The sequence below is a fragment of the Manduca sexta genome, chromosome 18, assembly GCF_014839805.1.
Source record: "Manduca sexta isolate Smith_Timp_Sample1 chromosome 18, JHU_Msex_v1.0, whole genome shotgun sequence".
NCBI classification, from domain to species: domain Eukaryota; kingdom Metazoa; phylum Arthropoda; class Insecta; order Lepidoptera; family Sphingidae; genus Manduca; species Manduca sexta.
Window position 1 is genome coordinate 13,334,759 of NC_051132.1, and position 57,879 is coordinate 13,392,637.

Consider the following 57,879-nt stretch of genomic DNA (forward strand, 5'->3'; position numbering starts at 1 on the left):
ATTATTTGATAGGAAATTAATATAAAGATTGGTGAGCTGTTTGAGAATTAAATATCGACTGATTTTAAAACCAATTTATGTGACGTTTTAAATAATTTTAAAGATATAAAGAATGACGGGGATAAAATTATGGGAACTAAAGAACCAAAGCTTATGTTCTCCGAAGAGGAAAGCAGGAAAGAAAGCCAAGGATAGCTGACATTTCTAAAATTAAGTCAATCCACAGACCGCGCTTTTTCCAATTAACCTTAACGTGATCGGATTCTCTAAGAGGAATATTAAATCGTTTCTATGCGGTATAACTACTGTTTATAAGCAATTGAAGTTACGATCAGCAGGCGACTTGATAGCGTCATAAAGCAGTTTAAAAGAAATAGCTTTTAAAAATGATCTTGTTAAAATTTTCAACTCGATGACAAAATTTCTCGTTACTTCTAATAAACTAATGAGGATTTAGCTGCATTTATAGACCAGCACGGTAGATGGCCCAGATGTATTTCTATAATGATAGGCTTTTCCCCATAGTGGGACAGGGTTCCTGGTTAGAAATATACGGCTTCTGATAAAGCTTTGTCTAATTTTCTTACAGTCTACAAAGACTGTGGTCTACTAGCATTACCTTGCTGCAGTAAAGGCATGCATTAGATATAAAGACGTTATATATGCTGCGAATACCTCAGGTATTGCTCTTATTTCTATCTAATAAGACATAGAAGTCGATGATTATATTTAAACTCCCGCGCGTTTTTTCAAATAAAAAACTTGAACAATTTTGATCGGGGATTGAATCCAAAGCCTTATTAATGTCGTGGTCTGGTAGTGAGCAAAACAATTCTGATACTGCTTGCAGAATTCGTTATAAACAAACAAGGAGTGGCTGTCTCAAGATCTTCCTACGCAATCCACTTAACTTTTTAAACTCTGAACATCTTTAGAGCTAAAATAAACTAAACGATAGTATATTTAAATATTACACTTCAATTGATAGGCTTGCTTTATTTTGTCATAGTTGTTGCATACCTTAGAGAACTTTAATCCAATGGTATGTCTACCAACTCATTAGGACAAAGTGGTGGACGAATGGCCTCTCAGGGATAGAGAAAGCCTAGCAAGAAGACGGTATAATATAGACTTGATATTTTATGGTCAAATTATTTGGACCTGCATTTTAGTCACACTTTGAAGTAGTCAAAACAAGTCATTTCAATTCCGCGGTAAATCAATCTACTCCGCCTTTTAAATACTCAATATTCGGTAATAAAATACTTGGTTTATTGAATTTAAAGTATGACAACTGTATTAAAAACAAATAAAAGTATTATAAATTCAAATCAATGTTTTTCGTCGCTAGATTCGAGACCGTCATAAATTTTGTCGAGAAAATACATTTTTGCTTATACACATTTTACTAGGTACTTGATATCAAATGAATACTACAGTGTATTGAACAGCAGAGTATCCAGCAGGGTAGAATAACACTTCTCTCCATTTATACTCTGATATCGTAATCGATTTAAGTATTTTGATACCGACCTATGCCAACAAAGGTTGTCGGCACGCAATTTTGACACTTACTGGAACGGAAAGCTAGGAGTAGGAATTCACTAGGCAGGAAGTGGATCCTGTGTCCAAAGGAAGAAGCTTGACTTGTCATTCCTGTGTATTTTGATACTAGATCGAAAATAGTTATGGCTCTCTAAATCATGAGCGATTCGACATTTGTAAAGTTACTTCTCGTAGATAATGCGTTAGATGAATCAAGAATGATGATATATTGGGATTGTTTTTATAAAAGCTGATATGAAAATTCGTCTGTTAAAATGTAATTGAGTCAAAAATCAGTTCAATATAAAAAAAACATTTTAACAATTTGCAATTAATAGTTTCTTAAACTAAAACTTGTGTTTCATAATGTTTTGAAAAATTCAAGTAAAACAAGGCTTAAAGAAAATTTTAAAAATACTTGTTAATTTAAATAAAATAATGACAGATTAAATAACATTACATACAATGCTTAAAGCAATAATGTTTAATCGGTTACAATTTTGTTGCTATTTTGTTCCTCGGATTCCTTCTTTGTAAATCATCAAAATTAATTCTTTGCCTTTTAAAAAAATTATGGGCACACGTAGAAAAAATAACTTCACTTTTAAATTGAATAAGTAGTTATATATTTTAATTGATCAATCATTATTCAATCACGCAAGTTTCTACTTTGTTTCATAATTTTTACGTCAGGATCATATATAATTGAAAAATTCTGAACTATAATTCTGAGTGTAAATTTTTCGTCACAATATTGAAAAATTATAGCAACTAGATTCAAATATAATTGAAAAATAGTTATTTTAATTAGATTATAATAATTATGAATGACAACTGAAATTTTTATTCTAGATTTCTTTGAACTTGTATTAATGCAACGCATAAACTATTACTTTATGTGCCATACTACTTCAAACTGGGAAGCAAACCCCGATCTCTCGTTTCTCAACCAACTACATCCGCTTTGTCATTGACCAACCCAGATTTATAGCTAGCGCGAAAAATATTATATGTAAGTATACCATCGTTTTTAACAAAAAAATATTTAAAAAAGAAACAAATATTTATAATATCATAAAGTTATTCTGTTGCAAATAATTGGCAATCCCATAGATGGTTTATAAACTTTGCCAACGAACCCATAGGTCATTCTAGCATCAATATAACGTTAATTGTAGTTTTAACTGCACTTCTCATCTTTTATAATTTTACCTATACCGAATATTTGTATAATTTAAAGGTGGTACGAGCTTGTTACTTAATAGTCAACGCTAAAATAGCAATACCATTATAGATTTTGTATTACAGAGCATGCCTTTTGCATAATGTTCGACCTTTGTCACCTAGGGTCATAGGAAGTCTCAAGAAGTCGATAGTACCTAAAATTATTGCATATGCTAACTCATTACACACAATATTGTAAAGCAATAATATCTTAGGCAACATATATATAAACGAATTATATATGTCCTTAAAAAGCAACTACAAAGTAAATAAAATAAAATAAATTTATCTTTAATTAATTTTACACAAACTTTTCTTATTAGCTAACTTTAGTGATCTTGTAATAATATAAAATGCTTGTGATAGGAGAATTTCTATGGAATAAATTTATATGACTATTAATAATCCACCTGTATTATCCAGTCCGTGGTACTTAGTACTTGAAGTCCGCTCGTTTTTATATAAAAAAATATCAATAATAATTCATATTTTTGGCGTTACTGTAACTTTAGGGTACGGAACATTTGATGCAAAACGTGAGAAATTTAATATACAGGCCGGTTCAGCACTGAAGCAAATTTAATTATTGAATTCCGTTCAAAGCTTCACTGTTAGGTCTCTCATATGTGAGAATCGGTTTGAGCATACAACAGCTTGGTCAATTTCTGTCGTCAAGCATTGCCTACAACCGTTATGTATTGACTTAAAGAGTGGCTAGTTCATGGATAAATTATGAGATTACCCATGGGCCAAAATACATACATACATAGTATCACATTTCTATCCCATAGAGATAGACAGAGACTATAGATTGCCACTTCGCACGATTATGGCATACTTCTCTCGCTTCCTCCACCTTTATCAATCTTTTCATGCATTTTCGCCGGTTCCGGGTACTTTTGACCTAGCCTTTACTAAAAGTGTCAGATATCTGACATTGGGCCAAGATGCAGCTCCTTTATTCCAGAGTAAGATGTAGGTGATTTTGACGAAATTGGAAGGCTCATACTCATTGTATGAAGAATATAGTATTTTAAATATTTAGAATAGATATTATTAAAGAAAAATGTTATAATTTTAATATAAAGATACTTGGATAGCTAAGAAAAAGGTCAATCGTTGTTAAAATCCTAAAAAAATTGCAGTTGCAACTTTATTCGTTTTTTATAGAAATATTAGTTTTTGAGTCACTTGACCTGTTTTACGCATAATATACGCAAATCGTTTTTTACTAAAGGGTTAAAAGGTCATTGTCCGCTTTATTTATTAGTGGAAAAGGTGGTACACGCCACGAGCGCCGGATGCTGGATCAATAGGGACGTCTGTGTGATAGTGATGTGGGTGCACTTTATCGATATTCGATCTTTTAGTTAAATATGACTGTTTTGAAAGAAATTCTATGTATTATTATCATATTAAATAAAGGAGGGGACTAGAGAATCAACAGTATAAATAATTTTGACATGATTAAATTGCTTCGTTACTACAAATCAGATTGCAGTGACAGCTCTGCAATTGCGTTTACGGTCACCATATACGCCGGATCAAAAACCCTATTTTTGTACCTCCAGAATTTTGTACTTTGGGATATCATCAGATAAATTTAATTTGCCATCGTGTTCTTGCTAAAAGCGCTATCTCTAACAGTATACATTTACTCTAATCAAAATATGTCTACTGCTAAAAAAACCTTCAATTAAGATATTTATAAAGGTAAACGTACAAAGGCCCTTAGATGATATATTATATACCGTCATAAGGTCTCTCTCTATACCAACCAACCTTCAATTTTTTAGAACTCAGAAATTAAAATGTCTAGAAAGTTAGGGATTAGCGAAAACACAAGCATCATTTCTTTATTAAAACCGTGACCCTAATTTACCCGTCCGTACCACAAAAACGGCACCGCAAATCTCCACAAAACTTCCACTGTTAAATAGCCCGAACTTTTGTCTACCACACGGGATACTTTTGCCACGAAATATGTTCCCGAAAGATCCTAAACTTAAGTCCGAAGTAAAGATCGATAGCGGTTTCCTTCGAACATAAACAAATTATCCACGAGAGCCACAATTTTCAAGTTATTAAGCAGCTTGATGGGGTCCAGTTAACGTTCTAGTTAATTATTTAAAGGTTAAATCTAAACTGTTGGAATATGCAATGTTATTAAAGAATTATGAAGGGTCTCGTAGCTCGGCTAGACGCGGAGCTACTGCTATGAAACTTAGATAATTACCTTTTTTATTGCTGACGGTATACAGGGAAAAATATGCTACTTTATTTCTATTTCTATCTAGGCGTGGGATGGCTAATCCGTTACGTCAAGATCTTTTTATAGTTATAAAGTAAACAATGGATTTAAAGTTGCTAAGATGGTGAACATTTAGTAACAAACAACACTTTTTATAAATTTTAAAGATGATTTAAAACTTTCAACAAAAAACTGTATTCTTTAATTCCACTAAGAATTATTCTCGATTAGAGTTGCTACCTATTTGAAGACGGAGGTTGATTACATACGCACTTATGCAAAGCTACGGCAATGTTTGTGGTTGCTTATAACAATGGCTTTGAGCACACTGAAGTTGATAATAAAACAAAATGAATATTACCAAATTCAGTAGAACTTGTAACAAATTAATTTTGAACAAATTTATCCAAAACTGACTTTAGTCAAACACAGACTCCTCTTATTAATCATTACATTGAAATTTACCCCTATAATACTACTTGTTTGTAGGATTTCTGAGAACATATACCCCAGTGAATAAGAATCTTGCTGTGTATTGAGAGACTGATTACGTACTAATTAGGATTCCTGCCATAGATGAAGTAACAGAGGCTTACCCGAGCGATTGAACCCTATTTACCATGACCCCTTCCCTTTCTTTAACTAGCGTCAACAATAGATCGCACAGATGACCCCTCATCAGAAGTTATTCGTCAAAAAGACCTATCCAATGACTTGGAGTCTTTTTTAAAGTCTCAGCGATTGTATGACGTCGGTAATGGACTCACTTTCCCGAGTAGTGGTTGCCCAAGTCTATTTCTTAGTTTTAGTCAATATTAATGGAACGAGTCGTATACTGTTCTAGTAATCTTGGCCTGTTCCCTTTCTAGAAAGGTTCTTAAAATCAATTCTCAGGCCATTAATTGGAGCACAACGTTCCATTAAATTATATTAACCCTTTTCAAAAGCGGCTGTTAAAATTTTAGACGTTTTAAATTTAATCATAATTTTGTTAAAATTAATCATCAGGATTGAGGAGTTGAATTGAACATGTAATTATGTAATATTGTGGGTTGTCTGTTTCTGTTGCGATGCATCATCTTGCAAGCATTTGTGTTTGGGTCAAAATGATTTCAGCACAATGTTATTTATTAAGTACAAGCTGGTGGTAGGATATATTTAATATCCACCCGGATAACGACCACCCTACACAAGGTGTTAAAACCTGCCGTAGTGGCCCACGTAAGTGTGTCGCGTTCCGGGATCAGCCTATGTATACCCGGTTTCAACAGGCCGGCATACTTGTGTCGACTGAGAGGGACAATCATGTCTCATCAGTCGACATTCTATTGGACCCCACTCCACTTACTATCAGGTGCTGTGGGGTCACTTTTTCGTACACGAATAAAAAAATATATGATTGAAAATTTAGAATGATATAGCTAGCGACTTATAATCCTCAGATATCAATTTTCTCATTACTGAATTCGGTTAATTATAAAAAAACATGGTGGTTAAAGTTAAGGGACAGATTCGCTGAGTTATTTTCTGTTTCATGATATGTGTACATCACTACATGTTACACTTTACATATTTGCCGAATTTAAAACCATACCAACTATTCCTATGAATTCCAGATTTTGACAGCTCCTGTACGCTGTAACTACACTAAGACGACTAACATGATTGTTTAATTAAACTACGCCGTTAATTAATAATAAATACGCTCATCTAACAACGTCAAGATATGTACCTCGTAACAGACAAATTACACGGAACTTGCTTGCAATAACATCAACTTGAATCATGCTTGGTGTTGAAGATTTGAACAAACTTGTTAATATCCAACGTAGAAGGCACTGCCATTTCCTATATCATATAGAAGATTACGATGTGAGTAGTAGCTTTTTAAAAATATACAGAGTCGTCTCTTATAATCTAGGACTGGAAATAGGCACAAAGGCAGATACGATTTGAATATAAATCTTTTTTTTTTGCTAGAAAAATTTGGCTGATTTTATGCTCTATTTACAGACAAGACAAGTATATCATCAGATTATAAGCAATCAGTATGAATGCCATACAAAACTTTGAATTAGAAAGTAATGCTTGTAATTTGTCCTCATTTCGTCATTTGGCGCTGCAAATGTTATCTCACATAGTGATTTAGTGGCTTCAGATTTGTTGAAGCTCGAACACAATTGTTTTTGTATACTGAGATTTGACAGTAGAAAGAGACAAAGCTGTTATAACTAAATGGTGCATATAGTAGACTTACCTAGTGGTTAAGAAAACTAAAAAAAAACACGTAAATATTAGTTTATGAATATTGATATATTTTTTTAAATTGGATCAATACTGTATTTAACGGAAAACACATTCTATTTATTTTGTTACTTCTGTTTTGTGGTTTTAATAATATACCGTTATTGCAACTAGACGTAACTTATACAAAGAACCCTAATTAATATCAATTTATTTATTTTTAAATACATTCATAAAAAACTTTAAATATCGATAAAACTAAAACTATCGACGCCTGCCCGCACTAGCGCGGCCCCTCGTGCCGCATGCATACCGACGCAGTGGTGTGCGTGAGGGAGCCCTTTCATTTATCATACCAGTCAATATCATTAGGGGCTCGCAGGGGCACCGAGGGGCACTTACGTCTTGTCAATTAATGCACGGTTACAAACTAAGGAGGTAATGACAATGTGCGAATATTTTACAAATGAGTTTTGAAGTCAGTTTTGAAAATAAAGAATAGGAATTATCTTAGACTTTCATTACGAATGATAGTAGTACTCTTGAACCCAGGGCTTCTATTATGGAAACAATGGATGTACATGGTAATAGTACATAAGTCATTTACTAGATACGTCTAGTGCGAAATGTCGAGATTCTAGAATCAATGATTTATTTCGTCCGTCAACACTTTACACTTTATTGTACATAGGTGAAAGTACGAGCACAAAATAGGAATAACAATAAAATTAACACAATAGTACAATTAGCGGTAGTATTTAAATAGAGGGTAGTTAAACTTATTTTTATTCCAATACTGCATTTTTACACTTCTAAATATAATGTGCACAGAACATGTAACAGACAGCAATATAGAAATTTAACAAAATATCCGTGTTATCTCCGAGTGAAAGTGCCAGCAAATTGTGGGGTGGCGGGTGCCGGATGCCCCACCCGCGCCCACTCTTAACGCCCGGAGTAAATAATTGATCAACTCTCGTTGGAGGCATGATGAAAAACTTCGCATTCACTATTCATATCAAACAATAAACGTAAATCGCGTCATTCGTTTAGCGTGTTTGGTATCAGATACTGGGGTTGGCGTTCATTTGAGTATTTCGATGTATTTTCAGGTTTTTTCTTTTTTATTATTTGTAAACATGGCAGAGTAACTTCACTACACCCGATGTGAGTAGAATGCGTAGAATGTGTGACGAGATATGATTACCTCTCGAAAGTCGACACAATTATGCCGGCACGTTGTACTCGGATATACACAGGCTGATCCCAGAAAGCAACACACTTACTTGAGCCACTATGGTGAGTCATAACACTTTGTACGGTGATCACTATCCGGGTGGATATAGAATATATTCTACCACAGTAATTTGAACTCTATACGATTAAGCATCACGCAGTGGGTATCAACCAGTAAGCAGGCCGGCATAATTGTGCCGACTGGTGAAGGGTTATCTTCAGTCGACACGGTATCTGGATTCCACTCCACCTACCTTCATACACAGTGGAGTCACTTTAAAACAGCTGGCGGCTATCACTTCTTACTAAGGAATGGTGATCCGTCTGTTTATCACAATATTCATTAGAGCTTTTTTTTTCAAATAAACTGAGAAGGTCCTTCAAGTTTTCATGTTCGGAATCGTTAATAAGTATTAATAAAATTCTAGATCAATGTTACAAATATAATTGATTACTTACCAGCTTTTGCTCGCGGCTTCGCCCGCGTGAAGTAGTTTTCCGGGATAAAAGTCTTGCTATATATTTTCCCGGGATAGAAAGTAGCCTAAATATAACCTTCCCAGGGTCTTAAACTATCTCCATACCAAATCTCATAAGAATCCATTCAGGAGATTTTGAGAAAAAAAAACCGTAATATACAGACAGAAAAAAGGGCCTTTTTGATCAGGGCCTAGATTTTTTATGCAATATAAAAACTCATGAGAATGCAACCCAAGGTACAAATTACAGACACTTCATTCAAATTGCCTACTATACCAACGAAGTTTTTCAAAGAACCCTGCATTAAACACCCCCAGTATACTAATTAGAATGTTTTGTACACACTCGTACCTTACAAACCGCAGAGAGTCCGACGTTTTTATTCATTTAAATGACGAGTGACATGATCCGTAAACAGCAAACTTTGAATTAGACTTATGTTTGTTCTGACCCTGCTTTTTCTATTAACGCCATCAGGCGGTAATCTGAATAGTCCATACTTTCAAATGTTACGCGTTCAGTAAAAACACGACGATTAATAGTCTTTTGATAATCGTAAACAAATCTACCGTTCAGAAATCGTACTTTCATCTCAATGATTGATTCTTAATGTGTATTTAATTACATCAAAAATACCCCGACACGATCCAGGTGGGCCGAGATTATATCTTTCATGAAAAGCTTTGACATCTATGAATAGCAAGTCAAAACGATACGCAATTTTGCGATAAATAAGATGTAAATCGGCCAATCATTGCATTTGGGGCACATTCGGGGTGGAGATCACCCTTCGTGATACTTTGATTTTGAACTTAACATTAGATATTGTGGCAAATATCACTGAATATATCTAATAAAATATTAAAGGAGCGAGATCTTTTTTTTAACCTGATTAGTGTAATAACTAAAACAGCTTTCGTGGACTTAAATACCAGGTTTGTTAAAGATAAGAAGACATAAGAAAATAATTGTTTATGTTACTCAAAAAAGGCCTCACAGTTCTGAATATAGACGTATTAATGCTCTAATACAAACGTTTCAATAAAGTTGCATATATCTTAAGTCCAAAAAATGATTTAAAATAAATATTTTTTTTTATTAAGCCCTTGCTACAATATTTAAGAAAATGGGCACCATTTTCTTTATTCCTCTGTCCCTATTTTTATGACGTAATATTTAAATCCCAGGAGTCTGCTATATGGCGAAGGCACAGTGTACCGTGAATGTCATGGCATTTGCAAAATGGCGGAACTCCCTTTACTTTGTAGGTGAAATCGTGGCATTTCTTAATGCCAGTAGTGTTATAAATCATACGTGTCAAGTACGTAACTATTATAGTAATTGTTTGTTATTAAATTGGGCAGAAAAATGCTTCTTTAACATTTTCAGCAAGAAAGCAAGGAAAAGTAATGATTAGCTGCAAAGTAATTATATATTTAGATGAAAATGCAACCTAACAAATAGTAGCACGAACTATTCATCCCCTATTAAAAAGAGATTTCAAAATGGCGCCGCCAGTACAAATTGCAAGAGGTTACACAATTATTCGTGATATCAAACGCACCAGTTTCCAAGAAAGCTTATTTTAGACAATGCTGCTCTAATCTACAGCCCCCAAACTCGAAGTTTGCCTGTCTAAAATGTCTATATTTCGGCATAAATTCAAACTTGGGCACCGGCGTCGCCCGTACTTGGGATCTTAACTATGCGGCTCGGAATAGTTTACGCGGGAATTTTAGCTGCAGCGCCATCTATCCGCGCGTTTTGGAGACGATTTAGAATATTTCAATAAAATACCTTGATTGGCCAAATTTATAGTGTAACAAATTGTTCACTGCAACTAAGTTGTAACATAGAGGAGCCAGGAATAGAATACTTGTTTCAAATAGCTGACATTTGTGAAATTGATTCGTGCTGTATTATAATTGTAAATTATTTGTAAATACATCAAATATTACGTTAACCATGAGTTTAATAAAAAAATATCTCCTGATTTCATGAGGTATATCAATGAAATACAAATACATTTTTCATCTTAAAAATAACCGAACGTCACTTGTCAGCTGTCACATTTCCCGCCGAAAAGTGACAAGATGGCGGCGTGGAACGCGGCTCATCGGCTAATCGAGCGTGCGTCTGGCTATTACCAGATTATTCCGACTGATAAACTGATTTCAAATACTCTTCCGAGTGCGGTTCGCGCGGAGAAATTTTGATTTTATCCTTTACAATCGACTTTCGATAGAGTTTGTAATTGAGTGTCTGTTACAAGCATTATTGACTACAAATACTTAGATAATACTTACAATTCTTTGCCTCTTCCTGAACTTACAATAAGAAACCAACTTACATTTAGCTCCTCGCGTAGGACTTGTACCTGGTTCCTCGTGTAAGACTTGTAACTTGACATCTATCTTATCAACTAGGAAGGTAATACGCAGTACTGTACTCCTTTTAATTCCTAATTGAAATTTGACATGTACCTGTAAAGATTATTTTAGAGCATTATAAATACAATGTTAGTAATTGTTTGTCATGAGAGACTCTACTTCTTCATAGGAAAGTGGTATGCAGGGACAGTTATTCCTCTGTTGTGTACAATGACATTCCTAGCCCTATAAAGGCAAGATACATGAGTCTTGTTTTCGTAATGGTGACTTCTCAGGATTAAAAGATTCCTGGGCATTCCCTCTAATAATTCAATACATAATGTCGCTAGCTCACTAGAATTTAGTTGTATATTTTTTGGACAAATACAATTATACACATGATTTATTTTTGAGTAAAATTTGCAAGTCCCGAAAAATAAGTAAAAGAGGAGTCATGAATTATTGTCGTTTCAAATTTATACTACTATGAAAATTTCTTTTCTTATTTTTATAATATAAATAAAAATTAATGGGACTTTGTAATAGTGAACCGGCAATATTTTGAACCTTATAGGTATAAAATAAAATATTAGGTATACTAGTTTCTGGCACAAACTTCATCGACGACGAGTTTGAACCTTATTGTCTTTCACATTTTAAATCTTATAGAGTACTCTGATACCTACCTGATACCTTAATATGGTATCTTTGATATATATTCGCTATAAAACCCTATTAAAACCGACCCCCATACATAAACCTCGTATTTAATGGTTTCCGATCATATTTTAATGTTTTATAAGATTATTATTTCAGTACAATTTCTATTGTAATTTGATACTTATTGTATTTTGGTCAAAATCAATACAAGAATAGTTTCTGTGTGGACAGACTTCATGTTTGTATAAAATGCCTTATACCTATTGCAATAATGTATTTTCTAAGCTAACTCAAATCGAGTTTATACCTCAGTATCCTAATGATTAAAAAATTAGCCATTTCTTCTAATAAAAAGTCAAATTCTATATTAGAAGAATATTGCTAAAATGCTTTATGAATATTTCCAGCCATACTTTGCGCTTACATCAAAACTTGGAACAATTTTAATCATATAGCGCCATCTATTATCGGATAGCGCGCAACTTTCTCAATCATACATTCTTTATATCGCTTGCACACTCCAGCGACCGCTACGCGAGTAGATTACCACGTTGCGGCGTCGAATCAAAATTATTAACGTCTCGATAAACGCGACTTCAAATGTTCAATAATAGGCAAATACTGAATGTAGAAAATAAAATGCAAAAATAAAAAGAGATATCATGGAGGCGCCGGGTATCGATCCCGGTACCTCTCGCATGCTAAGCGAGCGCTCTACCATCTGAGCTACGCCCCCGGTTGAGTAGATGGGTGAAATTGCTACCCACAATTAAGAACAACATATATTTTTATAAATTAATTATTATACATTGGTTAATGAAATTAAATTAATAAAAAATATACATACTTTAATGAAATAAAAATAAATGGAATAATGGGAATACGCAATAGAATGACTGCAAAACCTTCGGAATTATTCCATACTTACGCAAATTTAAATACCTAGTACACTAGCACACTAATAACTATAACGTACTGATTTAATTCATTTATCAATTTCGAATATGCATCACTACTAAATCACAAAACTCAAACAACCCGAGTCTCAATAGAGATTTTAATTAATCACTACTAAGCATTAATTTCGCACATTAAAACTTTTTTAATTCCTCCAAATGACATAGGCTTTGGAAACTCGACTATGCCGTCCGTTCGGAAACAATTTTATAATTCGTAAATAACAAAGCATTAACTACCGTGTAAGCCGAGTACAAAATTAAACGTTGTAACTCGTTTTAAATTGTACGGGAAATTTGCAAAAGTTTATCGAAAATTTCAGCTATTAATTAATAATAAAACTCCAAGTTGTCGGGGCCTAATTGGCGACAGATTAAAAAAATAAAAATAGCGTTCCGTTCCGAATAACCACTTGTGGTGTTCGTTAACTGGTAAAAACGGTATGCCCGTAGTAATAGACGAGAGTCCGTGCTCTGGGAGTCTACAAAAATCGAGGTAAAAATTCAAAGCCGCGTCATTGTCAACTTTTAATTTAAGATATAGAAATATTACCCGCGGCTTAGACGGCCGTTGGGAATATTTCAGCTGTTCACAATGTTTAGTATTCCTTTGCCTATAGGATTTAGTAGACATTCATTTTTTTAAATATGGAACGTCGATGCAAGCAGACCAATCACCTAATTGGGAGCATACACAGGTTTGCACACTATTGGCAAACATAGACAAAGTGGAGTTGTTGTACTTACCTTATGACCTGTCGTGTGTATAGAGGACCTAATGCATTATACTTTATTGAACATTTAAAGAAATATAATTTTTACACCAATCGATAATATTTTAATGGTCAATTTTAAAATATTTTTACTTCTTACCCATCAAAGTAATTAATTTAAACTAACTATGTATGAAAGTGGGTATCTAATAAATTGAATACATTTGTAATTCCACGTGGGATCACAGCAAAGCAATAATAAGTCAAAAAAGTTTTAAATAACGATCATAGTCTGTACGTGTTATCGAAGTCTGTGTGGATACAGAATAAGAGACTTCAAACTAATGTTTGGCGAAACTGATTTAACATTTCATAACCTCGCAATCACCTTTATATACATACAACAGAAGTGTAAGTTACTAAACAACCAACAAAGCCGATTCCAAACAAAACAGAATCAAAAACGAAACCGCAAACGCTTATCAAAGTACAATAAGTACATCAAAGTATCGTCCGGTTATGCCCGGTTGTAGTCGGATCACTGGTCGCTTTACCCGCGGACAGTCATTAGGGTGGCCCAATGAGGGTAACAGCGATTTTAATGTCGGCCTACTGTGGCGTTGACATGACTTTTCAGAGGCCGCAAGATAATCAACCCTTAGTTTTAGAGGTCTAAAGGATTATAGGATTGTGAGGCTCGGTTTAATTTGATTGGAAAATAATTGTAATTAATTCTTTTATACCACTGGGAGTTATTATACCAGAAAAGTCGACGTTGCGAAATGATCACTAAACGTGTTACTTCATGAGATTGATTAAACTATTTCTTGAGAAATAAGTATTTGAATAATATTACATTTTAATTTCTGAATTCAACATTTAATGTTTTATTGCTTTGAATGACGAGACGAGCTTGCCGTTCGCCATAGTAAGCGATACGACAGCCCATGAACAATAGAAACACCGTCTTAGACCTTAAATTGCAATGTGGTAATAAATCTGCCTCGCCAACAATTATTCTTCACCCTTTCAACTAAGTAATCATCGTATTACCACTTTGTTCACTACGAGAAATAATTTTGCCCGCAGAAAACTTATCTACCTTAATCACAGCTTAAAAACCTCTATTGCTCATGTCCACAGTTTAAAAATGTATAATAAAGCCAGTCTATAAAAATCTGATAACATTTTGTAACCACATTATCTCCCCACAAAAGTTCGTCCCTAATTCTCGCCCTCTGTATTTACCCGGACCTTTTGGTTTCAGGCGACCGCACGAGCTCCCGAGTGCCCGACCGGATCAGCCGGGTAAGTTTATGCATTTTGCATTCGTTTTTATTTATCCCTATCAAGCGTGGGGAATTGTATCCTGATATAGGAAGTACGAATATGAAGGTTGGGTTTTGTAAAAATATGCTTTTGTAGATACAATATTACGAATATACTGAACTATTAATGACCATAATATAGCAGAGATTAATAAAAAAAATGGAACAGGAAGATTTAAGTATAGTTTAACAGAAAGCGCGTTAAAACGAACAAAAAAATAACTTCATGCATAGTACATTAGATTGTTATTACCGACAATTTTAATTCTTCTAATGGTAGATAAACGAAAACCCTATAGTTACACCATGCCATGCTTTGTAAAAAACGGAGTGTAACATTTCTAGTGTATATTATCAACAGCCATTTATACCAAAATAATATTGCATAAAAATATATTATAGTTTCTGAACGTATCATTTCTGACTGATAAAATGTTCTAAATACTTTCACACTCTCAAAACATTTCAGTTTATTGCTAAAAAGTACTATCAATTCACCCAATCAAAGTACCTGTTCATTACAAGATTCTAATGTGTACAACAACCATTTGCTGGGTACGGATATTGCGGGGATAAACTCCAAAATGGACCCGGTTTTGACCGGATGTGGGCGGATCACGGCCGTGTTTCGTAATAACGGTTTTGTTTTATAGATAACGTTTTAAATACCGTGTTTATGTGGCTGTTTAGTTCAGCTTCCTTTGCGTCATGGATTTGTAGGTTATGTTTTTTTTAAAGTATCCACCTAGTTATTTAGATTTGGGTTTCTGTTGTTTTTAATACGTGAAGACTTGATGTTGTGGTAACATTTTTATTCTTTATTTTCATAACTTTATCTGGTGTAAAGTAACAGTCATCAATAGAAATTGATGTTTAATATTTGTTTTACATATTCGCAGAATTTTAAGTTTGATTATAGCACTTCCGAAATTAATCTCTACAATTTATCGGGACGTAGGTACCCAAGCTTATTACGAACACCATCTCAAATGAGTTTTTTCCCTTGCCTTCTCGATCATATACAAATATTAGAATAAGTTCATTATACTTACACGCAATTGTCTTTTCTGACTTTTTAATAATGCTGGCTGAAATAACCTTTTAGAAGCTATAGAAGGACCTCACCTCCATGAACCAACCCAAACTCTTTAATAAAACCCCGCTCCATAAACGGATATCTTGTTTAATTATCGTCAAATTTAATTTTGTTAGAAAAAAAAGCTGCCTAAAGCGTTTATTACATGGGTTGTTATGGGCGAGATTATGGCGTTGGCCCACTGAGAAATACCCGGCTTGTAATGAAATTCCCAGCGCTCATGTTGGCTTTATGAACAGTACCTGAAGTTAACCCGATTTGTATTAGACTACTAAGTAATTTATTTATGCAAAACGTATGGTAGACGGGCCTAAACGCTAATTTTACTTACCAATACATTAGTGAGAGAGTATATGTATTTCTGCTGGCTTGTGGTTTGAAGGATTGTGGATCAGTTAAGGATTCAAAGAATAAAATTCTTACCGGCTTACTCTTACCGTTGTAATAGTTTTAGGAAAAGTAATTACTATATTATGGTGAATAAAATCAAATGATAAACCTTCTACATTGGATATTCACCCATTTAATCAGACACAATAGTATAGTCTAACAAATAACATGTAAATATGTTTCAGTGATTCCATTTATATTCTGTTTCAAAATGCTGATACTTCGTCCGATTATAAATAAAGTTTCAATTAGTCAAACATTATGTCCGCTGGTAGAAGTTTAACTTAAACATGTCCTTACTCCGAAACTACCAAACCTATAAACAAATTTTGATAAAAAAATCCCAAACCACGACAAAATTGGAAGTCTGAGTGCACGACAACCGGGTGTTGTTTATTAGTAGTGAAACGTCAACGCACGGACGACACAAAGCTCCTCAAAACGCTGATGTAGGTCGGAGGGAGAGGACTTGGTGGCGGGAGGTGGCGGGTCTAGTAAAATGATGTTGGAAGTTAGTAGTTGAACGTTTGTACAGTATTTTAATATAAGTGACAAGACTAGCAAACTCGCCTGAAGTTTAACTTCATAACTTCCCGTTGATAGCAGGATTACCTGAAGATTTAATCATAAAGCATGGCGTTGCACTGGACTCGTCACTATTAGATCTGTAAATTATCATAATTCCTCATCATCACCATCATTTTAGCCGGGAATCGTCCACTGCTGGACATAGGCCTCCCATATTGAGCGCCATAGGGACCGTTTGTGGGCCGCCTTCCATCGGACTCCAGCGACCCTCACCAGGTCGTTGGTTTTCTCGTGGGGGGCCTGCCTACGCTGCGTCTTCCAGTTCGTGGTCGTTCTCCAGAACTTTTCCGCCCCAACGCGGACATTATAGCTAGCAATACCTTCAACTCGCAACGTGGACACTCTTAGACGTCACAAATAGACATCACGGTTCCTAGCCGGACTCCATACATTAGTAAAGTTAAATCGCTGTAAGAAACCGCTCGCTCGCTCACCGCGCACTCTCCGAATCATTCTGCCCGAGAGAATAATTACAGCGGCGCTTTTGCCTGCCAACACAGCATTTGCATTACCATGAAATTTGCAGTACGTAGAAGGGAAAAATACGGGTTTCACGCGCATTTGTCAGTCAACAGAGCGGTGAGGCCCTCGGTTGTAGGACTGATTTGTTTCTGGTGTTAGAGACTTAAGACTATTGCTTTGCTGTCACCGTATTCCTTTTTGATTCTGGATGTTGATTTGTGTTAATTGCTTACCAATAAGTGAAACGCTTGCTCGTTAACTTTTTGTTAAAAAATATTTCCCATAATATTCATTTTAGGAAGCAAGGGTTTTGTAAAATTGTCTATTGCACGCGTATCAAGGACCTGAGTTTTAGTAATAGAAAATATCACTTATCGCTAAAAGGTGTGCCTAACTCTTTTTTGACGGGATTTGGCAGGTTTTCATAGTTATCTTTAATTTAAGCCCCCTAGTTTCTCGCTGGGAGCCTTAATTTCAGTCTTTTATCCGATTGTAAAAAGTTCAGTCGAGTTTGCGAACTTTTCACAACATCTAAAACAGTTCTTGTGTTGCGGTTTAGCGGAAAAAGTTAGTCTTCCATGTTTAGAGTATTTGTAACGTTTTTTCTTATTTTCATATTGGTTGTTCGGTAGCTAGAAGCGTTTTCCAAATCTGAAGTACAACTATTGCATTAAATGAGAGTTGGAAGCGACTACCAAATGTAAAGTATTGTATTAAAGAAAATATGTACAAAACAATAGCAGCATATGTATCCAATAAAATCACCAGCAAAAAGATAAAAAACCTGAAGATGTTTCTACAAGGGTCTTCTAAGTTGATATAGGTCCACTATCTAATAGGATATCTATCCCAAAAACAAATATTTACGTGCGTGGTGTCTTAAGAAGCTAGCATAAATAAAACTATAGAATTAAGAACAATATAGATCCACATTAGCGAAAGACTACTACCGCAATGGAATTCATCAGTTCAAAAAACAATATCTCTAACTATACTTAATAAGCTTTTATACTGTATGCATATAACCCCCTCTTAAAATATCAAACAAAATACTTACAATTCCTTTACCTTCAAATTTTACATTATCTTTTAAGAATTTCTCAAGGAATTTTCCTTTCGATTCATGTTTTTGACGGATTCCTTCGCATGTATGTTACGTATTCCCTAATCTCTTAAAGGAATAAACGTTAATTTTTACGTTGAAGACTGCGGTAGCGGATGATCTCGGCTTAGGTTTATATTTAAAAAATGACGGTTTGGGGCTGCTTAGCGTCCAAGGCGCCATATTGATTCCTACCGACTTACCTTTATGTATAATTTATTTAGAATCTATTTATTATTAGAACGATTTGTAGACCGCCTTCATGCATATTAGTACCTATATGTTGTCAGGTTTCCTTTCAGAAAATTTCCTCTCTTGTCACTGCTGCTTAGTGATTTTTTAACTACATGACCAGTAAATGATGTTCTTTCCACTATCCATTAAAAACTATTAGTATATACTTAAGTCAGTGTATAAGAAATCAGTGGGACCAGAGAATACAGATGTTAAGCGTAATCACAAACAAGCTGATTATATTTCTCTTCTAATGTGAAACTTGGCGGTAGAAAAAGACAAAACATCATTTGAAACGGCTCTTCATAATGCCTAAATTACTTCTACTCTAAAATTCCTGAAAATATTCTAAAGAACCTGGACAGATTCGTGGTGTACAGTAATCTATCTAAATGAACTAAGCCGTCAAACTAAACATAAGCAGCGAGAATCGCAAACATGAAAATGTTTCGTAGTTTTGGGCAGCACTTAGTCGGCATTCAGAGATGCCCTCATTTTGGGCAACATAAAAAGGGGTCAATCACTTTTTAACGCCCGGAGATTTTATAGGAAAAAACTTATACACAATATGCATAAGTATGGTAGTGAGAAATAAGATCGTGATTCAGGCCAAAACTTAACTTATTTGCTTCTAAAATTGTAAAAATCTATAATTCATTGTAAATATTGTCATAGCAGAAAAAGTGTGAAATACTTAATTATATTATTCAGATTAATAAATAATACCAAATAATAAATGAGCGAGTACTGAAGTAACAAAAATAAAAAAAACATTCACGTCGAATTGATAACCTCCTCCTTTTTTATGTCGGTTAAAAATAATATTAAAATAGAATACCTAATTAATCATTAACTTTCATAGCCAATAGTTATTTATATCTTTTCCATAGTTGATGTCATAACGGTTACAAATTATTATTCTTTATATAAAAAAGACAACGAAATTAAAATCATACATCTGCCTTAAAATATTCCTCTAAACATACGCCAGCGTAAGAATAGGCTATTGTAAATCTTTAACAGTAAAAAAAAAACTATTTGTCACATAATATGTCTATTGAACGTTGGAGCGATTGGCCCGCCCATCTTCCGCCATATTAACAATAATTATTGGCGGGAAATATTACTCGCCGCGAGCAAATAATATTGAAAAGTTTGAGGAACCGTGTGCGTTCTGAAACCGCGATTATTGGAGTCTGCCAACAGCGACGCTATTGGTCAATCCTCTACGGGCCCATTACGACTCGAGCATTGGCATTAAAGCCGCTTAAGCGCTCATCGCATTTTAGTTATTAAAAATGTTTTAATTTTTTAAAATATAATTTTCTCTTTTCCGCAGTAAACAGCATTTAAATAAAAATAGAAAATCTGTGCATTCATGATAAAAATGTGTAGGCTTGGCGTATAATACCCACAGCACTCCAAGTTTATCCGCCTTTTTTTATTTAAAATCCGTTTCAAGCTTTCATCTCTAGATTTTGAAAAACATTATAAAATTATATTTAAATTCTAAAGTGTTGACGATTACTAAAATAATGCCTATCTTACTAAATCTTTGATGAAGAAACTTATTACATATTATTCGAATGATTTCATAATTTTGGGTGATAAAAATACAAAATATACTTCAAGGTTCCTTCATGTCTGCAGCGCTGCTGAGATCGAATGAAAGCGCTGTATCGCTACAATCATGGCACGCACGATTCGTCCCTTCAACTATTTCAAATAGTCATTCACTACTCCATTCAAATTATATCTGTTACTTCAGTTCAGTTCGAACCGTCGTGGGGTAAGCGCGTCGCATTTTTGCGAAAATATCAACAGAAATAAAGCCGTGAATTCAAATATAGAACGCGTAAAACACACTCGTGTCAAGGATCATTGACGAGATGTTTATTTTTAATTTTTTGCACGTTCAAAACCAACGCACGTTTTGCGAAAAAAAAAATGGCGGTGTGTTATAATTTCGTGGTGTATATCAATTATGAAATAGAAGGAAAATGTACGGTGAGTTAAATTTATAATTTGCTCTTGAACTCGTTAATGCGCACTTTATATTTAGTTTAATGAATCACGTCATTTCATCGAACACGGAAGCATTGTGCCAATTAAAGTGGCCGGACTCCCCCGTTGAGGCGAATCCCTCGGGAACTTCACTTTATACCGCGATATAATGTGTATTGTAATATAGTTCAAAGTCCATCCGCTAATCAATGCATGTTGCGTGTACATAGCATTTGAGTATGAAGTTATTTGCAAGTTTGATACGTACCTATTTGGTTTGTTACCGGAGATGGTTGTAGTAAGAGCACGTGGTCCAATTTAAGGTCTACAAGCTCAGCTGGCCTTAAATGATTTAGAAGATGCCGCAATTCCAGTCTAAACTTTAACTCATTCGTGCCGACGGCATTAACAATCTCAGACCATGATTTATAAGTTATGTGTCGAGGAACCCTATAATATATTTAAGTATGTTGCGTTCTGATGATAATATACTCAACCGGCGATAGCCTAATTGGTTGTGGAACAGACTGCCGAGACGAATGTCTGCAGGTTCAAAACCCAATGGCACACACTTCTGACATTTATAAAATTATGTGTAGTCTTTGTGAATTATACTTGCTTTAACGGTGACAGAAAACATCGTGAGATAACCCACATACCTGAGAAGTTCTCTATAGGAAATTTGAGGGTATATGAAGTCTATCAATCCGCACTAGGCCAACGTGGTGGACTAAGACCTAATCCCTTTCAGTAGAGGCCCGTGTCCATCAATGAGACAGTATAACAGAGCTAATATTATTTAAAATGCCACCAAAAAGAGATCATCGTATTCCACATAGCCAGAATCATGACCGGACGGCCCCGTAAAGCGAAAACAAGCCCCTATCATACATTGCAATCCTGTCGAGAGAAACATCCGGCACTCAGATCGAAATATCGTACTGCGCATAAAATTTAACTACTGCGGAAACTGTAGCTCCGTTTAGCCTTGACTTGTGATAAAGTTTGCCACAAACCACAGCTTATTTTCATTGGGCTATTAAAGCCAATGTAGTAGGTAGGCATCGGCGTGGCTGAACCTCTGTCATTGCTGTCCATGGGCGAATGGTTACCACCAGGCGGTTCGCTTGCTCCTTTGCTTACTAAGGCAATAAAAGGCATACTGGGCTGTATTAGTATAGATGGACGGCTTGACCGGAGTACCACGGTCAAGAAAACCGTTTTAAACAACAGCTTTGTCGCCTTTCCTTGGCTAAAATAACTTTCTAGCAATATTCCTTTTACACGAAAGTTTGTACATTTTTTGTGCTATTAATTATCATTAGATGACTTTTCCTAATGTTGACTCTTGCCTACTGCCTAGGTCACCTAGTATGTAATACATACGACTCCATTCTTCTTGAGCCTATGGAAGCACACTGCGGATAGACCTTCAAGATTACCTCACTAATCTATACTACGACTCCTAAATCAGATTTTTCACTTCAAAGTATAAGAAAGCGTTATTTATCAGTCATATGAAGCAATAATGTACATAAAAATAATGGGGGCAATGTATCGTCGGCGACGCAATCTATAGTAAATAATATACTTATCTATACTCGTACAGTGTAGAGGTAATGTTTGTGACTGTTTATCTCGGGAAATATATGTCTGATTTCGAAAAAACATTTAATAATGGAAAGCTGCACTGTAGGAACACAGACTTAATTAAAACTGATATTTTGGAGAAATATGTGGACAAAGACACGAGTAATCGCCATCATGTATGGAACAGTCCTGCCACTCTGTCTATTTTTGTAGACAAGCACAGTATTTCATGTGAAAGATATTACAGCTCTTATATTGCTTTCAATGACAAGACGAGCTTGCCGTTTAACACCTTGATTTACAAAGTATTGTTTGGTATATCATATGCTCGACATCATGAGACATGTGATGTTAAGTCTTATTATGTCCAGTAGTTACACTGGCTATAATGTCCTTCAACTGGAACACAACAGTGACTACAAACTACTTTTCGGTGGTAGAAACTATTTCTACGGCAGTGTCTATGACACTGCCGTAGTCCTAACCAGGCGGACTCTCATACGTGAGACCTATCACAGTAAACAGCGCATAGCTCCGCAGTATAGCTACACTTGGCACCTTAATCAATCCACTACTTACTAGGTACAACTGAGTATGAAACTTAGGTACCAACATTGTTTACAATCACAGTACATATGAAAAGGCTGACTAGTCCAATTCTGGGAAGCGTGGCGCTTGACCACCGTAATATGACCCGTGGTGATGTCACTTGTTACGCCCACCCGCGATGTTGCCGGGCAAGTTACCGGGACCAACCACTAACCTAAGCATAGCCTAGTTGGGTGTGAAACGGACTGCCGAGAACGTCCGCAGGTTCAAATCCCAATGGCACATACCTCTGACTTTTCCTAAAATTATGTATGTATTGCTTGCTTTAACGGTGAAGGAAAACATCTTGAGGAAATCTGCATCTGAGAAGTTCTCTATAGGAATTTCGAGGGTGTGAAGTCTACCAATCCGCATTTGGCCAGCGTGATGGACTAAGGACTAATCCCTCTCAGTTAGAGGAGGCCCGTGCCCAGCAGTGGGACCATATATAATACAGGGCTGATAATATTATTATAATATTAATATAATATTATAACCACTAACCTACTGAATAAGATGTGCCCAACCAGGACAGTTTTCATAAAAGGTCGCGTTTCTTCTAAAAGTGTTAAAACATTTGTGGTGACAATGAAATTTTGTCGTAGGAACTTACAGTATGCAGAACGGTGTGGATTTAAAAAATAACAGTTTTTTCGTATTTTATAAATACTTGTTAATTAATTATAATATTTTCCTATATTATTTCATATCAACTATAATAAAAACGGGATTAACCGTCTGCGACTCGATAGTTCGCGGTTTTATTGCCGCGTACCTAAAAATTCAATATTAACTGTAAGTGTATTTTAAAATAGCACAAAAAATGCAGTAAAATCGAAATACCAAACCGTCTCAATAAAGCATGCAGCTGGACCCCGGTTTTAAAATCAATATACGCGCCACATCTGCCCGCTCTAAGCACAAATTAGCAAATTCCCGACTTCCCCCGGCTCCCCGGCCATTGTGCCGCCCGCATCGTTCCCAGGGCTGTATTGTCCAAAATGGGAACCACGTGCGTCCCAGATGGCCCCTGTGCCCGTGGATTTGTTTTTGTTCCAACGTTTTTGTCGGGTGCGTATTGGTCGGGCTGTGCACGGATTTTCCGTTGCCGTTTTACAATAGTAGAGATAGAAGTAAATAAATTGACTGCTGCCTATAGAAATATTGTTACTTATTTGGTTAGAAATCTTGTTATTGTTAGGTAGCTATTAATTGTCAGACTTTCAATTCTTAATTTCTTAGTCACGTTCCTTTATGTAACATAAGTACCAAACATCTTTGTGAATTATCGCTTGCTTTAATGATGAAGTAAAACATCTTGAGGAAACCTGCATGCCTCAGAAGTTTTCTACAGGAATTTGGTATGTGAAGTATACCAATCCGCACTAAGTCAGCGAGGTGGACTAAGGCCTAATCACTCTTAGTAGTTGAGGAGGCCCGTGCTCATCAATGTTACAGTATATAGTACAGGGCTGATATATACCAAACATATTTCCAAGTATGACAATTATTTATTATTTTTATAGGCATTTTGTGAATTATTGTTATCTTACATTCCGAAATTAAATAAGTTATTTCCTTATCATTTTCCCTTAACGTAATGAGAAAACCCGCAGTACAATGTAGGAAATTGAGCTCCTTGTGTATTTAATTAGCGCTGAACAATGAATTAATTAAAAATGTGTTTGTTTAATGATAAAAAAATATATCGGATAATATATTTCTGCCAACAATCAGCAATGTCGAAATAGAGAAACATAACCTCTATATTCAGTATAATAAGCGTTGTGCAGTTCCATGCAGTAGGAATTTAAAGTTATTTGTCTTGACACAATTAACGGGCAACTCTCTATCTATTCCTTTCAATATTCTGTTATTTATCTTAAATATTCTTTCCTTTATAACCCTTTTTGTGTCTTTTATTAACCGACTTCAAAAAAGGAGGAGGTTATCTATTTTCCCGAGTTTGTACCCAATGCTCGTAACCTATGGCTCCCGTATTCGTCGTCACGTCGCGGCGTGCGGGGCAGATGCGATCAGCATCCGGTGCGCATTGTGCGGACCTCGACGTTCAATGGGTCCAAATATTATTACCACTCAGCTGGTTTGCTTTTCGCCACCAGTGCTTAGCGTGGTTACTATTGCAGAATCATAACTATAAAAAAATAACTATTCTATAATATCGTAGGATACCGATTTACTTTTTTTATTTTATTTTATTTATTAGGGATTACCAACAGAATTTACTATATTACATACAAATAACTAAACCAAAAGAAACATAGACTAATTGTAATTCTAAAAACAGGCAACAACAACATGCGCTTTTGCTCGCTTTTGCATACCAGCTTTGGCTGGCGATTGCTGCCGCTAAAATATTTTTCCGGTTAAGTCTCGCTATATATTTTCCCGGAATAAAAGTAGCCTATGTCCTTCGTAAAGTCTCAAACTATCTCTATAAGTAATTTCATCAAAATCTGTTCGGTAGTTTTTCAGTATCGCGTTCAGACGCGACGGGGGACTTTATAATATGTAAGGATAAATACCTTTTTGTATGTAAGTACTACAAAAAATTGATGAGCCGATTCTGAAAATTCACGAATAAGAAGGTACATTATCCCTAAGTGCTGTTTGTTACTTTTTACCTCAGAAACAGTCTAACCAAGTTGTAAGGAGAATCTATATTACACATACGTTGAGGATAAATCCGTCACATTTGATAGGAGTGTTTATACGCGGCTGAAGGATATGCACAACTCAATGTGATAATATTGCACATACACACACATCACGCATTTATCTCCGAAGGGGTATGCAGAGGCGCAACCAGGGCACATACTATTCGCCAAGCGTGTTCCGTCCCATGATGTGATAGGGGGCGAGCCTATCGCCATCGGGCACAAATTCCAGACTCAGCTGATGCTGTGCAGAAAAACCCAAATATCACTTTGCCCGACCCGGGATTCGAACCCAGGACCTCAGAGCGCTGTGGTACCGCGCATGCAGTACAACTACGCCACCGAGGCAGTCTTATCAATATTGCACACGACTGATTTATAATACCCCTTATAGTACTATAGTATTAACCTGGTACACTGCCAAAGTACCTTTGAATATACATAACAGTGCTCGCCATTCAAAACTTCTAAAATAATCGTATCCACAATGTTTCTCGCATAGGGAATACTACTCAAGTCCCACAATCCCTCCGTGGGATTCGGCAGTGGGCCGCGCCGCGTCGTCACTTGTTTTTTAATTAATCAGCCGCCATTAAGTGCCTAATGTATAGACCTATTACCACACCCTAGTGGACTAAGAGGCGAGATTTGGCGTTTTGGAATTATAATAATTGTATAATAATTTGAATATCACATAAATTGTATGTGTACCAGAATGAGCCGGTTCGACGACGGTTCTCAATGCTAAGTAGAATACAGTTTGTGATCTCCTTTTTTGTAGTAATTGCGAACGAAATGTTGTTAGTGGAAGTCAGAAGAATCCTACGTTATAGCCTCTTTCATCTCGCTATGGGATGATTCTGCCATATTATTAACACATCTGCCTACCTCTTAGATACAAATCCGCAGGCTTCTAAGTCGTAATCATAAGCGTCATAGACGCAGTTATGTTTTATTCTTTTTATCAACATTACTTCAACTTTTTGATCAGGTACTAATGTTTTCTTTTTTTTGATTCCAGATTTGAATGGATGACAATTGCTGTTGGTAAGTTTTATTCTATACACTTATATACCTAACATAGAGTGAGTTGACGTCATAGGCATACTAGTCTGAAGGTACCGATCATCTTTTTGCAACATGCTTAAAGGTAGGGAGTATCGATGGGTGCTGATAAAGTCGCTTATGTTATAAACGTCAGCCCTTCCCATAAAGTCCGGAAACTTGCAACACAGTATGTGCTGCAGTTTTTCGTCTTGCTACGGCAACTTCACTAGACTTAAGGGCTCGGCAAATATAATGTCGAATGAGGAGATGATCCCTTACCAATAGACATAAATATGCCGGCCTATTTGCAACAAGATATACACAGACTGAACCTGGAATGCGACACACTTATGAGGGCTACTGTGACTATTGACTTGATTAAGGACATTATATTCCAAATGCAATTCTTTACGCTGTTCTTATTAACATACGAGTGTCGCTGTCTCCCGTTGATCGCCAAATTATGCCAATTATTTTGTATGGCATTCGCTGCGCTGCGGCACTGAGTCATAACAGTCTTAAAATTCCCATTAAATTTTCTGTTTAATACTAGTCTTAAATCTGAAACTCATAAAGCATCGTCAGTATCATTAGACCATTTTGAAAGGATATCCATACGCTTACTGTTGCGAACAAAAATGATGTTATTTTCAATATAACTGCTATATACTACAACACACACACTTTATCGTTTTGTGTCGTAATAAACGCAATCATGAATAAATCTTAAACACTTCTGTTACGCACACTACAACACTTATACCTTGACGGAAAGGAACGATGCAAAGCGCGGCTCTAGAATATATTGTCTAAGTCTGAATCAAAAGCAATTCAAAATTGCCCTTTACAGTAATTTCATTTTCATATTATTATTAGAGTGAGCCAAGTACCCGTGCAACGCTGTCGCGCGCTCTCATGTCTTGCGTCAGCGGCGCGGACTGGGGATCAATACGGCCGCACTGGGTGGGTACACTCCATGTCAACTCTGGCATTGAACGTCCCACTATTGCCATTCCCCCACCTGGCACCCGCCATGTGCCACGTCTGGCATATTCCTTTATTTCCACTAGTTTCGACAGCTCACTTTTAAATCATTTTGGAGCTCGTATTTCAAGATGCAGATCGGCGTCTGAACTATTTATGTCTTTTGCAACTACAGTTTTGTCTACTTTAGCCAAGCACCAGTGTACGTAAAGGACATTTAGTCCTAGACTTTTACTATGCAGTGCAATCATGCCTTTATAATTCAATTTCATTTGTTCCTATTTACGCACATGCGCGTTCAGAGTTCGTCTCGCCATTCACTATAAGTGTATAAGTTTTATAAACATATCCTAATTTAATTATGGCGATAATTTTAATCAAACTCAACACGTATTACTTGACCTCTACTCTGTAGTACGCATATCATCTCATTAAAACTGTATATTCATGCTTCTCATGGACTAAGATGCCAGAGCTTTGTAGTCATGTGAACTGCAAATAGGTTAGTTGCTAAGAGTTGCTTGCATTACTTCTTAGTGATAAGGAGTTGCGAAGCTTTTGATGACTTCTTAAACGTAAGAGCTTTTTAAACTTATTTTTATGGGCAGTGATCAAATCAGCGCGTGTTGACAATCGTGAGTTAACAATGTTTATGAGGTGAAGGTATTTTGGTGTGCGGAGTAAACCTCATACTTTGGCTTTCAATGTCAGTATTATAAATAGTTTGTAGTCAGTTCCCACGTCGGAAGGACATAGGGTTTTATTAAAAAAAATGATATTGTGAAAAATAAATGGACACTGGTGAAAGCGAACGTTACATTTGGTCGTAAAAATATTACCAACCTAGTTACACTGGCTACAATGTTCTTCAAACCGGAACACAACAGCGACTACACACTGCTGCTTGGCGGCAGACATAGACATTGCGGTGGTACCTACCCAGGCGGACTCACTTATGAGAGACCTACCAGTAAATGTATAACGCAGTCAACTAAAATATTACTTCACTGAGTTATAAATTGGGATAAATATCCGAAACTTTAACACCAAATAGTATTTGAATAAATACATGAAATGTGTGATACGCAGGGATGTGTTGATAACAGCTGGCCTTCGGGCGATAACGCACTGATAACGAGCCGATAACACTGCGCTGTCACGGAGTGCATGTCACTCCGAATGGCGACGCTAGTCGATGCTCAAATATCATTAATGAAAAGGCCGAAGGAAGTAGTGCGAACTCTTTCAAGTATAGGGAAATCTTTGCACACATGGTAACATACTGCCTAGGGCTGATAATGATTGGGTGAATACATTTTGCTCGCGGATCCCAGAAGTAAATTCTTCCCGAAGTAAAAAGTAGTCTAAAGGATTTAAAGTCGCTTCGTAATGGATAAACCTATTTGGAGTTATTCTTGTAATCGGCGCGTTTAAATAACTCTTTAGTTTTGTTATTTAACCTTAGAGTTTAGTCTGACTTCCAAATAATTTGATATAATAAAGAAGTCTGTTGTCTACGCTACAAATAGGGATGTTCTTGGAAACTGATATTCGGTAAATATTAATTCTGTGAATTGTAATACATTTTTTCATTGTTAATAGTTGAGTATACAGATAATATAATAAGTATTTTAGAGGCGAGCAGTTAAGTCTTTTGTTACTTTGATTATGGTTTCGAAAAAATAATATGAATTTCCCGTCATTATAATTTGTTTACTATAACCTGTCATAAAATTACGAAGAATATAAACTATTCTACTAACGCCTCAGAAATACCCGGGTTAACTTGTTAATATCCTAAAACGAAAGTTAATAATTACAATTTAAGTCTATTTAGATGTCAAAACAAGTCCGTGTTGCACTCAGAGCCGTAACATGATTTCGCAACGAAGTATACGAGCGAATCTAGATAATTCGATGATTGGAAAAGCTAATGCTCGGGCTCAAATAAACTGAGTGTTTGTCTGAACATTGAAATATTGGTGCTCTATTCAATTTGACACTTCTGTACGACTGTAGATGTTGTTTAGCGTTTACTGTATTCAAATAAAATGAGTTAAACCCATTGAAGTAAATTGTTTGAGTATATTGTGTTTTTAAATAACTAGAAGTCGGTTGTAGCTCGCTATGGACTTTTTTTGTGTATTTACTATACAAGTTACTGTTCGATATTACATATTTTGCTAACATTTGTGTTTTAAAGATAATAATCAAAGATAATCGAGGCGCCGCGTCGCATTTTTTGGATAGATTATATTTTGTCATAAGATCACATCGCAAATAAATATACACCTTGCCTCCATTGAACTAAACGCAAAATTGCATACTATCGCACAATAGATGCAGAAAAATCGCCAAATATCGAAAGGCACAAAGGCGCCAATCCGCACTCATCAGTTGACCGAATTCGAGCACCACTCGCTTCGGCTTAACGGTTAGCGACACCGAAATAGATTCGTGCGACTTATCCCTCGAGTGGCGTCTCCATTTTTTTATATACGCACTTTCTTTGTGGTTTTAAATAGAAGTACTTTATTGTAACACGCAAAAAGGTCAGAATATACCTAAAACTGTACGATATTAATATTTTTCCACGTGGTAGATGCTAATCTTATGTTTCGAAAGTTTAAATTTGAAGAAATAATACGAGGAGATTTTCCTTTTTCAAATACTATTTCAGAATTCCCAGGCTATTTAATTTTTTTTTAATCTGCCAAACTATTCAGTGAGTAAACAAACTTTTTGTAAATTTCTTGTTAAAATAAGATTGGCTTTATGAGGCACAAACATCAACACTATTCTGCCTCGTAGTTCATAACTAATGGTACGACTGGCATTGCGGGCAATGATGACGTCACATGTGTGACCGCGCCATCTGGGACGGTTAGCCGTTCTCATAAGTCTAAGATGTTAAAATTCTTAAGTGGGTACGTAATTTATGATGTTTCATTCTGAGAAGATCGGACCGTCAACTGATAAAATTTAAAAAAAATATAAAATTATGTAATGTAGGTAGATATTATAACTGACTTTTCGGATGACCAACGCCTTAGTCCCCCCCGTGACCACAAAGGCTGCAGTCTTCGAAACGTCGGGAGAAAAAAATAATTCAAATTAAAAAAATCGCAAAATAGTTATTACAATGTCTAACATTCGCGTAAACGAGAAATCATTATGGTAATTTTACATTTCATGATAAAAGTTTTAATGAAGCTGGTGGAATTGCTGGACTTTAAGATACTATTTTGGGTCTGCTATGAGCCAGTGTGGAACTTGTGTGCCGCAGTGCTTTGACTCTGATATAGTCTGTACAGAAGAAGAACCGTCGTGGGATTTGAGGTCGCTACTGTGCTTAATTACCTCTCTTGTTTTATTCTAGTATATTTCTATACAAAAATCCCTAAAAACAACACGCAAGATCATTTATAACAAAGCACTACGACATGACAATGAGTTTAACATTTACCAAATGGCGGGGATGTGTTGCTATGTAAAAATCGAAAGTTTACTTTTCGGCCACGACGGTTCTCTTTCTGAACAGACTACAGTGTTTGTAACTGTTCATTGACTTATCATCAGGAATGCCCTGATCCTGACCAGTAAATGTAATACCCTGAAAGTAATGTATTTATGTAAACTCTTAAATTACGTTCTCTCGACTTAACTGATCTGAACACCTATTTTAGCTGTGTTTGCTGATGCTTAAACAGACTTCACATCTATGAAACTAGGTCGAAATAACGAGATTAATAAAAATCACAGCCCTATCCAGGAATCGAACCGATCACCCCTCTTCACTGAGCTACGCCATGTTAAACAATACAGTCCATAATATTGCAAAATACATTCCCACATTCCTGTATCCCCTTTAGTTAGAACACAATGCGTTTCAGTCCAGCTTGCGATTTCAATATAACATTTTAGTTGGCATTTTGAAGGGTGGTCTTATTCTTTGTAAGTGGGGCGGGGGGTTTATATTAGTATTGTGTTTGGAGTCGTGATTTTGTATTGTTAGTTACCGGTTTTTTGTAGTTATACACGCTACAGGACTGTAGTCCCTACAGATCCCACAGGAAGGCAGTCTAGAACTGCCATTAACATCCAAAGTAAGAAGAAATACTTCTTGAACCAGTTTTATGAGCAAGGATTTGATACTTCACGGAAATTTCTTTAGGACTATCTATCTTTTGAGATAAATACACTGTCCTTTAGATTTTAAATGACAAATAAAGGCCAGATCACATCGTGTAGAATCAATAAAATAGGAGGTATGTCTTTCATATGCAAGGATACTTCTGGGTCGTTATTTACCTAGTATATGTTGCAAGCATGTTCTGTAAAAACAGGGTGAAGTGAAGTGACTACTGATGTCTCGAGTAAGATTGTGTAAAACACTAGGACTATCAAAATCTTTGTCAACGTATACCAATTATCATGACATATTTAATCTCACTTGTGGGTGAGTGTAGTTCTTTTCACCGAAAATCTCACCATAAAGCGCTAGTGTGGATTTAACTAAGAATTCCGAAATCTCGTTAGTGGTATCTTGCAGAATAACTTAGATGTTAGGACAGGAAAGTTAGTGGAACTGGACAGTACGAAACCCATAATGTATGTATGTAGTACACAGTATTTCAATGATCTGATGTTCCTTTTGCTAGGCAGTTACCATGGGGCGATTCATAAAAATACAAACAATAATTACGTATAATATTTTTCCTCCTACCGCTATATTTTTTCTTAATTAAGATTTGTAAATAATAATCGTGGCGTAACTCCGTGTTCAGAATAAATGGGCAATTGTTATATCGGAATTAACTTCTTCTTTCCTTTGTTGCCTAGCATTCGTTTTATCCGGGTACAGGGACTGCTGGACGAACTTGCTGACCTTATGTCCAATATGATCTAGACAATTGCCAGATATGTCAGCCTGTTTACAAAAAAAGGTATAAAGAAGAAAGACAAATTTTATACAAGATATGTGGGTTTAACTCTTCACAAAACGGTAGGCAAAGAGGAAAGGAAAGGTAGAAAGAGGATTAAGGTTTGGGAAGACGGAGACAGATTAGGCCATTGTTAATCTAATTGAACTCAAACCAAAACTTTTCTTTCTCACCGTCATAGTACTTCAATGTAAAACCTCAATTGGACAGAGAAATTTCCTTGCGGCTAGTTTGATATGGCAAGTTTCTCGGAGCGAATCTCGCCTATTAACGCAACCAAGAATAGCCCCGCGTTTCTTTAGACAGGGCAAATTTTTATATCCTTTCTAGACGCACGTGCAAAACGAGAATACTTCGTCTAATTGATCCTTAAGTTGGTTATAACCGAACCGCCTGGTGTACTATCTACAGACGCTGCTACTTCCAAGCAGCCAAACACTCACGCCTTGTCTCTGAAGGTGGAGGCGGAAGTCCAAGCGTACCTCCTTCTTGTCATATGCCACATGATGTGATAGGGGTTGAGACTATCGCCATATCTGGTAAATTTCAATTTCACAATTCTAAACTCCCGGCTGATACTGAGCAGAAAAACCCAATACTACTAAAGAAGCGAATGCCAATTTTAAAGTCTACAATCTGTATTAAGCTTTATTAACAAAGTCTTTAGCATTGTAATCCATCAGCCCGAATTATACTCGTCTCGCTCATGTTATTGATATGCTGAAACAAAGTCACATTCCCGAATATCTGTAGTGGCGTCTAACGAGTCGCACTCGTACCAATTGACCCCAATTCTGTGTGCCACGTTCTTTTATTACGTTGATGGTTGACGTCACAATTCGGTCGCCATGTACATGGAAAGTGCTCAGCACTTAATATCATACATGATACAATAACTGGCAGTGAATATTTGAAAGATGATCAGCTTTGCTTTTATACAAGGTCATTTTGACATTACTAAATGAAACCACGTACTTGGAAATAATACTTAATAATAAGTTATTTGATCCATAGATGTAAAATAAAAAAGTTTATTTCGAACATAATAAATATTAATAAAAAGACATTTTAATTTTACGTGCCCTAATGCCACTATTACTACTCTAAGAAAATTCGTCGCAGCAACATCATACTTTCAGTCAGGAATATACTCACCCACACGCCATATTCGCATTAAACTACAAAATGATAAAAAAATCAGAAAACTAAAATCAGGAATTTTGGTGAAAATATTCGTTACTTTAATTTTTGGCCCAATGTCAGCAAAGGTGAAGACAAGTATGTGGTTTACTTTAGTAACGCAATGTCAAAATGGCCCTATATAACGTGGTCTCTTTCACTCACAAGTTTTGTTACTGATTTGATGATTCTTTGTCAATAGTCTCTTTAGTGACCGCCATTACAATAATGGATCTTTCTGGGTACAATATCTTGCCCGTGATGCCGGACTTAGATGATTAAAATCCCGTTTAACAAGTTAAATGGTGGTTTCCGCTTGTATCCCAGTTGCCTGATCTACGGGTAGAGTTGTAATCATTTTGTCCACATGAGGTTGAGCAAGAACACTAGTAAACCCATGTGAGGTAGATTTGTTATTCCATTTCGTAAGCTTACCACGATTAATGGCCTAGCAATTGTAACGTAACAATACAAAATTACCGTTTATTCCTTTAATTGGCATCGCATCTACTTTCCTTAGCGTTGTATGGTGTGGGACCTTACTTCTAAAGAATGTTTTGAAGGATTGAGTACATAAATACACTACAGTCTAACTTCGAGGATTTAAAAGTGGTAAAACTAGACTGGAAGAATATTGTCATATCTCGCAATATATTTAAACATAATATTTACTGTAATCCTTAATCTGTACTGTAGGCCTAATCCCTCTCAGTAGTAGAAGCCCGTGCCCAACAGTAGGACAGTATATAATACAGGGCTGATATTATTTATTTATTTTATTTACTGTAAATCGTTAATAATTTCGTTAAACATTTAAACAAAATACCATATTAATGTACATTCATGACTCACATAGGACCACCTTAGCCTAATGTTGAAATCACTGTTAACTATTAAAGCTTGGGCAAAATGTTCCTTGGTAAATATATATTTAATTTCATTTGCTTTTGAAGATAGACATATTGCATCAGACGGGTGACTGGCTCGTCCCGTAATGTCATATCCCCAATTATTCCCGCATTGCTATAACACGCTCCCCACCCTACACGTCCAATGACGTACAAACGTACAAATTGATACTGTGCTAGTCGTTTTTATCTGAGCGAGATAAGTCGCTGTCCCGGACGGCCGCCGGGACTTAAATAACCGGGAATCTGTTCCCGTTATCGGGATCTTGTGTGTTTTGTTCATGACGGCGAGGAATTGAGAGTATTTAGTTAATAGACTTCTGTAACATTAGTTTGATGCGGATTTTTAGCGAGATGCAGTTCGGTCATGTGTTTGAAGTTAGAGGTTTTTGCGACATGGGATGTGAACTGTTTGTGGATTCGTTAATTATTGAAGATACAATTGATGTGAGTTTTTCATTATTAAATAACATGACTTCTCTTATAATGTGGGGGCTTGCACACTAACATATTATGGGAAATATCAATCAAGTGAGATGTGGGTATGTCAATTGCACTTCTACATTCGGAATAAATTGGTGAGCTTTTGTTGATTTTAGAATAATTTTACAAAAAATGTGATCGAAATCATTACTTGGTCTTAGTTTATTCTAAATATATAGTGTACAACTTTTGCACGCGGTTTCGCCCGCTTACAAACGTTTTTCGAATATAAAAGTACCGCTATATAATTTTCGAGATAAAAAGCATATACCTTCTCGGAGTCGCATGTGCAACTTTTTTTATTACTTTGAATGATGAGACGAGCTTGCCGTTCGCTTGATGGTAAGCGATACTACCGCCCATAAACAGTAGAAACACCATCCAACACCTTAAACTACAAAGTATTGTTTGGTATGCTACTGCGCTCGCCATCCTGAGACGTGAGATCTTAAGTCTGATTATGTCCAGTAGTTGCACTGACATTTTAGGTTCTAGACCCATTGGTTAAAACTGCATTGCCTGTCTGTCAATATTAAGAATTTTATTGGGATCAAAATCTCAACAGCCTGTCCACTGCATGCGGACATTGCAGATGGTATCATGTCTCCAATCTGACGGGTACATATCAAACATTATTGGACCTTCTGTTATTGGAAATTGAAGATTTTAGTCTTTTATTTTTATAAAAATGTCTGATGCATTTTTGAAGACATACGATGAGTATGACTTAACATTTTTGAAAAAAACACTTTTGGTAACATAACTAGATTTAGCTTGACTGTTATAATTATTTTGGTCATTTGCACATTTTTTCATCAGTCAAGCTACCCAACTACAGTCCTTCTACCGTCGCTCGACACCACACGAAGGTAGCCGAGTTTACCCGACTTCATTTAGTTGGAGGCACAGCGTTCTGATATCAACAGAGCTAATTGTAAGCGGGCGCTATCGGCCGGGGTCAGCCCTTCCTATCGATACCGTCGCTTCCCGTTCTAAATTTGAAATATATATTTTTTTCTACCAAACTGTATCGGCCGGACGTTCAATTTATTTGTTTAGGTTCACGATTATCGATTTGTGTAAAAAACATCGATAAAATTGTCGTTACATTTGGAAGGAGCCGATTGATTTCTTTACTGAATTTTCTGTTCCGGCCCATTTACGAGTTTTTAAAGATTCCCCTTTTTAATGATGCCTATACTCTTAAAGATTGTTAACCGCTATAGGTATAACACGTCAATAGTAAGATAATCTAGTCGTCTACACACTAATAAATAAAGCTATCCGACTATGCTGTATAAAAGGTGAAGTCGTACAACTTGAGATGTGACAGTCAATAGTGATCATTACCGCATCTCTCGCCATTACCCCATCTACGAACTGATACTGTCTTTGTGATTGCAATTAAAATACAGCGTTTTAACCTCCAGAGCATTGGGGCGTTAAGCACCGTCCGCATCGGGCTGAATGCAATTTGAATCTGATTTGAGCAAAGGTAAACGTAACCGGCGAAACACGCCGCATTTTCATATATTTACAATTTAAAATAACGCGTACTTTGTGACGTCAACTATTCCGAAATTCCACAAGTGGTCACTTGACAAAGAGGAAAATAAGCCCGTTGTTTCAGTTTTAAATTTTTGTTTTTGGTTCGTAAAGGATGTTTATATTCGTGGCTAATATATGTAGCTGGCCAGTAGTGATATCATATTTTAAAAAAATCATAACGACAGTAAATAAGAGTGTTCCATATTTAAACAAATATGACGATTTTAAATTAACAATGAAAAAATCTATGCGCTGTACACGTCGGAAAAATCCTTTTAGCAGTGTTCCAATTTCAAAACTCACTACTTTTTCCTTTTTTAAAAGCTATAACACGCAGCCAGTTTCCATTAAAGGCTTTAAAAAGGTCTGTTTCGAGTTGCAATGCTCAAAAAAGTGACCAAGTGCGAATAGGTATTGCAAAGTGAGATTCTAACATACAACCGTTAGAGTTTACAAAATTAGTTCTTTATTATCATCGGTGAACAAAAAAAATTGTCCAATATTGGCAATACTTATCTGTGAAATAATCTGCAGATTTACATAATGTTTTCAAATTGTCTATTTTACGTTTTTTCATGCTGTATCCCAATTCTCTGTTATTATTTAGCTAAAAAACTTTCAAGTCTTCCGTGGTCTATAATATTATATTATTGATACAAAATAATCTGAACCTAGTCACAGAGCGTGTATAAAAAAACACATTACAATTTGTAATACTATCCATTATTCAGATATGCTGTCGAAAACTGCGTCTGAGGACTGAATCGATTTGACATGCGATTGTGTTGACAAAATTGTTTTTGCTGTTGAGAAAACTTCCTTCATAGTCACTACAATTTAGATAAAGAGTGTTACGCGATCTTAAGAAACGCCCGATAGTTAAAATACTAAACGCGTTCATTGTTTTAATATTTATAATCAAACTGCCTACGTCCGTAATAATCAAAGTCTTTGATCAAACCAATTTGTAATGTGAAAATCAATCTATATGGTTGCCTTGATCAGTTCAAATCTTCAATAATCTGTCACAGATCATACATCAAGCAGTAAAGGAAGCGAAAGTGTACAAGTTCTTGTATTAAACGAGGGCACGGATGATTCAATGGTTGACTTACATTAATGTTATAATTGTGGTTACCAAGTTAGTCATTCAAGATGTTAAAATCTATGTCATTTACACCAACACTAGTCTATACAAATATTTTAATTCAACTCGAAGCGCAGTACTCCGTGTATTGAGCTTTGCTTTTAGGTTCCATCCAACTAAATAAAAGAAAAATATATCAGTATTTCTATAAATGATGACAGACGTTTCAATAACTTCAATATAAACTATTCACAGGTTTACTCAATTGAACGTCACATTTTAATATCCAATATCTACTTACAAAGAAACATAATTCACTGTAAACCATTCAAACTTGAATCTTCGAACTTTGCCTCACGTATCGATAAGTTTGTTCAACGACAATAACGCTCTTGCTTTATCTATGACGACATCGTTCCATATTTGAAATTTAAATTTCGAATCCAACCGTCCCTCCATAGACTAAAAACTTAAGAAGTGAGTCGCAATAGTATTTGTGTTGTCACGTTTAGATATACAAGATAATCTACGTAAAAAGTAATATTATAACAAAAATAATGGCAAGAAAGATATGTTTAAACCATTACAAATAACAATAAAAAATTACCAACAATTGAACAAAAGAAATAAGGATATTATTATCCATGTTTCTTTTCATAACACTGAATAAACCATTATGCAAAGATTTATTTCACAAAATATTCCCAAAGCGAAGGATCTTAAAATACGGTTGGCAGCACCGTATACAACGTAGAGTAAATAGTTTATGGAATTTTAAAATAGATCTGTTTTTTGAATTGTAAAGTTGGTGGCCCAGTTTTTTGTTGAATATCTTGACATGCAGTTGGGTACTCTAATGTAGTTTTTGTACTGATTTTTATCAAATAATCGTCACTAATCAAATTCCTACATTTATATACAGTCTTTGTTATATTTGCATATATTATAGGAATAAAGGTTTCCTTTTAACCTGTGTTGAAATTGATTCTTATCGGAAGTTCCAATGGAGTTTTTATGTATATGGCTCGCTTATTTAGCCTTGGTGTTTCGTATTTGCAATACAATCAGTGTTTACAATAATAGTGACAAAGGTCTATTTGAATGCTTATGAATAAGATATACCTTATGTGATAACCTAAATTGTACGATATTCTGCTAGATATCTTAGAAGGTCATTTTGACGTTGCTTTAATAAAATCACATACTCGTCTTTACTTTTGCTAACATGTACTAAAAATCATAAATGAATAACGAATATTTCCATCAAAATACGGCAAATACGGCGGCCGTTGCGAAGAATTCTCTTAGAGTAGTGGCATTAGAGTGTGTATGTGTTAAAACCATGCATCATTTTCATTTTGGTATAAAACAAAGTTCCTTTGGTGCCGCAATTCTTTATAGGCTTTAGCTTTCTATCAAGTGTGTCTCAATTAAAACTCATATTAAGTCGTAGTCTGTGGTCCCAATGCGAAATTAAATCATATACATAAACCACGCGCGGACACAACCCTGCATGAATCTTAACATAACTTTGTACGTTTTTTCAGCGATATTATAATTTTGTGAGAATTGTCAGGTCACGGCTGAATGTAGCCTGAAAAAACATAGTTCACGCCTCACATCTGTACCGACTGGCACCACATCTCTTGGCACATGAGAGCGTGTGTGCGCGTGCGCGGTCGCACGGCGCGGGAACGAGCGCGATTGGCCGCATCCTGCCGCAAATTGAACTTACGGACGTCCGCCGCGCCACGCTGCTGCCAACCGTTCGAGTTTGATTTCATTCCATATTTGAATTTGATAACGGTTTAACAATTTGAATTTGGAACAATATTTATACTGAACGTTTTCCTGTTTAATAAGTAACTTAACGTATGCATAATAAGTCAAAAAGTGGTAAAACCAATTTGTATATCCAATGAAGCTAAAACCCACAGCTTTATCGTGATTGCGCAGTCTAGGCTCTTGAAATATCAATTTCGCAATCAGATAGAGAATCAAATAACGCTAGATGAGCGCTGAAGCTTCTCAATAACGCGCAACAGAAACTCGTGTTTATTCTATTCAGTAGCGGATTGTTTGATGAAATGCAGACAAGTTGAAAACTTTTGCTCATTCTAATGATACGAATTAAGATCGATTGTATTTCATTGGCTGTCTGGCCAACAATGTTGCTCCTGTGCGACTACGTTCCAATTTATATAGGTTTATTTTTATGTTTCTTACACTGGCCCTTAACATTATTAATATGTTATTAATTATGCTTTTAGGTTGATGTTTGAAATTAAATTGACTAAGTCACATTAATTTTATAATTTGGCATAAATTAGACTTTAAAAACGGGGTTTTTTCCACCAGGATAAAAAGACAGGCTTTCGGTTCAAAAATACATTAAACTAATATAGTGATAATTTTTTGATATAATGGGACGAAAAAGCTCAGAAACTGAGCACTAGATAAATGCCTGCTTACCTCTTACACTATATGAGCGTATCACAAAATCCCGATAAAAATTAATAAACGTTATTTGGATGTTCCACTCGGTTCAATTACCGATGATTTGAGTTAATGACGTTGTTTATCTTTTAATTACATTAAACTTTGGTCGCGGCCATTACTAATGCATGAGGCCAGATGGGAGCGCGGAATAAATTGTTACCAACATGTGGTTGGGAATAGTTTAAAGGCATGGCAACAGACGTTATTGTGTACGTAATTTTGTTGTAGCTTTAAAAATATATTGTCTTTATTAGTAGCGCATTGGGATTTGAATCGTTGATTTATGTACGATTAACAAGTTGGGCACATTTTATGAGGTTTCTATCACAAACTCAGGTTTACAGGATTTGTAATTTGTACCTGATACTATGGTAATCTAACTCCCTACGACATCAAGACTCGCAGTAACAAAATCTATTTACCGTAGGCGTACTCTTATTGTCTACCTTTGCGTGGATAAATCGTATTTATGGAAGTACAAATTATTTCGGAATGCCTAAAGATAAATTTGTACTCCAACGGCAGACTTGCCAACCAAACACAATACGACTTGTCTATGACACTCATTCAGCCTCCGTTCCATTTTCAAAATCTTAATTATCATTTGTCTACCGTAGTTATACCAATAAACATCTATCTATCTCACTTAAACAACAACAAAACAAACACGACGAAAAGAGACGGAGCATGAATTTGAATTCCGTTCGCCCGTTCCATTTTTGAAATTAGTTTTTTTTTAATTAAAAGGGCGGGCATTCTCGCGATATCATCGCTTTGTCGTTTCGCGACCTCTTTATTTACTTTTTCTTTTTTATGCCATAAAGCAAAGGCAAGGTACTCGGGTGATTATGCGAATTTTCGGCCGGTATTTAAAAGTATGCGGTGGTTTTTAAAAAAATATTTTTCGTGGCTGAATATTTTGAATGTCGAATGCGGTGGTTGCGTCATATTTGTTTGAATGTGAAGGTAGTCTTATAAAATCCCTACTTTCTAGCTTTTGCCATTGGTTATTAAGTTAAGTAACCATGCTGATTTTATAAGTAATGCATTCTATATAATGTACTATTCTCAGTATCGAAAGTGTCTGTGAAAATCCATTGATAAGCAAACCGCCAATATTACTACTATGTTTATTTTTTAATTTTAGAACGTTCCATATTTAAATTCGAATGAAGTGCCGTAATTAAGTAACGTGTTTAAATATTTATTTATTTGTCCCACAGATGCGAGCGGAGCGGGCAGCTGCACAGATCGCGTTACGGATGAGGGTGAGTACCCTACGTACCCCAGCGGTGTAGTGATTGGACCATTGTTCTCGAGCCTACGATTCCCGGTACACGTTCTATATTTAAAATCTGTAAGGGTAACGCGTTTTTTTATGGTAAATGGCACAAGCATGTTAGCAAAAGTAACTTACAAAATTCGGAATTAAATACAATTCATACGTTTATAAAATTAAAACATATAACGTTACGTATGTCCGTAAAATCGCCATAAATTGTATATATAGTACTGCACTCATTCTAAAATATTTCTTGGTGATAATTTTTTTAAATTACAACACATTGCAAGAATCCACGATAGTACCGAACCAAAACAAAGTTAGGGTCTCTTTCCTAGTATACTAAATCAGTGAAAAAACTCGCAATATATCTCAAAATACTGTATAAATGTTTGACAAACTGCCCCGTTCGAAATCATGTAAACACCAGCCAAAGTAAGGTAGGCAGTGATTAAAACTTAATTCCGCTCCCCAATATCGTTGCGAAGGTAGATCGTTGATTGCCTTCCAGCCGACATGGCGTCCTGATGGCTCACCGCCAGTTATTTCATTATTGACTAACGTCTTGTAACCAAATTGATATCGTAGGCTTTGCCACGTCTAGGAACCAAATTGGAGTCTAGATATTTCGATGACGCGTCTTTAAAGGATATTGACGTTATAGGTCACAGTTTGGGAATTTGGGTGGTTGGATATAGCCGATATTATTAGGTAAAGTGTAGTTATTGTGATTAAAATTATTGCGAACGGATGGTAGTGAAATGTCAACTTATAATTAAAAGTTTTTGTTTGATTAAATTCTTTGAGGCTTTTAAGATTGAAGATGATTTTTACATTGACCAAGTAATGATTTTTTATAGTCACAAATCAAGCAGGTTACCTGTATTACAAATTCGCTGATGATATATATTTTATATGCGGATAGCGATTACCGTACCCAATCTGTTATAACACGCAATAGTGGCCCATGTGAGTCGCGTTTCGAGATCAGCATGTGTATATCCTGTTCCAACATGCCGGCATAATTGTATCGACTGTCAATCATTCTTGTCAATCGACATTTTAATGGACTCCATGCCACCTATCATTAAGTGCAGCAAGTTCTCTTTATCATGCCCCTATAGAAATAAAAAGAAATACTGTAATAAACTAAATGCTATAATTTATCTCTATCTTCTATGAATCAATAAGACGGAACTATCACCGAACACTACCATAGTGTCCAAAAACAAAATATACATGAAAGCGGCTTAATAATGATTTTAAAATTCATCCCAAAAGATGCACCGTGGCGTGATAACTACCCGTATCGTGTAATTTACGTGGAAATCATCCCCACGGCCGAGGGGTCGCGACCCCTGCGAGAGCGGCCGACAGATGGCGTTAAACAATTATATGATTACTGCACGTGACTCGTGATGCCCGACCGAGATGATCGTGTGTAATAGATAGTGTATAATCGAAGTTATAAAATTTTAATGCGGATTTGGGGGACTTCTGTGTCAATGAAGTGCCGGTTTGTATATTTTTGTAGTGGTTTGTGTTTCTAATTAAAATTACGCATTATAGTTTAACACCTTGTAGGCAGGCGTCCGACCTCCGTCCGTACAAGGTGGACGGACGACCTGGCTAAGGTCGCAGGAAGTCGCTGGATGCAGGCCGCTTACAACAGGTCGACGTGGAGATCCTTGGGGGAGGCCTATGTTCAGCAGTGGACTTCCTGTGGCTGAGATGATGATAGTTTAACATATTGTCACAGGACCGTCTATTTATAATTCTAAAGGTGATAGATGTACGAACTCTAAACTTGTGGTTTTTAAGAACGCGTAGTGGCTCGACGTCCGCGACACAACAGATTTGTTCATATGTTATGAAGAATAATCAAACATGTAATTAGAGTCTGGGTAAAGGAATGGTTAAAAAGAGCGTTTAACACATATTATTTATGCCATGAGTAACAGCAGACGAGCTATGAGTGAATTTTAAATCAGATACGCTTAAGATGGCCAGGCGAAAAAGGTCTGTGAGCCAAAGTATCCATACTCGAACATCTGTCACCTGCTTAAGACTTGGTTAGTGCCATGGGCGACGGGAGGGGGGTGCAAATAGGTACACATGTACCCCTGCCCAGTAATAAATAACAAAAAATATAAGTCACTAAAAAAACTGCAACAATGGACCTATCGATCACTGAGGATTTTATCATAAAGCATTGTTAAAAACCCGGCGATTTGAATTTGAAAATAGAACTTAATTATATTATGTAGTATAGTGCGTAGATGCAGATGAACCTTCCTGAAACTAATCTAGCGGCGCCCATGGATAGTACTGCTAACTTTATACACAGTCGACGCTTACCGTGAGGCGAGCGACTAACCAGTTTCAAATCTCGACACTGACGAAGTACCTCATCGTTTCGTATTAAACAGTGTTTGACATCGCACCAATATCATGAAGCCACCATAAAATAAACGTTATCTCCCGCCGTGTACGTTCAAAATAACACTTTACACGAAAGTGTTTAAGATAAAAACGTGTAAAGGAGCCGAATTTTGCGCGAAACTTTTCAATTTGTAGACGTAATTCCGCCCCCTGCGGCCCGCGGCGCTCGCTCAAGGGTTGCGCGTTACCGAATTTGGATGGTTTTTCTCCACTCTTATTCTCGGTATTTTGGTTGATTTTTGGGGTTTGTTATGAGGTTATGGTAGTACAGGATTTATATTTTACCAAATAAGTACGTAGTAAATTATCATATAACATTTATAGGATTAAGAACCTCCTAATTTATTTGAAGTCCCGTTATCTTGTTCTGGTTAATCGCATTCGTATTCAGTTGGACAGTCCGGCAAATTATACCATCAATATAGGTAGTATACCTTTGCCTTATTTTCTCTGTGTTCACAATTTCAAGACGAGGCCATCCTATATACGTCACTATCCACCCTCAAAACAGAGGTAAAAATAAACTGCTAAAGAACACAAATCAATATAAAAATTACCTTAATCGCTTACATTTTACGCGCTATTTTTCCACAGTATATGAAACTGTAAAAAAATCTCCCCTCCCCTTCCCCCACGCTCCCCCACATCGCATCAACCGCTGTGTACAGTGCAAACAGTCGCCAAAACACGGTAATTACAAAGTGCTGAGCCAACGCCGTCCTCTGCAAATACATTTGGGCTTAACGCTTCACAACTGTTCGGCGGAGATCACATGCCGGCCACGCGGCGCACATTAAACATAACGCTTGTGTCACTACGGGGTAGGTAGCGTTACTAATGCTCAGAGTTTCTGAGGAATGGTACGAGCCTTGTAGAATTAAACGCCTGTGTTTTTAAAGGGTGGGTGACAGTGTAATTAGTGTTCCAGGATTACTTTTCTGGCTGGTGTATACAAATCCCAATTCTTATATAAATAATGCTAGCCATGTATTATGTATTGCCCCGCTGCCCAACACGGGCCTCCTCTACTTAGAGGATTTAGGGCTTGGTTTCACGCTGTCCTAGTGCGAATTCTTAAACCCACAGTGCCTTAAAATTCTTATGGAGAATTCTCAGTAGGTTTTCTTACGATGTTTTCACGTCACGTGTGCTTCTAAATTGACAAATTTCACATCAGTTTTATATAAAATAGTATTACTTTACTACAGTTGATATAAATCCTAGCTCCCTGCTTTATGTAATAGAAAATTCCGCAAACCAATGCTCTTCTAATTCCACTTCTCCACATATTTATTGCAAGAAACATTCGAATAGGTCCCGTCGCGGGAATAGAACTCACACTAGTTTGTTACTCCGGCGTGCGAATGTTTAATAATTAAGTAGTCGTTCAGAGCGAGGTTCCCGCGAGAGGATTCCGTTAGATTGCTTGTTAGTAACATCATACATACATTGTCATACACATTTCCCAAAGGTACAAGGAGTTTTCAGTTATATTAACCTGTATGCATTTTAGAAGGGTCAATATAACATTCCTGGCTTTCCTTTATGTAGAATCTAATTATCATTAGGACGAATTGTAGGCCGCATTCATGCTTAGTAGTAACTATATGTTAAGTCGGATTCCCATTCGGAAAAATTCATCTTTCTCCACTAGTACCTACCTTTCACCAGATAGTCGGTCTATAAATCTATATATGATTTGTCTCGTCGGTTTGGCGATCGACTTGCTAAAGGTATAGGTGGTTGCTCTTGCTGTACTTCTGTCTACCCCTTCGGTGATAATGGTGTGATGAGTGTTGTTTTGTTGTTTTTTGTTTTCATCTTTTCTGTGGAGTCTTCAATATAGTTGTCTAGATCCGAGTTTCATAAAACTATATACATCAAATAACAGCTTGAATATTTTTATGTAAGTAAATAATTATGTTGTGTAGGCTTTAGTGTAGGTGTTAATTCTTAAGAACTACAACAGCATTCACCCACCTGGAGTAATACAAATTATATTTAATTTAGATTCAATTAATTTTATTGCCGGGAAAACCTTTAAGAACCTATACAAACAGCTCAGTACAACGCCGCGCCATGTAACCCGAGGCTAACGGCACAAGCGGGCAGGTGTAACCACATAGAGACCTCTTAAAGGGCTCTAATTATGTGACGCCCGCAGACCCCAACAACTCGCTACATAAAAATAATTACGGAATCACGCACTCGGTTCGGATTCTCTGCTCACAATTTAGGAAGAGATTATTGTTTGTTATTCAAGCCGGCATAATTGTGACGACTGGCGACGGGTAATCATATCTTCTCAGTTAAGACTATCCGGACTTCAGTTATCAGGTGCGGTAGAGTCACTTTGTCGGTTCTAAGTATGCTTGTGTTTAAGGTTTCGAAAACTTTAGACATTCACGCTACATTGTGTGATGAAACATGACTTTTTAAAACTACCCGCCAGAATTTATATGCCTTCATCAGTCGCGGCCTTGTTTCACAAAACTACTCTTCTCTAAATACTACTGTTGGTCATTTTTACAGTTAGTTTGTCAATGCTTTATTAGGTAACATACGTATAACAGTGTCAGTGGTAATGGATGATATTTTCCGAAGTAGAGTAGAGTCCAGATAGAACCTTGACTGACGAGAGTCGACACAATTATGCCGGCTGTTGGAACCGGATATACACAGGCTGATCCCGGAACGCGACACACTTACGTTAACCAGTATGACAAGTTTTAAAAACTTGTGTACGGTGCTCGCTATCCGGGCGGATATAAAATATATCCTACCATCAACACATTCTTTGCAGCAATATAATGCAGAAACTTTCAGATGCCTAAAAATTAGCGGCATTATTTGAATAATTCAATACACATGCCACTCACCACATGTCCTGCAATCTTTAAATTTAAAAGAAGTCAACTTGCTATGATAATCTACATCTCGCTTTTTCGAGATAAACATTTTTCCGGGATAAAAAGCAGCTTGTAGCAGTCAGAACTAATGTACCTTCCTATTAGTAAAAGAATTTTCAAAATCAGTTCAGTAGTTCCACAGATTAGCCCTTACAAATACATTCTCAAACTTTCCCTTGTTATAATAGTATATAAGTATAGATTCGACTAGGAGCTACTATAGTTATGTATCAAGAGCCTAATGCCACATTAACAAACATGGCATATACCGAAGCACCTCTCCATTCGGTTATTATCCCAGTGGGCAATAAACTGGCGCGTCCAGGCCAGTCGCCTGCCTCTGGCATGGGCAATTAATGACCTACAGGCCACGCGACATGACCGCCAGTCTGGCCCGGAGTAGGCAGAGGGGTAAATCGGTTTACAAGTTACTGAGAAAACAAATGGGTTTGGTAAATTACAATTGATCGCGGTTCAAATTAAGTATTGTGACATTAACTAATGCTAAGATATAAATTGATATAGTAATAATTATTGTATACCGATTTTCACTACACTTACACTAGGGTAGTCACCATTTTTTTTAACAATATTATTGTCATCTAATTGAAGACTGTAGTTTACGAAACAATAAAATACTTGAGTTCATGAAATTACAACTGTCATGAGCCATAAAACTAGTAGACTAGGGATATATTTCAATTTAAACCTTAACTAATCTACGGAGATATTATTGATTTCTTTTCTCAAAAACGGCTCATAAAAGGACTTATAAAAGTTTGATTTATAAAATAATAACGACGAAGTAACTCATACTCTAAAGACATCTCCTTTTTAGCTGTAGAATGTAGTCTCATTAAAAATTTAAAACTAAGAATCTATAATGATGACAAAAGTGGGTACTTCGTAATGAACTCACTTCTGAAGTTATTAATTTATTAGAACTGTACAATCCCCGTTTAGAAATACCAAAAACATAGTATAGATCTGACCACTGATTTTAGTCCAATCTGCATGGATTGCGGTCGAAATCCGCCCAACGTGAAGACAGTAATTTGATTTGCTCGCCGTATTCCAAAACTGTTAGTGGAACGTTCCATTTATCATTATATTTCATGTTGCCGTATTTTTACTTTGTTCTGGCAATGCTATACCAACATTATATTCGAAATAGGAATCTGCAAACATAAATTGCATCAAATAAATAATAAAATAAGTTTACTTCTTTTAATTTCCTCCTTAACGAAGCCACTTGATTTCGACTCGCCGATTTCCCAGTGGACGCCGTCCCGCGCGTACAACAGCAAACGTCAATCGCCATGATTGCCAACCTAGTAAAGCAAAAAATGAAACGCCCGCCAAAATAAACGCCTAACGCGCCGCCCATAGTTCATTTACGTCCGAAACAAAAGCAGTTACCGTGTCTCTGAATATTTTACAAACCATTCCGTGGCGCGGAGATAGCAATTTGGTAATATACGGAGCTCGGGGAGTGTTATGATGCCCCTTGCATTAGCGATAAACTATGCATGGCGAGAGTATTGACGTGTCGTTTATTGTGTAGAGCGCCATCTCTGGAGGAATCAAGGAGTTTGAGTGTTCTTGCTACTCGGTGATAGATGGCGGCAGTTTATACGACGAACTTCAACATGCTCGTGTGAATTAAATATTGATTGAATTCACGTTTGGTTACTATCGAAGTTTGGGACATCAACATTTTCTAGATATATCTAAGTTCGGAAAATAATAATTAAATCATATAAGTATTAACTTGATGTTATTTTAAAATAACATATAGGTTTATACTATTCTGGTAAACTTCATTATGCAAACTTGAAAGTTTTAGAATTAAACATAATACATTTTGTTTATGAAATATAATTAAAATTGTACTGTACAGCAAATTAAAAACGAGCCTTCAAAATAAAGATAAAAATTAATTCCGCCACTCGACACTAGAGTGCGCTGTACGCAATCTCATTACTGGATGCACGAAACACCGATCGCGGCTCAGACGATGAAAAGAACTAAAAACGGATGGAGGGGCGAGTTGAAAAAGCATTTTTTCATTCGCTAAAAAATCACAACCGTGATAAAAAAAGAAGCGGTATCTGTTACATGAAAGGCTGTATCTTTCGTTTTCATTGCCGATTGCGATGAAAGAAATGCTGCGAATTTTTTTAAACGTGGAACGCGTTCGATTTTTGAAAAACAAAAGAACGCTTTGTTACTGGATTCCATTTTCTTTCTTTCAATTCCGGTAGTGGGTGAGAAAGAAAGAATTGCGTGGTTTTAAATGTCGGCTTAGTAATACAGTTTCGAATAATTACCGCGCCATATTTATAATATTTCAGATATGCCACTGCATTCGTACACGGATATCGATTATTTTCAATACAACTCATGCCTATTTTCCATAAGGAGTAAGCAGAGATGCGGCTATAACAAGCATATTTTTTCACTTCAGCCTCGTATCTCTTAAAAAACAATTAAGTAGTAATACTTCTCCCACGCGACTTCAGTGTTTTTGAGCCAAATAAGACAACTTCTAACGGTCCTATGTAGTCATTTCATACCACACTACTACATCCAGTAGATCGCGTTATTTGTATTATAAAATTGAGTAAAAAATAATGTTGACACTTCAAGATTCGAGAGTATTCTTGTCCAAGAGATCGTTCTCCTCCCCTACACTTCTGGAATCACATCAACAGTAATAAAGTTTAATCAAAACGCAAATTATCGTTGCTAATGCATGCAGCACTCGTTTATAACTCATTTAATGCTATAAAAATTATTTTATTGCTTTGAATTTGTTATTTTTATGTTAATGGGTGCTGTTAGCATATCTTGGTGTATTTTTCTCTTGATAAGGATTTTTCTTTGACTTCGGGCAGTGTTTCATGGAAATATTTCAATGTAAAATTATGTATTAACTTGAAGTATTTAATGCATGTCGCAGTGATCCAACAAAGTGGGGCTCGTGTTGATTAGTTATACCTCAATCATAACTAGGTATTAGTTATTAGTATTTTATACGTGTTTAGGAAGAAAGTTTAATCAAACATTAACATTCTTAATAATTATGCTCATTTCATATGTGTATTACATTTGATCAACATACTTAAATTACAATCAGAACTTTATGTACCTATACTCAAAAAGTTACAACCCATGTTAAAATGGGATGTAAATGGACTGTACGTGCACTGTGCACCTACAGACACGTGAGTGTATGTATTCAAAAAGTAAGTAAGTTAACCAACGTTCAGTTCAGTTAAACCGTTACCCTAATAAAGAAATAATTGACAGCGCGGCTAAACCCTCGTCAGCGCACGGAACGTGGCTCGACTCTTGACTCGGTCATTAGTCAGTCGTTTGTCATTATTTGACTCGCGGGACGCCACCCATTTTACAATATTAAAACTCTGAAGAATCTAATTAAGCGTAACGGTAAGGAAAGAACTATCTTCTATTCATTGAGTGCTTTAACATTTATTCAGTTGATTATGGGAAAGAATTTCAAGAAACATCTAAAAATACTTTTCAACCACCTCTATAAAAGTTCTACTGGCATGGCATACAATGAATACGGAAATAGATTTTAGAATACACAACAATGTATGTACTTAGCGTACAATTTCGAACACCTCTATAAAATTAAGCCTCAAATCGTTACAGGGTCTAAACAACCCGACCCGACATAATATCATTTATAAAATTAATAAAAAGTGTCGTCTCGAACGGTGGACAAATTAAAAATGATTTAGAAGTGTGCCGGTGCCAATAGCAAGGCTTAATGAGAGCCGCGCAGTCATTAGTTGTTATAAACGGCCACTTATGACCTGTTCTGTCGCCCGAAACCGTTCCACGTGATTAATAAGGACCGTGCGGGAAAATAACCTGTTCTTTAGAGATTTTTATCAAAATTTCACGTAATCTTCTGTTTATATAGAATTTGGCAAAGGTATTTTCATGTATTTAAATCTAGTCTACAATGTAGGTTGGGCCAGTGAATTTAATTACACTCCCAAAGAGCTTTACTATACTGTTAGACATGCATTTGAAGTATGAATCGTTATACTCGGACAAACGTGCACCTTAATCGATCCTAAAAAAAGGATTAAGATTAGAACAGTTTACTTATGACGCATAAAAGTTCCTATGTAACTGAAATTACGAACTTACTAGTAATAATAAGAAAATGTTACTGCCCGCCTCTCAAATATTTTACACGAACTTTTCTCCAACCAAACCGGCCAGTATTGTTTCTAAGCAACGAAGCCCAAAAAACAAGGGTAAAAAATCAATTTAATAAAGAGAAATATTGGAATAAGTCGGTTCGCGGTCGATTAGAGCAAGCGGTCGGTGACGGCCGATTTGTCCGGCGCACGTCGGCCGCTGCTCGCTCGTAAATCTACACGGGGTCCATTTGGCCCGGCCGCCGCGGCCGCACGGTTGTTTGCGCGATACTTTTTTACTGTTTCCCACTAATCGAAGATTTCTGTTCGGCATTGAGTACAAGCTATATGGTACAGTGTGTCGCCGTCGTCATTCCTTTATATAGCTTTTATAAGTTATTCTTAAATAACTAAAACCTTTATAATATTTCAGAGTTTCTGATTATAAAATGAAGTATTGATAAGTAAGTTCCGTGGAGAGCCGTAAAATATTAAAAAAATCAAAGTTAGCTAGTCGTTTGTTACATAGCATTTTACATACAACCAATGACTACGTTACAGTAGCAATACTGGATACAACAACTGGATAAATAAGCCGTTAACGCAACAATTAAATACAATTGTAGCGAAACACGTTTCGAGTTGTGACCAGCATACGTCCGCGTTCCTCCCGTGGGAACTCATTCGATTATTTTTGTAATATTCGCGCCCCGCAGGGCTGGGGAGGCCGCCCCTAACGCGGAAGAGAAATCACAACTCGCTCGTATCATTAACTCGTTTTTATTTAATTCTTATAAATCGTATGGGAGCGAGATTTTTGGGTCGAGGATTGGGAGGTTGTGTTTATTGATGTTTAAATATTATTCAAAAATCATCTCAACACTTCTAGCACTGACTTCGTAACGAAGAAATTTTAATTTTTCGCTGAATTTCAATATTATCGTTTTTTTTTTCTTTCTTTTATATGCTTAGTGATCAGGTATTATAAAATCTAACACGTATCTCAGAGTACTAAGTAATACGTTGGCATGTGTTTATATCATTGCACCGGGTATGGGCGTGGCATCAAACGAGTAATATGCTCGTCATCCCATTCCGCTGTACAAATCTTTGTGTTTATGATGTTTAGAAATCACTATAAAGCACTTGGAAAATTAAAAATTCAAACAAAGCGCCGCTTGACAATCAAATTATCCGCCGCTGTCTTGCAAACGACATCTTTTTCTTTTCTTTACAAAAGATAATTAATAATGATTGTTTGTTGCAGGTACTTGGACATGGCGAGCTCTCAACATCTGCGGTGTGAAGATCTGGAGGAGAAATGAATAGGCTATATCCATATACGCAAGAGTCGAGGACATTTTAAACTAATTTATGTTTTGAGCTTGGAAATAACTTTATTATTGAAAATTATAGCTTATACTAATAATTTTGGATTTACTTAATATTATAATACACTAGAAATTTTAATATTCGAACTCTAAAAGAAATCGTATAATATAAGAACGGGTGTCACTTTTATATAATATATATTTTTTCTATCCCACAGGGTTCCCATCACAGTCATTTTCTGCATTTACACTGTGACAAATACAACTTCGTCACATTTGGGATGCAGGAATATGGACCGCGACGTGCACTGCCATCTGTCGACCAACACAAGAAACAAACCTCGAAACATGTTCCGGCTACCCGACGCTAGATGGCGTTGAAGACCGAATGTACTGTGTCGTGCCCTTGTCATTCTTCTTGCCTGTGTGTGTTGATACAACTGGACGGAGAACTGATAAGGGCATGACCTTTACAATGGCTCCACGGCAGCAGAAGATAGCGCGCATTTGGATGAAATATATTGTGTTATACGCCTTTCATTTAGTTTTGTATACATTGGTTTGTTTGTAGTTAAGTGAAATTATATTCAAACTAAAATAATGTTATATTATCATTACATATAAATTATTACATCTTATTTATATGGAAAAGTGATATTTAATTTCTATGACAGAAATATAGTAAAGGTTTAAATTCTGTTCCATTACTTAGATGACTCTATTACCAATGACGACACATTGACTTTAGATTTCTCCAAACGTCTCTACTTTCCAAAATATTGTTTTTCTACTAATGACTACATTAATAAATTTCAAGTATATCCAACTATACACCTATTCTCGAACATTATTCAAATTATTATATCAGTCAAGTTCTGATTACATTTAACGCCTTTAGAGAAAGACTTCATTGGTGCTCAATGCTTACTGATGTTGCGTAAGAAACTTGTGCAAAATGTAATGCTTCTAGAGCCTGTTTAAACTATCCTTTGTCAGTTTGTGTTAGTACTTAAGTAAAAGATGTTTTGTTAGATTGTTTTGTTCCACTGAATATAAACATATTTATTTAAATCATCTGTATCTGACCTAAAACTTGACGAAACTTTTCATCCTTTTCCATAATTCAAAGAAGCCTCTGTATTTAGTTTAAAATTACTTTATGTATATTTTCTTGTGTATTTTTTTTGTGTATTTATATATTTGTATGATGTTTTTATATTTTCTTTGTTAATATGAAGTTACATAATACTTTTTATGCTGTATTGTTTAATGTGTAAACGTGTCTACACAGATGTAATTAATTAAATGATAAAATTTATTAAATAAACTATTTTACTATATCCCATGTTTTATTTTTTACCCGCAAATACATAAAATACACTGAATAGGTAAAATATGAAACTTAAATAAAAAATAACTTTTAATTAGCAAAATAGATCCTAACACATTCTCTGTACCAAAAATCTTTTGGTGCGTCTAAAAAGTACAAAAGCAATGAATGAAATGAAACCAAATACCAATAATTAAGCTGTCCGTAACATATTTCTACAAGTCATGGAGTAAATGGTCTAAATATTAATACGAACTGTTTGGAGGATATAAGATTGTCCAGGGTTCGATCTCGGGACGGAAAATCAAGGTTTAAAAGCATATCAATATAAAAAAGGATAGAATTACTGCTCGATGTGGCGATAGTTACGCAAATTAGGACGGAATCATGATCAATCGTTAAGATTTGTCAAAATTTCACCACGATACTTCCGTGAATAAAAATTTATAAAATAAAAATAAAATGCATTATATATTCATCACGTAGGCGAACATAGTTGAATTTATGATAAGTCAAGGTACCTGAGAATTAATTATTACTTAAATAAATTCGCTTATATAAACTAAAGACAATTTATATCTGTGCATTGGAGAAAAAAATTATCAAAATTTTCTTTGTTCTGTCATCTAAGTCTCCTGCGATGTTATAGGTACCTATTTAGGTGCGATAAAAAGAGGTGGCACTGACCAGCACTCATTAAATATGCAGCTGACATGACCAGCGCGATTCTGACCGACATAAAAAAAACAGCGCAGTTATTCTCGAAGGTTCAGACAGGCGCAACTAATGCATCATTTTGCATTATCCAATGACATGATAGAGGGCGAAACATGATAGATATCAAATCCAAATTTACGAGACACAAATTGCGAACAACAAAGATTTTTTTTAAAATACTAAAATCATACCAATGATTCTAAAAGACGAAAACTACACAAAATGAAAAGTACTGTTATTAGATAATACATTAATAGCCAATTTGTTAATTAAACGACAGTTCAGTTATAAAAAAGAAGGCTTCCTCCTTAATGGCTCGAAATAAGCAAGCATATTACTAAGTCTATATTTTTTTTTAAATAAATGACTACACGAACTTGTCAAGTGCTTGGCAAGCGATTGTTTCCAAACCTCAAAGCCAGAACTTTTCATTAAGTGCTTGGTGGAAATATACGCTAGTACTAAGTTAAAGTGTCAAGACTCAATGGCTAATAATCACATATCCTGCAAAAACATAACACTACAGCTATTTAAGCTTACACAGCAGTGGCAAAGAGTCCCTATAACCGGATTCCTGCGGTTTTCCTTCATATAGAATGTTGACTATCATTAGAAAGATTTGCAGACCTTATTCACCCATATCAGTACTTACATGTGACGGGTTCTCTTTTGGAATATTTTACCTTTCGCTACAGTTAAATAGACCGCGTAGACGAACAGCACACCAACAGTTAATAGACTACCCATGCTTAGTTGAAAAAATAAAGACTAGTTCTTTACCTACTTTCATGAAACAGCATTTGTGATGTATCTTTTTTAATTATATTTAAAACCAAAAAATAATGCGGCAAAAACGTAACGTATTTATTCGGGTATGAAACTGGACCATAATCCTAGTTATTGGCAAGCCACTCCTAGCGTAATCAACTAAGGCGTGGCCCTCCGGTTGCTATGGCGACTGGAGTCACAACACTACTATTGCAGTTATTTTTAGTACCTGTTTAGCGCCAGTCATTGGATTTACGATCAGAAAGTTATTTGAATTATGTATTTCAAACTTAAACATATTAGAATATTGTGTAGTTAACCTGGCTCTATCTTAAAGATGCAGAGTTTGTTTGAGCACATTAATCAATGCAAATTTTACGCCAATTTTCTATTACAAATAACTTCTGACAACGAAAATTTAAAAATTTCATATATTTTTAGTAAGTAGTCAGAGAAAAATAATGTTTACAACTCTGTATTTTTATAACAATGACGCGCTGCTACACAAGGGTTTCTACAACTAAGACCATTCAAGCAATAGATACATCGAAATATTAAAGATCAAAGACGAGAATTTACTTTCAAATACTTCACTCTTGTCAGTAAATAACAATCAAAAATTAGAATTGCCAGTGGTGGACACTATAATGGGAAACAAACCCACTACTCCGTCTCGGGAATCCCTTCTAGTCTACCACACTCCTTTTTAAAGAGGGAAAGGCTTACATAGCTCAATTATCTCTAATTATAACTTTACAAATCGGTTGCTGTACTGCCCTCGGATCATTGGCGCAACCTCCCTGTTTGTACCCATTGCTATGGTTACAGGCCACACCTGGCCTACAGATGTGGGAGGGACTGTCCCTCTCCCCTCGGCATGTTGGGCTTCCTATGGGCGTAGTTGTGGTAAGAGTAGGGCTTATTTACCTGTACCTTAGGGTTACGATGAAGTATTAGGTGTCGTGTATGCGAGGTTGTATGAATATTAGCTAGATGCAATTGTAAAATATATTTCTGCGCTCAAAAATATTTATGGACAGTTTTGACGGCTACCACTGGACCAACGACTAGCTATTGTTGTCATTAATGTACAAAAAATGGTAAAAGTGTATGTGAACGTGCTGATCATTAGATTTAAATAAAGGTTTTAAAAAACATACATTATCAATATAGGCTATATACATATTATTATCTAGGGCGGTGGAATATAAAACAATACTTCGTAATTCGAGGTGTAAGATGGTGTTTCTACTGTTAATGGGCGGTCGTATCGCTTACCATCAGGCGAACGGTAAGCTCGTCTCGCTATTCAAAGCAATAAAAATAATAATTTGAAAGAATTTTACAACTATGAAACCGCTAGCTAACAATATTTTTAGTATAGCACTCTTCGGACTGACTCGGGATTTTAAAGCGTTTTCGCGGGAAAAAAATACAAATAAAGTATGTCCCCACCAATATAGTAGCTCGTTGCTCTAAGTGAGTAAAAAAACATATGTCGTGTCTTGCTAGTGAAAAAGCATACAATATAGCACTCGTATGGATAGCCATTATAAGATAGTTATTTTAAAAAATCCGATATAAAAAGGAGTTTCAACGGATCATGCTTCAAAACTGGCCGCTGTGGGAGATCGACATAACCATGACCGCCAAGACAAGCCGCATTTTCGTGGTCATTATGGCATCAGTCGTTAGTTTGTTAACATTATATTATTACTAAGACATCATTTTACCATTGTATGGGGTTTGATGTCCGTATCAGGACTTCCATTTGGTTCGTAAATGCAAAATACTAAAGTCTGGGTAAAATATGGTTTATTTACACTGAACTAGTCTAAATGGTAATGGTTATGGTAATAGTAATGAGAACACGCGAACTGGTTGACGATCGATCATTAACTGATTGGTAAAATTTATAAAATTAATTCGTGTGGCTGCCGCAGCGCTATGTACGCTGCTTTAATCGTATATGCCCCTACAACGAGAAAGACCGTGATGGTGATAATGGTTATGTATGATGATAATGATGATGATGAAGGCGGTGTCGCTTTATTTGTCCTAAGATAAAAAATAGGTAGCCTCATTGTCCTTACATCGGTGGAATCTATTATAATGTATTGCTATATATTTGTTTACTATATAATCATTTCATTGACTAAAATATGATCCGCATCGTATACTACAGCCTTATATTTTACTGAGATGTAATCTTCAACGAGACGTAGCCGAAGTCATAGCTCGAAGGAAGTGGAAATGGGCAGGCCACATTAGCCGCACATCAGGTGGCCGATGGGGGAGGAAGGTACTAGAATGGAGGCCAAGAACTGGGCACAGGAACGTGGGGAGGCAGCCGCGAAGATGGACCGACGACATCATTCGGACGGCCGGGAAAGACTGGATGCGGAAAGCCCAAGACCGCGCTAGTTGGCGAAATATGGAAGAGGCCTTTACTCAGCATTGGGTAGATGAAGGCTGAAGAAGAAGAAGAATCTTCAACCTCTGA

The 57,879-nt window shown here is 36.0% G+C and overlaps 1 long non-coding RNA gene and 1 other non-coding gene across 2 annotated transcripts; one reads left to right on the plus strand and one right to left on the minus strand.

Moving 5' to 3' along the window:
- Nucleotides 1-12,672: 12,672 nt before the first annotated feature.
- On the minus strand, nucleotides 12,673-12,745 carry Trnaa-agc. Its single transcript has one exon. It is a non-coding gene; the product is annotated as a tRNA-Ala (tRNA).
- A 7,901-nt stretch (nucleotides 12,746-20,646) lies between these two features.
- Nucleotides 20,647-53,901, plus strand: LOC115444526. Its single transcript, XR_003938737.1, has 4 exons — nucleotides 20,647-20,885; nucleotides 26,760-26,785; nucleotides 41,640-41,684; nucleotides 52,498-53,901. It is a non-coding gene; the product is annotated as an uncharacterized LOC115444526 (long non-coding RNA).
- The last annotated feature ends 3,978 nt before the right edge of the window (nucleotides 53,902-57,879 follow it).